A 72,089-nucleotide genomic window follows, 5' to 3' on the forward strand; every position below is an offset into this window, starting at 1 on the left:
AATTATGGTTCTTATTACCAAAGATATAAGTACAAAACTGAAATATAAATTTAACTGAATAAATAGTTTTTACGCCATGCTCTAATTTATCTATATAAAATTACCACTTTTACCAAGTTTCATCACATATTATCAAACCATATTTTGTTGTTAATTTAACCAAAATCATTTTAAAGCACTTCGGTAAAAATTACCGAGCTTTTCAGTGCTCCCATAAAGTCAGAAATATGATAAATTTTACCATATTCTTGTAGTTTTGACCATACTTTTTTTCTTAGTGTTACAGTTAAACAGTTACTACTCTAATTTACTTTAAAACATTAACCAACGTTATTTAGTTAATACTCTTTTAAACAGTTAATACTTCAAAACACTCATTAAAATAGTATTTCATGAACAATGAGACTCACAATTTGTTAAATTCAAACTTTACAAAGGGTAGAAGAAATTGTTTTCTTTCAGTGAGTGCCCAGTCTTAGTTGTTACACTCTGAGGAATCACTTTAAAGAGTCCGTTTTTAACTACTTTTAATTGAGGTGTCGGAAATTAAGAGAATTTGCAGACTTGGTCGATTATCTCTAGAACTACTGAATTTGCAGACTTGGTCGATTATCTCCAGAACTACTGAAGTTGCAGACTTGGTCGTTTATCTCTAGAGCTACTGAGCCGATTTAAATGAAATTTCCTATGTTGATACATTGATAGAATACAAAACAAATAGCCATTCAACAATTGTAATACACACGCATCATCGTGCGTAAAACTCGTTGAAGTCGGAAGGTATGAAACAGCGGTTGCAGAATGAACAACAAATAAAAACTGGTTAATAAACGGGTACGGTCCCCTCTTACAGATATACAGCCATTGCAGCGTGATTTCATACTAGAAATAAGGCAGTTTATCATTTTCTGTGGCAATTGGCCTGAATTGTCCTGTGAGAACTTCATTCCTTCTGACTCCAACGAGTGTTGCGTACTATCATGTGTGTGTATTACAATTGTTGAATGGTTATTTGTTTTGTATTGTATCAATGTATGTACGCATCAAATTTTATTAAAATCGGTCCAGTAATTCCAGAGATAATCGACCAAGTCTGCAAATTCTCTTAATTTTTTACACCAGTGTATAATACTTGAAAACAATTACTAGTATAGACATCTAAGAATCCCTTCCCTTATCTTACAAACACCCTTAAATAAAGGTAAAGGAACGTGTGGCTCATTTGTTGGGGAAAATTAGAAAAATTGATATTTAAACTTGTATTTTCGTCGCATGGAGATAAAAGATCAAGAAACTCTGCAATGGCTCAGTCAATAGAACTCTAACCAAATGGTCGGCTAACTCAAAACTCTTAATCTTTGGCACTTAATCCAAGGGCAAGCCACTTTCGAATCGTAAAATTCTTATTTGTCGACTATTGTTCAAACTCATGATTAATCTGTGACTGGCGATATTATTTGCTAGTTATATTGTAAACAAAGGCGAATCTGTTAGAGTCGGACTTGGACCCAGCTCGAATGCCTTTTATATTTTCCGAATCCTCCTAATACTTTGCTGAAGCATAATTATTTCTCGTCTACGTCTTTTACTTTACTTGGATTTATTATTTGTTCAGATATTTTATTGTAACCATGATAAATTTTTGTTCCTGGTAACTGCGATGCATAATTAGTTTGTTTTTGTTCGACATAACTTCGTCCCCTTCCTGTTTCCCTTCAGGCAAACATATCTTTCACAATTTTTTCATTATTTTGTATAACTTTAGGTCAAAATATGTGAAAAATATTATGTTTAGCATTTTAATAATTTATGGTTATGAAATACAGCATTAAACCAAAGTGTCTTTTTCAATGTTAAAAGAAAAATTTTCCAAACACGGCTCACTTCCAAACAATAATGTTTCAAATGTGCAGTTATTTAGATCTAAGAGAAACAGTTATCGAAATTTCTTTAATTTGCAAAATCAATTATTGATAAATTTTTGAAGATGAATGAAAAAAGAATTTTTAAACTGCTTTTTTTTTTCTTTGGATTTTATATTGATAATCCAATAGATTTTTTTAGTATATATTAAACTGTTTTTTTTTATAATAAAAAGTAACAAAATATATTTTGTATGTAATTAGTGCGTCAGAAAAAATACATATATAAAAATTATACCGATGTCAAATCTGCGTCAAGAGATAAATGACACATTATTTCGTTACCAGAGTTGAAAAACCACAGCAACCAATCTTTGCATAGCCTAGTAGCTTTCAACCCAATTCAAAAGAGAAAGATATCAAGCATTCGAACAATCACACCTTCGTAATAGATTTTTCAGTGAAACTAATCTCTATTCGCATTACATAGAGAGGAAAACCAAGAAAATTTCCATCATTAACCTGACAAAAGAGTACTCTAACCCATGACTGTGAGATCTTACATCAGTACTGTGAGTGTTGAGCAATATAAACATCTGCCAATCATCACCAGGATTCGAACCTGAATCTCAACAATAAAAAGTACATTTATAACCTTTTAAAACTAAATCTCAAATTCAAAATTTTTAACAAATTTCATTCTTTATCCAACCAAAAATTTATTTAAATACAATTAAATAAAAATACTAATATGCTAGTTTATATTCAGCTTAATTATAAATAATAACTACGAATAAAAAAGGAAGGAACCAAAGTTTTCCAAATTATTCGTTGCATATATTTTAATAGTAACAACTTCAAAAAATTAATTTATATAAAAATAATATGATCATAAAAAGACAAGGATAAGAAGATAGGAATTTATAGATAAATAAAATCCTGAAAATAAATAAAAATGACGTTAACAAATAAGAATAACCACTGTAATAAATAAGAAAATGAGAAGACTCTAAATAAATAAGTAAATTCTAAATACATAAGTAAACACTGAATCAATAATTAAAGTCGGCTGTGCATTGAAACAATGAAAATAAACGAATTTCCAGAAAAAATATTTCAAAAATGCTAATTTAATAGTTTCCAATAATAATAATATTAATAATAAATTACAAAAATACTCAAGACTGGCACTAAAAATAAATGTAAATAAATAGGAACCACCAATAAAACTAATTAGCATAGTAAAAGGATTTAAATAAATAAAAAATTAACAAGAGTTTAGAATATTAAATAAATATACAACCTGTTTTAGTGAATCTGGTTAAAGGAATCTTAAAGGAATACGTAATGGATGAAAGCAGAATATTGACTGCCTTTGAAATTGTAAAACTTCACCAAAAGGTGTAGAAGTTGCAGATTTTACGAGTAAAAAAATTTTTTCAATATTTTTTAAGAGGGCAAAGGGGAATCTTAAAAGATTTCAAAGTAAAAATGTTCCCAAAGAAACACAAACAACCCTTTCTCAGGGCAGGAAAATAAAGCATAAAAAGTGTCCAGGAACGTGAAAAAAGAGTTCAAAAACCCTTTTTCAACCCCGGACTCTGACCCCTTCAGTTAAAAAAAAACGATGGGGAGATGAGAAGCATAAAAATTATTTTCAGAAATCCGGACTAAAAATTGAAAAAAAACGAGCCATTCAACCCTTTTTTTAAGTAAAACGAAGAACAATCCTCCGTACCCGGGACATACGCAACTCTTTTTTTTTTTTTTTTACCCCAGCCCCACAACAAAACCGGAACGGGGCGAAACAGGGAAAGTGTTACGTAAAAAAGGGGTTAAAGTACGGTAAGTTACAGTCAAGGGTTAACGCACGCTGGGGTCGAACATCCGAGCAAACAACCCACCTGTGGATGGGGTCCTCGTCCCCAGATGGGTGCAGAAAAAAAGCGAAAAAAAGTACTTTTTTGCTATCCTTTTTTAGAGTAAAAAAAGAGCTAGCAACCCTTTTCGTCTTGAAGACGTGCAAAAAGACGGAACTCTGCAACCCGTCATAGTGCCTCATTTCCTTTAAAATTTTGAGCAACAGCACGTATCCCACCTGAATCACACGAGAACACTCAGAAGACTTGCGCAGTGACAGCTGGGACTCAAAGAGTTCAAGATACTTATGACTCTTCAAAAAGGTAAAGTCATTTAAAAAACATGCTGGGTGGTTTTGAAGAAGTTGCACCAAACTTGATGAGGTATCTCAAGAAAGAAATCCACTTTGTTGAACGTTACAGTTTTCACTGCAACTGCAGTGTAAAAAATGGACGCTGGAATATCACAGAACTTACTTCGTTTCTGATGAAACCATATTCTGGTGTATACTCCGAGTTAATTTTTCGTCCAAGTAACGAAATAATTATCGTAACTTCTTCGAGGAAACGAATTTCGCCAAAGTAAAGAAATATTTCGTAATTCTATTTTTTAACCAAAAAAAAACCAACTCGTAGTGCCTGAGTATCTAAGTTTTCTCATTATCGTGAGCACCAGATAGGTGGATTAATGTCGCCGAAACACGAAAATGACAGATAGAACAGAAAGATAAATTACACCCATGCCCGAAACAGGATTTGATCCCGGAATCTTTCTGGTAAGAGACCAACTTCTTTACCTTACAGTCCAGTCGGCTTACTTCGTCACTTTATTTTCCATCGTCTAGTCATCATTCTAGTTAACAATGTCCCACAATGTACTACGATGCGGTTTCGAGTTGAGGAAACAATTTCGTCATTTATTTGTGAGTTCGCGTTTCATCACATATCGCGTTGGTTCGTGACGAGATTATTCTCAAAATTAACGAAATAAAGCTCATGGATTGCTGCGTCGTCAAAAGTGATAGTTTTATTCCTGAAAATGCGACACAAAACACTATTAAGTGTCAGGTTTTCGTTACTGAGAATTCGTTACCTAGATTTTATCACTGTTTTTCAAAGAACGGCTTAAATCTACATTTGAGGTAATAAACGTTGCAATTTTAAATCCAATTTAGAACATCTTGGAGCTCACGAATTAATTTGCGGGAAAAATCACTTTCATGGAAGACTTTTTTAATGAAACTAACCTGTATTGGATTGCGCATAAAGGAAATTCCCGTGATTACTCTCTTAGCAATACTCTTATTTATGATCGGTCTATCATCGAAGAAATTTTATGTCCATGCTTAACTGAATCAATACACAAATCCATCAAGAATAACCATGTAAAGAATAGATTGAATCAGAAGAAAACACTATGCCCCTTAAAAAAAGAGGATTGTCAGAATATAAAGTAAAATTGGGAATACCAGTCCTATTTCGCACTTTCTTGATCATCTCAAAAAAGATTCATATGCATATCTGAGCGGAATACATACTTGAAAAAAAAAATTATGAATTATCACAAATTAGTGATCCGGTGCACAGAACTTATCAGATCTGGTGCATAGAAAAAAACCCTGCTTTTTATCACAACTTGTTTTACCTCAATTACTTATAACAGAGTTCCATAGACCTTATCTACTTGGGACCACTTTTAAAGAACAAAATTTTTAATGCTCTAAGCACAATAATGTAGCACATTCGCACACTTTTTAATCATTTTTTTAGCTCGAAGAGAACGTCTCACTTAATAAAAAAAAGTGGTTAAAATAGGCTAAAAACAGACACCATTCGAAGAAGCGACTCCCAAATCAAGCGAATCGTCCGTTTCTTAGTCAGTATTATCTTTATTTCCATTTGAATGATCTTCAGGTAGTAGTCGTTGGTCCGTATAAAATTTTTCTATGAAGACTTTTCTTTGGTTTACAACCTACTAAAAAAACTAGCAATGGCAATTGAAGAAGCTATTCAACCCTATTAAAAAATGAATAGCAGAACAGTTTAAAGTAAATATAAACATACTAATGCGGAAAGGAACAAAACTATGAGATTTATAACATAAACTTCCCTTGCTTCAATAAAACTTTCTATGTTTCAATACTAACTTTTAATTCACAAAAGTTAATATGAAAATGCAAAGTGATCCAAAATCGAGAATTAAATTTATTTATTTTTTAATTTTATTTGATGCTACTACTGATGTAGAGGGTTTGTTTTCTGCAAAAAACATCAAGTAACTTTAAGAGATTTTTTTGGAAGTTTTTGATGTTTAATTTTAATAATAAGTCCTTAATAAAATTTATATTTTACCACTCGACAGACTCCTTTTCATCTGAGTCGAGCTCAAAATTACAAGGTGACAGGAATAAACGAATAAAAATAACTAATAGACGGTGAAAGAATCAAATCAAATCATGTCAAACATCTCTTAGGTTCTTGCGTCAACATTTACCAAAAACTAACATTAAAATATACATAAAAGATGTAATCCACCAAAGAATAGTTAGTCCGCAATGAAACTTTACGAAACACTATTCATTGGTCAATGGCCTCAAAGGAAACAAACGCACGCTTTCACCTCATCCACTAAACTCACAACGCTTAACGCTTTCGCGGGCTCTCAATACTGTGTACACATACATTTTTCCATAATTATTCCCAAACTTACAACAGCAGATGGAGTTAGCATCCGACCGAGTGAATCAATAAAGCCAAGGCGCATCGTTGGTCCAACTGAAGGCGTTAGGGGTCTGGTACATAAAGGGTTGAAAGACTTGCTCCCCCCCTTCCAATTTTTTTTTCCATTTGTGACGTCAGTTTGACACCGAGGCATAGGTACTCTTCCGGGATGTGCAAGCGAAAATCTTCATCAGGCTCGTCAGCCGTCATCCTGGTTAAACATGATTGTTGAAACCCGTTAGACTAGGTTATTGACACACCATAAGCCAACCATTAAAGTGTGGGAGTGAACACTACATGGTTTAAATGGAATTCCAAAAGTGAGTATTTTTGTTTATTAATTAACGCCTGTTAAAAAATAAAGATTTCAATAATTTATTAATTAATTTCAATATTTAATAATAATTATATATATATAATATAATTATAATATAATTATTATATTATAATAATACTANTTTCCATTCTATTATTTATGATATTATTAAGTTATTAAAGTTTTTTCTAAATATATTTTGATAAAGAAAAATATTACTTTTATACTCACTTTCACTATCAAAACTTGTTAGGGATTAATATTTAAACATAAAAAAATATTAAAAAGTTTAGAGGTTGGTGAATTGTTAATAATTTGTTTGAATTTTTATAGATTCAATTCACTGACCAATATAATAAATTTTAAAAAAATCATAAATTAAAATTCAAATGAATGAAAAATTATTTAACGTTATCAAAACTCGTTAGGGATAAATATTTAATCATGAAAAAATTTTACAATGTTTAGAAGTTGGTAAATTGTTAAAAATTTGTTCAAATTTTCATAGATTCAATTCACTGACCAATATAATAAACTTTAAAAGAAATCATAAATTAAAATTTAAATGAATGAAAAATTATTTAACGCTGTAGATATTCGTAGAAATAGAATAAGCGAAATAGAATAAAATTTGAATAAAATCTGACACTTAATTATTTGAAAAGTAATTTATTTGAAATTTGAAAAGTAATTAATAAATATTTAAACATGAAAAAATATTTAAAAGTTTAGAAGTTGGTGAATTGTTAATAATTTGTTCGAATTTTCATAGATTCAATTCACTGACCAATATAATAAACTTTAAAAGGATTCATAAATAAAAAATTTAAATGAATGAAAAATTATTTAACGTTATCAAGACTCGTTAGGGATAAATATTTAAACATGAACATGTATTAAAAAGTTCACAAGTTGGTAAATTTTTAAAAATTTGTTCGAATTTTCATAGATTCAATTCCCTGACCAATATAATAAACTTTAAAAGAAGTTATAAATTAAAATTTAAATGAATGAAAAATTATTTAACGTTATCAAAACTTGTTAGGGATAAGTATTTAATCATGAAAAAATATTAAAAAGTTTAGAAGTTGGTGAATTGTTAATAATTTGCTCGAATTTTTAAAGATTCAATTCACTGACAAATATAATAAATTTTAAAAAAATCATAAATTAAAATTCAAATGAATGAAAAATTATTTAACGCTGCAGATATTCGTAGCCCATAAAGCGAAATAAAATAAAATTTGAACTAAATCTGACACTTAATTATTTGAAAAGTAATTTAATTGCTTTTAAAAAATTAATATTGTGTCAAAACATTCTTCTAATAATATTAATTACAAACTTAAATTCCGACATAAGCTTCCGACATAATTCCGACAAAAGCTTGACAAAAGTTGTTCTTGCATTAAACCACATACATAAAATGGTAAAAATCATCCGAAACCAAATGGTGGTGATTCTCAGAGAAATACAAACTAATTTATGTAACAGGAAACTAAATGACTAAATGAAAAAAAAAAATTAACTTCTTTTTATCCTAATATTTGAGGTTAATTTGAGTTTTGCTGTCTAAAAAATCCGTCTGATTAAAAAAAATTTGATTTTTACCTTTGACCAAATAACTATTCACTGCTCAATTTTTATTCTCTAAACAATTTGCTTTCAAAATTGTAATTTATATTGTAAAAGCAATATTTTTTTAGAAAAAATAAATGTACATAAATTTTACTTGATAAAAAATTTATCATCTTAATAGATTCAGAAAATAAGACAACTACTAATCAGTAAAGACAACTACTCATCAATAATACTTACAACTACTAATCAGTAATTTTTAGAGTATAAAGCAACGACTTTAAAGAAGCGTTTAAATATTTGCAGGCAATCAATAATTACAGGACAATAAATAAAATAGGACCATACACAATAGAGTTTATTTGTTTGCTTTTAATTATTTTAATATAAACAACAACAAAAAATATTTAAAACACAATTTCAAAAAGTTCTAAAATAATTCCTGGCAAGAAAATTATGGCCGTAATGATAATAATGTCAAACATATCAGAAAGCCCATTAACAAGTTCCATTAAGAATTTTGATAATTGTATTCAGTAAAAATATTTTTTATAATGATGCCAATTTATTTACAAATTTCAAGGAAAAAAAAAGGATATGCATAAATTTTTCATTCGTGTAAAACTAAAAAATAAAAATTATCTTCAAAAAAAAAATTTATTTAGATTTAATTATTCTTATGCAATTCTTCTTATGATATATTGTAATAGTAAATTAAATAAAGGGAAGAAAATTCAACAATCTTTACCTTTATTAACTGTTGATAAGTTTTTTTTCTAAAGTGTTTATTTATTAATTTATTCAAGTTTACACACTCGTTACATTCATCGAAATCTTTCTTTAAACATCTGATGATTTAACAACTTTTATACTCATGATATCGTTTGGCACGCACTTTAAAAAAATATTGATGTACAATTGAAACGGACTTAGCCTCCACAGAAAATATTAAACTGTACATTTATATTATTTATAAGAAATATGTGAAGAATTCTCCTACTCGCAAACTTTATGCAGCTGTTAAATAATCCATAAACCAAAATTTACTTGAAATATTAATTTTTGGCTGATTACTTGAAAAACAAGAGTGAAAATATTATTTTATAAAGCATTATAATTTAAACTAAAAATTATCTAAACATTTTTAACCAAAATAGCGTGAAATGAGATACGTAATATTGATTTATTATAGGCAAAAGTGCCATGAAATAAGTGTTTTATTGAATTAATCAAATTTTAAAGTAGAAAATATCTTAAAAATTGAAAACTAAATTGTATTTTAAATAGTTTTTATAAACTTGCTACAAGCAAAAGATGCTGGAAAAATTTTTATAGAACGATAAAAATTTGAAATAGAAAAATTGAAAGCGATTCTGAAAATTTTAAACCAAATTGACTTGAAATAATTATAATATAGAACAATGGGATGCTTGCAAGTGAAGTAGAGTGGGTATCTCGATCCCGATTAGTTCCTGAAACGTGGCATTTGTTTACGTTAGCAACTGTTCTTTCCATTCTACTTTGAGTTAGCCAAGCCTATCAAGTTTCAATTCTCTTAAGCAAAATAGCATATTTTTTCAAAGATTCTTTCAGATCAGAAAGATTTCAATTCTACTATTATATATTTACACAAAGACAGGCCCGAAGCCATATAGAACATAAACAAACTTATCATGCATCCAAGTTGCCAGGTGCACTAAACAAAAATATATCCCCATTGCAATAAAATACATAAAAAAATAATAAATCTAATAAGTAAAAGAAGCAAACTAGAAAGAATTATATTTCAACTAATTCGATATGTTATATGGTTCTACATTTCATTCACTTAACGTTAGTTAACATTTTAAGTTATGTAAAGAAACTTAGCTGAACTCTAATATTTCATCTTGAAACTTTAAATAGAAAAGCAGGAAACATATCTTAAATTGGATTAAAATTGGATAAAATTGGCACCCCTAAATGGATTCGTAATATTTATTGTTGGCTTATTACTGGCAAAAATGGATTGAAAAAATTTATTCAAATTTCAATTCAAATTTGAAAATTTCAAATTTGAAATAAAATAGTAGAAAACGATTCTAAAAATGCATCATGTGGAGAATTGTTTGCTTAAAACATAATTATGTTTTATATTCCTCATTTCAAATTGTTAATTTGTAAAAGAATAAGAAATGCTAATACAAGTTCTGGGTTAAATATTATTCTACGTCATTAGTTTAAAGTTGCACAACATTTGAATTAAATCTTATTTCAAAAATCACCGCTTAGTTAAATTATACTTCTAAATTAGAAAATAATAGCCCCAGATAATTCGGATAAAAGAATGTAAATACATAAATAAAACGTAAAATGTTTATTATGCATAAACGAGTTTGACTAATAAAGGAACGAATTTTTTATTAATACGAACGAAATCCATTAACATCACATTTTTATACCAATTTTTATAATTTATCAGAAAAAAAATAGTGGATCAACATTTCATTTCATTTCTGATTGTTTTTCATATAACTAGACATTAAACAATAAACATTAGGAAATGTGTTTTTTAAACAAACACTAAACCAATCAGTAAATTAAAACAACTATTAAAAAAAATTAAAAAGTCAAAATAATGAAAAGATATCAACTTTTCATCAGCTCACACGATTATATCCATAGCAAAATATATCATAACAATAGTGCTTTGGCTGTAATGATACAATATTAGAAAGCACTCCTTTTTGCAGATATAATCGTGTGAGCTGATGAAGATATTATATCTTTTCATTATTTTTTCCGGCTTTTTAATTTCTTTTAAATAAAACTTTTTTGCAATATTTTTAAAAATATTTTATTTTAATTTAATAATTTTTCTTCGTCTCTTTTTATTGATTTTTATTATTTTCCATATTTTCTCTATATTTTTAACTTATTTTATGAGTTCTATATACTTGCAGCTTATGCGCAGTAAATAAAACTTATAAATTTTCTTCTTTCTTCTTTTTTCTTTTTTCTTTTTATCCTACTGGTCTTTATTGTGCTATATATTGGAAATCAATCTTTTTTTAACCTAAAATTTGCTTTAATAATTATCGTGATCCAAAAGTTAAATTTCATTTCGTTAAATTTCATATATTAAACACAAATATATTCAGTTGCTAAGTAAAATAATAGTAAATGAAACGAATAAACCCAGATTGATAGTAAAAAATGTTCACTTCAGAAAATAATTTTCTTTTTTACCTAAAATCAGTTTTGCTAAATATCATATATTTAACAGAAATACATATGACCGCGTTATGAAAGAGTTTTAAATAATATGAAGAATGAAAATAAATAAAAAATATAACAGCATACATATAAAATTCCTGACAAAGTTTAATTCGTATAAATCTTCGTTAATTTTCATTTAAGATCGCTTAAGACTTTTTAATAAGAAAATCAACAATTTTTAAATTATAACGTATGTATGATTAATAGAAAATACTATATATATTTACATTTTAGTAACCAATTAAGGAGATAGCGCTTTTAGGAAAAGTCATTAACATACATAAAACATAAAAACTAATGCAGGAGAATTACTTCTCACTTAAGATCTAATCCAAGAATCATGAAGTCCAAAAATAAATTAAAAAAATCACTAAAAGCTTCTGATTGAATAATTTTATGAAATTAAGCGATGTAATTTAATTTAGTAATCATATTAACATCGATTTACTATCTTATTAATTTAGCTAATTAGCTCACTTTATAATCTAACGAAGATTTGATTAACTAGTCAGATAATTTGATTACTTTCATTAATTACAATCAATACTTTCCTTAAATGAAACGACTAAATGGCTCGGATTGAAAATAAAAAATCTCAGCGAAATAAAAAATTCATCAAAGAATGAAGTTAATTCTGTGGTAAATAATAACCCTGAATTATTTTTCGATTGATAAAAAATTTAATTGGGTGAGTGTTTACTTTGATTTAAAAATTAATTTAAAAAATGCTCGAATACAGAAAAAAAATATGAACGAATTTAGAAATCGTAATAACTAATTAATTTAACCTAAGGTTCTAACCTATGACTCGCGACCCAATTTTGCGTAAAAAGCTTCCGAGGTTCAAACTCTTCGAAATATATAATTTGAATTATTAAATCCGATTTTTTATTGTTTAGGATTCATACGGGATATTAATTACTTTCTTGTAATTTTTTTATTCATATTAATAAATTTCGCAAATTTTACACCGAAGTTTCGTATATATGATCGTGATTCAAAACTTATGTCAAGAAACTAAGAGAAATGTGGCTGAAACATTTCAGAAAACATAATTTAGACTGTTAAATACCACTTTTTATTTTTCAAAATTTGTAAGAAATTTGTAATCCCTTTTATTTTAGTTTTAAAATTTCATCCAACACGTCAACAACGTATCAACAGAATTGATATGTTTAACTCAAAGGTTTTTACTGCCATGGTTCCTGACTAAACTTTTGTCAAAAATTCAACGAGAATGGCGGCTGAAACATTTCAGAAAATTTTATTTAAAATACTAAAACATACATTTTATTTTTTAGAATTTATAAGAAACGTTACTTTTTTTTAAAAATTTTAAAGATTTTGTGTCAATACAATTCGTATGTTTAGATTAAAGGTTCTTACTAAACCTCACTACCCAAACTTTGGTGCTAACATTTGAGAAAATATGATTTAAAAGTTTAAAAAAAGTTTAAATCTCCCTTTATTTTTTCAAAATTCGTGAGAGATATTAATCCTTTTTTTTAAAAGATTTTGTCATTCAAACTTTGATCAACAGCTAACGAGAATGGTGGCTGAAACATTTCAGAAAATACGATTTAAAAGTTTAAATCCCATTTAATTTTTTCAAAATTCGTAAGAGATACTAATCCCTTTTTTTTCTTTTCCTTTTTCTTTTTTTTTCTTATAAGATTTCGTAACTTTGGTTAACAGCTAACGAGAATGGTGGCTGAAACATTTCAGAAAATACGATTTAAAAGTTTAAATCCCATTTAATTTTTTCAAAATTCGTAAGAGATACTAATCCATTTCTTTCTTTTCCTTTTCCTTTTTTTTTTCTTTTAAGATTTCGTCATTCAAACTTTGAACAAGCAGCCAACGAGAATAATGGCTGAAACATTTCAGAAAATATGATTTAAAAATTTAAATCCCACTTTATTTTTTTAAAATTCGCGAGAGATATTAATCCTTTATTAAAAAAAAAAAAAAAAAAAAGATTTCGTATAAGCACAATAAATCTGTTTAACTCAAAGATTCTTACAATCTTGGCACATAACCAAACTTTTGTCACGAAACTTATGAGAATGGGGGCTGAAAAATTTCAAAAAATATAATTTAAAAGTTTAAATCCTACTTTTAATTTTTCAGGATTTGTAAGAGTTATTACTCCCTATTTTTCTAGTTTTAAAGATTTCTTATTAACACAATTAATATGTTTAACTGAAATGTTCTTTCTATGGCTCGTGATTCTAACATTCGTCAAGAAACTAAAGAGAATGGTGGTTGAAATATTTCAGAAAATAAAAATTAAAAGTCTAAATCCTACTTTTTTATTTTTTCGCAAGATATTAATTCTCACTTTTTTTAATTTTAGAGAATTCGTATCAATACAATTAAAATGTATAATTCATTCGTATCTCTGACTCGTGACCTAAATTCGGATCAGAGAGTTAAGATTATAGAAAAAATAACTTCTGAAAACTTTCTGAGGAATTTTCTCAAAACAACCTTTTCCAGACCCACAATCTCTTAATTATCCAATTAATTTCTCTTATAACGTTTATAACTCTCTATTTATAGAAGAGCTTAGAGGAACATAGTGATAAGTCACACTTTTAACTAAGATGACTTTTTTACACTGAATTCATCCGAAATTTTGCTTCCAGATTTCAATTTTCCGGAATTTCCACTAGATAAAAGCATTGATATCCAGGATTTTTTTCACTTTAAACGCTCTTCGAAACAATTTGTAAAACGTGGCTTATCATTATATTGCCCCTAAACACTTCAATTGTGTCTTAATAAAAATCAGAGTATTTTATGGAACTTATTAAAAATCTTTAATCAACACACACTTCATCAAAATCAATAAGCACAGTTTAAAAAAAAATGGAAAATATATTAGTAACAGACATACTGTTAAACATTTAGTGAAATTGGTTTAATAAAGGAAGTTATATCTGCGAATATTAAAAACAAATGTTTCGAGAAAATGTCGTTTAAAGTTTAAAACTCCTTACTTTCTTTCCACCACGTGTAGAAGCGAAAAACATTTTTTTTTTTAATTATATGAATTTTAATTTGTATTCTTAGGGCGATGTTTCGATAAGATCATATTTTAACTTTATCTTTCATTTTCTATAAACGCAAAAGGTACCCAATCGTTATTGAAAGTTTTCTATTCGAAAGCTGGCGATGCAGTTTATTTATAACCTCCGTGCCGACCGATGGTTTTAGGGCTAATGAGATTCTTCCAGGTTGTTAGTTCCTTAAGATGATTGGTTAGTGTCCTCCGAAGACCATTCCATGACATTGTATTATTTAATTATACAATAGGCAAAATTACGATAATAGGCAAAAGGAATAGGGCACAATCACCGGGCGCCACCGTTCACAGGGTGACTAAATGTAACAAATAGCGATTAAAAAATTATCTACCATTCACCATCAGATCACCGCTTTCTTTCGTCAAAAATGCAACCATGTGCATTTCTGATTGGTATATTTTCCGGACAATCGCTTGCCCTACAGCTCGATTGACCGACTGTTGTTTGTTCGGCAACTCATATTTCACGACAGGTAAGCTTGCTAGACAGATTCGTTTGCCCCACAACTCATTTGTTCGACAGGGCATGTACTAACTTTTCAATACTTCCTAAATTAACTATAATTCTGGAAGGTCCCAAAATCTATATGAAGCACAGAAAAGGTTTACAACATAAAGAGTTGCTACATTAACAGTCTTCAAATATCGTTTGCACTTTCTTGCCGTAAGAAGCCCAGCCTTATTTAAAAGAGGAAACAGTTTCCAACAAAAAATCTTATACTCATTTCCTTTGCATGCCAGTCTTGTCAGGGAATGGTACAGGTTTGGAAAATAAATTGTCGAGCAAGTGCACATGTCAAGAAAATGAATTGTAGTAGAAGCATATCTGTCTGGCAAATGAGCAGTCGGGAATAACGAAATTAGGTATTTAAGTTGTTGGGCAAATGACCGGAAACGATGCATTTCATTATTTATTTAACAAATATGGACTTATTATGAATATTTCATAATGTTTGAAAAATACTTTATTTTACGCTTGTTTCTTAAAATTTTTCTTCATTTTAAGAAGCATTTTTATATGCATGACATTATTACAATAAACAGTTTGCTTAATCGTTTAAAATAGTTTTTAATCGTTCACATGCTGTAAAAAATAGCCACCGCTGAAAATGTTATAACTGGCCAAAAAACAAATTATTTTTTATAACCAGAGTGGATACAGCCGATCCAATTCTCAGTTAGCGACTATCAATGTTCAACTTCATAACCTTGCAATTTTGAACCCAAATCAAAAGATAAAGAAACTCCTGGATCAAGCCTTGCGATAAACTAGACTTCGTTGAGGACTTTTTTAATGGTCCTAACCAACATTTACATTAAATGGAAAGGAAAAACCACGAAAACCTCCCTTAGTTAGATCAACGGAAAAGGGATTTTAACCCACGAACCGTCTATCACTAATGATATTTTACGTCAGCACTGTGGTTGAGGCATGCCGCGAGCAGAATTCGAAACAACCAGTCACCGGTGGGATTCGAACCTGAGTCAAAGCAGGCGAACGCTCATCCTGTGTAAAATTCCCAATTTTGCCCTATATTTGTAGCACACAAAGTTGCATTTTAATTGTGCAACATAATATATGATCTTAGTACATATAGTATATACACACGTCAAAATATGCAAAAATTAAAAAATAAATTCGTTTTATATCTGGTTTTGAAAATTTCCACTAGGTGTAAAAGTACACAAGTATAGTTACAAATGAGTCCAGATGAAGTTTACAAATTATGACAATTAAACTAAGTACAGTTTGGTTACAGTCCATTTCGTCAAGGTGTTATCGATATCGTGACTTAGACATTTCCACAGAACATTTCAACACCAAATATCAGGACAACAAAATAGAAGTTATAAATGCACGAAAGATATATCTGTTTCTTACAAATTAAGATATCGGAACAGTAGTTCTTTTTCATAAGTAGGATCATGAAATATAGATATCTAATTGGCTACAATCACACATGGAAACATCCGAGACGCATGATTAATCTGTCAATCGAAATTACAATCACACGCGTCACATCAATCACGGAAAGTGATTATATTTGCAATAAATCATTTGTAATTGTTATTCATATCGAAAATATGCCGACAATGAATTGTATTAAGCGATTTGTTCTTAATTTGAATTGCCTTCCTTAAATAAGATATCAAAGTAGAAGGTTAAATAAAAAGCTAAGAGTTCAAGAAGCATAACGGCGTTGGTGGCAAGATGAAGAACTTGCCGAGTTAGATTGCCGATAGTTTATTATTTTAGGTTTTGTAGTTATATCATTTTAAGTAATGATGTCTACCAATATCTGTTTCCAATTTGAATGTGTTCTATATGTAAATGAGATGCGAAAATTAAAATTTAAACCCAAGTAAACAAATTACACAAGATAAGACTTAATTTAACTACAGTTTGAAAAAATAATTACTTAGCTCAGCTACGTTTTGCAGTCAAAATGATTTTTACATCTTACTAGATAAAATATCAAAATTGAGTATTAAATCTTAGCAAGAGCAAGATAAAAGATAAGACTCTTAAATCTTAGCATTCAGCAAGATAAAAGATAAGACTTAGTTTATTAATAGGTAAAAAAAGAAGCATTTATTTATTTTAGTTATGTTATCAATTTAATAATGTCTTAAGTTCAAATGATTTTCAGTTTATAAAAGAATATGAATAAAGAGAAAATAAAAAATTTACAAAATTATAAAAAGAATTACATTTAAAACTTTTACGTTTCACGTGATTATGTTCCCAAATTTGATTCCGATATCATATAATTCCTTAAATCATTGTTTATTGATTGGCACTGTACAAATTAGTTTAGTTCATCTAATTCAGTTATATATTTATTTAAAAATTATTTTAACGTTTTACGTGATGGTGTTCACAAATTCATTTCTTATTTGAATAAATTACCTAAAAAGACATCAAAATTAAATTAAATAGCAAAACAATTGAATTTTACAAGATTAGATTCTGTTTATTGTTAAATTAGTTGCGTACTTAGGTATAATGAATTAACATTTTGAGCAATAATGTCTTCAAAGTCGGTTCCAATTTGAAAAAATTACCTGAAATTAGAACATCAAAATTGAATATAATATCAAACAATCGAATTCTACAAGATTAGATATTGTTTATTGATAGGTTAAATAGAATTTAGTTTAATTGATGTACTTCTGATAAGTATGTAGTTAAAATGATTTAACATTTTACGTAATTGCATCCTCAAATCTGTTTCCGATTTATATAAATTACCTAAACTGGGGCATCAAAATTAAATATAACATCTAAACAATCGAATTCTACAAGATTAGATTTTGTTTATTAATAGGTTAAATAGAATTTAGCTTAGTTCATGTACTTCAGCAAAGTGTGTAGGTAAATTGATTTAACATTTTACGTAATTGTGTCCTCAAATCAGCTTCCGATTCGAATAAATAACCAAAAATGGGTAATTAAAGTTAAATGCAATATCTAAACAATCGAATTCCAGAAGATTAGATTTTGTTTATTGATAGGTTAAATAGAATTTAGCTTAGTTTATCTAATTCAGTTATTTATTTAGGTAAATTGATTTAATATTTTACGTGATTGTGTTCTTAAATTCGTTTCCGATTCGAATGAATTACGAAAAGTTGGATGTCAAAATTAAATATAATATTCAAGCAATCACAATCTAGAAGACTAGATTTTGTTTATTGATTGGTTAAATAGAATATGGCTTAGTTTATGTAATTCACCTATGTATTTAGGTATAGTGATTTAACATTTTACGTGATTGTGTCCTTAAATTCGTTTCCGATTCGAATAAATTACCTAAAATGGGACGTCAAAACTAAATATAATATCTAAGCAATCACAATCTAGAAGACTAGATATTGTTTATTGATAGATTAATTAGAATTTAGCTTAGTTTATATAGTTCACCTATGTATTTAGGTATAATGATTTAACATTTTACGTGATTGCGTCCTTAAATTCGCTTCCGATTTAAGTAAATTAACTAAAATGAGACATCAAAATTAAATATAATATCGAAACAATCACAATCTACAAGATTAGATTTTGTTTATTGATTGGTTAAATAGAATTTGGCTTAGTTCTCCGATTTGAATAAATAACCTAAAATGGGACGTCAAAATTAAATATAATATCTAAGCAATCACGTTCTACAATTTAAAATTTCGTTTATAGATAGGATAAGTAGAATTTAGCTTAGTTTATCTAATTCAGTTATGTATTTAGGTAAATTGATTTAACCTTTCACGTGATGGTGTCCTTAAATTCGTTTCCGATTTAAGTAAATTAACTAAAATGAGACATCAAAATTAAATATAATATCGAAACAATCACAATCTACAATATTAGATTTTGTTTATTAATAGGTTTAATAGAATTTAGTCTAGTTTATCTAAAATCGTTAGTTTTTTTCGTTAAAAGAATTCACGCATTTTACGTAATGACGCTCCTAAATTTGTTTCCGATTTGAATGAATTACCTTAAATAGGACATCAAAATTAAATATTCAATATCAAATTCTACATGATAAGATTTTTTTATTAATAGGTTAAATAGAATTCAGTCTAATTTATCTAGTTCAGTTAAAATTATTTATACTTTTTGCGTGATGATGTTCCTAAAGTTGTTTCCAATTAGAAGACATATTGTCAAATATAATACTAAAATTAAAGATTATGTCTAAGCAAACGAGTACAACAAGATAATAGTATAAAAGGAATTTATCTAGTTGTTAGATTATCAATTCTTAAACAATGTTTTCGGTTAAAATGATTTTCACATATAATGAGATGAAGTTCCCAAGATATCAGAGTTGAAGATTATATCTATTTGAATAAGTTCAACAAGATAAAGCTTTGGAATCTAAAAAAGAAACTTAGCTAGTTCAGTTAGGTTATCAATTCAGTTTTGTTATCAATTTAGCTATGTCTTCAATTTATACATTTTACGAGTTGTTTATCAAGTAGAATTCGATATTCGGTAGTTTGTATTTCATTTAAGTGATTTAATTTACTACTAATAATTAAAAGAAGGGGGGGGGAAGTATTAAACGGGCAAGGAAGAAGCTAAAGGTGAAGAAATAAATTCAACAATTCATTATAATATTTTATTGCTGATTTGTGAAAAAAATAAATGTATTCAGATATATTTCAGTAAAACAACTTTTACAATATTATTTTTTTTAAATTTATATTTGATGTTCAGCAATTAAATTATAATTTAAATAAGTTTTGTTAGTTAAGAAACAAAGAAAAAAATTAATCAAGCAAAAATGTTCAAAATGATAGGACTGAGATTGCCATCGGGTAAAATTGTATCTTTAATTTCGGTAAATTTTCAATTTAGTTAAATTTTCAATCAATATCTTTATTAGTGTAAATAGTTTTTAAAGTTACGAAATGAAATTGCCCTACTAACACTCGATGTTTATCGATTTGTTTTCAATTATATCAACTGTCCTAAACAAGGTATTAAACTTGAAAATCAAACCTCGGCAAAAGGTAGAAGCTATGAAAGTAAAAGAAAGTTTTAAAAAAAGGATTATTAATTTCAATTCAGTTGTAACTTAAATCTTCTTAGATCCCTTCCTTACTTTTTTTCTTTAGATGTTTTCTGAAAATCTTTTCCAATTTGTATTTTCAGTGGTCACCAATGTTGATCGACACAAGAGCTGAAAGCGGCTACACTGCACCAAAGCACAGAAGATAGTAACGTAACATCTAGCGGTATTAAAAACTAAGTCAGGCACAGAGGAAAGTTTACTAAATCATATCACTTTTCACATTTATATTTTTATCAGTCACAAACCATTAACAACTGCATTTGAAATATTTTTACAATAAAATATATTTATTCAGATTCTCATATAATTTTTTCAGCTATGTGTACATAAAATTGCACTGAAAATTTACTTCATATGACTTCATTCTATTATGTCAAATTTAACATCGACGAAATAATTTTTTTTTCTCCTCCCTTAATAAAATTACTTAAGCAGACCCAAATTTATCTTAAAAAATTTTAAGATTAATTTACAAACAGCTTTTGAGGGACAAAACTTTTAACTTTTAATTTTTTTTTTACTGAATTCTGCATAATATAGGTTATTAAGTTAATTTTTAATTAATAATTAAAATTAAACTTATAAGTTTATAAGTTTAATTTTTTTTAATGAATTCTGTATAATATAGGTTAATAGGTTTAAAACTAGTTAAAACGCTTTTAGAAATAAAAAATCACAAAAGTTATGCCAAACAAAATAAAATTCTCTAAATACAATGCACTTGTCTAATAATATTACATAAAGTTTGATTGGATACAAACGCAAACATCGATTCATAGAACTATTTATTGTTAAGTTTTTGTAAGTTTTGAAAAATATAGGTTTCTAAGTTAAACACAGGTTTATAAGTTAGTTTTTAATTAATAATTACAATTAAACTTATAAATTTAAAAGTTTAGTTTCTTTAATGAATTCTGTATAATATAGGTTAATATGTTTATAACTAGTTAATACGCTTTTAGAAATAAAAGATCACAAAAGTTATGCCAAAAAAGATAAAATTCTCTAAATACAATGCACTTGTCTAATAATATTACATAAAGTTTAATTAAAATTTAAATAAAGTTTGATTGGATACAAACACAGACATCGATTTATAGAACTATTTATTTTTAAGTTTTTGTAAGTTTTGTAAAATATAAGTTTCTAAGTTAATTAAATGTGTTTTAAAACTGTATTTACTTTCATTTCGTGCCTTACTAAAAACGTTGAATGAATGCAAGCATTTTTAAGCATTATTAGATTATGTCATTTATGTTAAACCTCATATCATTTTTATAATATACTATGTCCATCTTCGTTATTTTTTCTGATGAGTATTAGTGCTATTTTTATATGCCACGGTACTAGTGCTATTATTGCACGGTATTAGTGCTATTTTTATATGCCACGGTATGCTTCCCATCGAAGTTGTTACAGTTATGGAATGGGTAATTAAAAACAAAACTTAGTTTAAACCTTAAGTACTAAAAAATGATTGTTCTCGAATGAAATAATCCGCCACGTGAAATAATGCTTTTGTACGAGTAATATGCCATTTTCATAACTGCTGTGAGTATGCAACAGTTATTTATGACTGTTAGGTCAAGTTTAACCTAATCTTAGCCAGCACTCTTTATGTTGACTATCAGAAATATGAAGAAAAACTACAGTTTGGAAAAAAGGAAAAACACCTGTAATCTAACTTTTTTAATATTTAAAAAGCTACTTGAAACCCCACAGTACCTGGGATTATTAAAATTTGATAAAATTGAGAATTACTCACCGACCCTGATAATTTTCATCTAGGGAGAAAAATCTCGCCAAATTGTCGGTTTTTAAAACATTTCATATATTTTAAAATTTGTAAGTTATTTTCCCGTTCTAAATCCCAAATAATTCTTTACGGCAAGATTGTAGATATAATTTAAAGTTGTAGCTCTGCCACAACTGTAATGAAGCTTTTGGCGATTGTGTTTTAAAAACTATCAAAGTTTGAAACCTTCATCGCAAATTGAATAATTTCATTAAAAACAATTGATAAACATTATTCTTTCGAAATCCCTCTAAATTTATAAAACGCAAACATTTTGTAGAACAAGACAAATAGTTTACATTTATATAGATATAGAAAGTTTAATATTATAGATTTGCCTCATATAGCTGTAACTTCAGGTGAAAGCTTTAAAAATTACTAAAGTTTGATACTTTTATCATAAATTGAATGATCTCATTAAAAACAGCCGATAAATATTGTTTCTATCGGAATCCTACCAAATTTATAAAACGCTAAAATTCTGTATAGCAAGATAGGTAGTTTAAAATGATATAGGTATAGTATAGATAGTTAAAAATTATAGCTTTACCTCAGCAGTAAGAAATTTAAACTGTAATTTTTTTGCGAAAGAACTTCAAAAACTATTAAAGTTTGATACTTTCTTCATGAATTGAATGGTTTCATTAAAAACAGTCGATACATTTTATTTCTATCGGAATCCCTCCAAATTTATAAAACGAAAAAATTCTGTATAGCAATATAGATAGTTTAAAATGATATAGGTATAGTATAGAGGGTTAAAAATTATAGCTTTGCCTCAACTGTAAGCACTTAAACTCTAACTTTTGCCGAAAGAGCTTTAAAAATTATTAAAGTTTGATACTGTCATCATGAATTGAATGATTTCAATAAAAACAGCCGATACATTTAATTTCTATCGAAATCCCACCAAATTTATAAAATGCAAAAATTCTGTATAGCAAGATAGATAGTTTAAAATGATATAGGTATAGTATAGAGGGTTAAAAATTATAGCTTTGCCTCAACTGTAAGGAATTTAAACAGTAAAATTTTGTGAAAGAACTTCTAAAACTATCAGAGTTTGATACTTTCATCATAAATTGAATGATTTCATTAAGAATAGCCGACAAATATCTACCGGAATCCCTCTAAATTTATAAACTACAAAAATTCTGCAGAGCTTCGATTCAAAAAAACAACGCGTCTCAAACTCTCATTTTCTGGTATCACGAGTCCAAGATTCGTGATAGGTGTTTTCAGACAACGAACTAAGCAATACAGAGGTTAATACTACATTCGTCGCTCATCACAATAGCAACATCATACACGCAAAACCACTTACAGAAACTTCTCACTGACACATGCGACACGCGATTCGTAATCTGAGGACAGAAAGAACAAAAAATAAAACTTTCTCATGTCGCATTCCCCGAAGGAAAGTAAGTTCACCGAAAACCCAGCCTAGCGAGTGTCACCATAAATGCCAAGCCTGATATGTCTTTTGTTCTTCTTGGGCGGAGAAGCATCAAGGTGCTGACAATGAGCTGAAAGAATTTCCGTGCCAGCTTTCAGCTCCGTTATGGGGTTGTACATATATGAATTTTTTCCGAAATATTGAAATCACCTTCCCCAGGTAATATCATAACCTAAGGCGATGCCTCATTTTGTTCAACAACAAAAATTTTGATTAGAAAACGAGAGAGTCATTCCGAAAAACCACATTTTTAGAATCGTTCTTAAGATAAATTAAGTTTTATTTCAATTTTGAAGTTTTTTTTTTTTAAAAAAAAAAAATAAGAAATATCAAAACACGTGTATTTTGAATTTTTTTTTTGTTGAAAAATAGCCTTTTCTTTTAATTCTCTTTATAACATTACCCCTTATATATATAATGTCTTATTTCATTCGACGAAAAAATTTTAACGCTTCTTAATTTTATCTTTTTAATTTATTTATTTTTTATGTAAATTCCTTTTTTTTCTTTCTTTTTTTATCTCTTTATTGTGATATAACACAATAATAATGAATGATAAAAAAAAATTATTTTTTTTTTGTTTATAAATACATACATGAAAATACATCTACATGAAAAATAGATTTTGATTGCAAAATATTCAAAATTAATAAATTAATCCACTAACAAGTTTAAAAGAAAAATATACAAAACAAAGAAGTTATCCACATAATAACATGCAACGCAAAAATCCAGCGAAATAATTCTAATGCTTCTGAATTTTATCTTTTTAATTTTCTTTGTAAATTCCTTTTTTCTTTAATTCCTTCTTAATAAAAAAAAAAGGAATTTTTTTTTTCATGCAAGTTACATGAAAAATAGGTTTCGATTTCAAAATATTCAAAATTAATAAATTAATCAACTAACAAGTTCTAGAAAAATTATATACAAAACGAAGGAGTTACGCAAGGAGTAACATGCAACGGTCTCAGGAACGACGAACTGGTGGTCGAGAGTGCAACAACTGGGACCGATTTTCCTTACTTTAAAAAATATCTCCCTTTCTGAAAAATACGACAGAATTCGTTCACAAAAATAAGTATATTAATAGAAAAACGTTTAATGTATTTCCCAAATTTACTATATCTATTACTTTCATCATAAAAAAATAAGTTAAAATCGTTCAAACTCTCCCATATACATATGCGTTTAATGCGTAAAGAAATACGGTGTTGTTTTGCACATCCTGCACTTAGTTTGGTTCAAGGTTGTTGGCCCATAATATGGGTATTTTGAACCATATTATCCTGCAAATTTGTTGCAACTTAGTTCTAAGGTTACATCGACAAGTGTTAATCGTGGTTCAGCTCAGAATGAATCCTGATATCGCAACACTAACCACTCACATTAACATGTTTTAACTTAACATCTTATTAAGGTTGCAGCAGGTTTAAAATAATAATAGGAAGCAGCAAGTACTGATATATTTTACAGTGTCAATAACACACATTAAAATGAGATAGATAACAGTGTTATTTGTCCCACAATGTCCAACGATAATGTTATATTTGCACAACCCCTGCTCCCCAGTCAAAGGAAGAAAGCGAAGAAAAAAAGTCACAAAAATGGTTGTTGGGTTTTTCAAATCCTGCAGACTTTCCAAACTTGGTAGAATTCGTTCGTGATCTGCAAAGAGAATAATGGTTTCTGGCAAAATCTCGCGGTAATAATTTGGTGGGAGTGGCTATGCCTAATGATTGGAATTCGCAGAGTAACAATCAAAATTAGGCATTTGAATTGGTAATCAACAACCCATCGTTAAAAACTCCATTTTATACTGGTAAGAAATTACAGCTCAAGTCATTCATTGTGAGCATAATTACCTTTATTGGGGAGGTTGCATAAAAATGAGAGTCCTTTGTACAATTAAATCAGGTAAAATTAAGAATTCTCAAAAAGTACAAAACGAGCGCAATCTGGGACCTTGTTTTTCTCATAGTTACATTTATTTTGAAGTAAACACGCCTTAAAGAGAATTTCCGAAAGAAGTTGTAATTTTTTTTTTATCTTGATGCTTTTTATAATCACGTTGATTTTGATTAAAAATAGCGGCTCAAAAATTAGAAGAAATAACTTACTACTTTGCCATTTCAGTCTTTGATGTTTCTTTTTATTCAAAGTTTGTATGCTTGTTTCTAGCGCTTTTTTTAATCATCATTGCAATTTTTACAGTGTTGGAAATTTTGGAGAATGTTGAACATAGCACAATATCTTATAAATTTGCTGTAATATAAAAAAGGGCTAAACTGAACCACATTTTTAATGAAAATCAAACTAACTGCCTTACTCCTGATTAAATGGTATAATTAATTATCATGAACTGCAAACATGGTACAATGCAAGATCTTTTTAAGATTTAAGCAAGTTTGCACGAGAGTAAGGTATTAAATTAAGGTATCAAATTACCTATATTACAGTTCAAACTTGTATCAACTTTTCTGAGAGGTACATGAATTTCTCATGTTTTATAAGATATTTATTATTATTTTTATTTATCTATTTATTTTTTGTTAATCTTCTCAAGAACGAGGAAAAATGCTTAAAAAGAGAAAACTTAAATTTGCTAAATTCATTTACTTCTATTTGAATTATATAGGCATATTTAAAAAGATAACTGAATATCTTTCGTTTTAACAAAAAAATATTCTTTATTTTTTTCTAAAGATTATTTTTTAAGCAAAACTACTTAAAAAGTTTAATTCATTTATGGATTTTATTTTTAAATCGATGGCTTAATTAGAATATTTAAAAGGAAAAAAATTGATAATAAATGATCTGACATAAAATGCACAAAATAAAACCGGGAAACTATGCAAACTTTTTATCCCATGATCGGATTTTACTTATTAACCAGCAATCGTATATGCTGAACGATGGACTGGGAAAATTATTAAAATATTCCATTTTTTACTTGGCGGAACATTTCAAAAATTTTCTAATTCTAATTTTCCAAAAAGAATTCATATTTTGCATGTAAAACAGCAGAAAAATTAACTTTTCAATTCCTCACTTTAAGAAACAACTTGAAAAAAAAATTATCCATATATAATAATAAAAATAAACTAAAGAACATCACGTAAGGCATAGATGGTTAGAATAATTCGCTAAATAGGACAAATTAAAGTGGCGAAAAAAGTTTCTTTAAAAAAGAAACAATGCCTCAAAACATAATTTCTTAATTATTTCAAAAAATTTTTACAATATATTTACTATTCCTTTTCTATTTTATTATTCGACATCTTTTTTTCTTTTATAATTCAGCAGCTAGTTAAAATATATTTACCATTTCTGTTTTAAGCTGACTAATTAATCTAAGCCGAACAAAGCCGGAACTAAAAAACATACTTTCAACTCCAGCTGCTTCCAGAAAACAATTAATAATTAAGTGATTTGTTATTTTGTCTTTCAAACCTGCTTTAAAATTTTACCTCCAAATTATGATTTAAACTTACCGAAATAATACTTCAAAAAATATTCTCATTGAGTCTTCTTACAGAAAATTTACTGTTAGGGCATTCCACGCATTCTTTTTTTTTTTTTTTTTTTGTATTTTGATTTTTATAAAAATATCTATCGGGTATTTTTTATAAAAATTACAAAAAAAATCATGTCAAATAAATAAAAAAATCAAATAATGTCATCAAATTTTCACATGAAAATTCATCTCGAACAACCGATTACATTGGAGAAGTAACCAACATAATAAATGAACATCAGTTGTAATCTCTATGTAAAAAGTAAAAGTCTCCTGGATGTAAATGGGCTAATAACTCGAAATGAAGGCACCAATTTGTATTAAGTTTTTTTTCTTTTTCTTTTTCTTTTTTTTTTTCTTCAGCCGTTTGCAAATTTTTAAGGGGTAGTTTGCTTACAATCACTTCCTTCCGGCATTACTATTATTATTACTGCTGGGTAATCCTTATTATCGCCAACGGAAAGTAAAGTGAGTAAATATTCATTATTACCATCGAAATGTAAAGTGAGTAAGCCCATATTATTACCACCGAAAAAATAGTATTTGTGATAAAAAAAATACTTTTTTTCGGCTCAATTTGTGTAACAACACTACAAACGCAATATTACAACTCTGCCATTTTTTTAAAAAATGATTTTCCTCAACAAACATGAAAGTCCATACAATAGCTTTTCCAACTACAGTTGAAATTCTCCACTAAGGCTCTGTTACTCCAGCTATCTGATAACGCCCCAGATATTTAATAATACTGCAGACACCTAATTGATGAATCTATTCTTATAGTATTTGTTGGGTTGAGCAGAGCTTTTGAATTCAGAGCATTCAGAGTTTTTGAACTATCATCCAGTTTACGTGAACCATCACAGAGAATTTCAACTACCCCAATCACTAATATTCCAGCTAATAATACACCAGGTAATCTCTAATACTACGGATACCTTATTGCTGAATCTAGTTTTATGGAATCTGTTATGCTTGTTCTATATTTCTGATGTAGATCAGAGCTTTTGAATTCAAAGCATTCAGAGCTTTTGAAATATCAGCAAATTTACGTGAACCCTCACAGAAAATTCCAACAACTCCGGTTACTAATATTCCAGGTAATAATACTCCAGATAATTGCTAATGCTACAAATATTTGTTGATGAATATGTTGTGGTATTTGTTTTGCTTGTTCCATATTTCAGATGTAGATCAAAGCTTTTGAATTCAAAGCATTCAGAACTTGTGAATTAGAAGCATTCAGAGATAGGTTGAAATATCAATCAATTTACGTAAACCATCACAGAGAATTCCAACTGCTCCAGTTACTAATATTCCAGATAATTGATAATATTACAAATATTTGTAGATGAATCCAGCATTATGGTATCTGTAATACTTGTTGTACATTTCTGACTAAGAACAGAACTTATGAATTCAAAGCACTCGAAACTCTTGAAATATCAGCCAATTTACGTGAACCATTACAAAGAATTCCAGTTACTAAAATTCCAGTTAATAATACACCAGGCAATCGCTACTATCACATAAACCTTATTGATAAATCTAGTCTTGTGGTATTCCGTAATGCTTCTTCCAAGTTTCTGAAGTTAGAAAAATTAGTATCAAAATACTTGATTCATATGTTTTAACAAAAGGTATAATTGATTAAGTCTTTCGTTAATGCAAATATATCAGAAATGTATAGATTTATTTTATAATCTAAATATTGCAAGTACATGTAAATAATATTGCCAAGCCTCTTATTATTTTATTGGTTGACATGTACCTCTTATTATATTGCGAAAAGATAGTATTTGTGAAAGCAATATTTTTTTCGGCACTATTTATGAAACAACATTACAAACGCATTCCAATACCAAAGTTTATCGAAGCTTATTTTCCTGTACATTCAGGTATTTCTTACAGCTTTTGAATTATCAATCAATTTACGTGAACGTTAGGAGAGAATTGCAACTAATTGTTAATACTACAAATACTTGTTGAATAATATAAATACAATGTTAATATAAATATATAATGTTGATTTTTTTCCAATGCCCACCTGGAGCAGGGTTTCCGCTACTGTAGCTTTTTTCGCAAAATGCGAAAAGACCCCTTAAAAATGCTAAAATTCAACAAAGCATTTTCGCATTTTTGCTAAAGGATTTTACTAAATTCCATTGAAAAAAAAGCTTCCGCGAAAAACCATGACGCTAACATCCATTAAAAAAACTTGATCAAACAAGAAGGAGAAAAAATCTAAATATCTTTCGCAAGAAGAACCATGACGCTACGAATTACGAATTACAGCATTATGGTGTAAAGGAAATCCGTTGCATTTTCAATTTGTTTTCGGAATCTCCCAGAAAAGATTTTCAGTTTACAGAAACTGAATTACTTTGTGAATGGGGATTATTTAAACACATCTTAATGCAACGATGTAAAAACATGTCATTTAATGAATTACTTTTATTTTTATATACCAATGATGTGTCTGAACAGTACCCATTAATAACTTCTGTTATAGAGTATTGTGCAACAATACCAATGCACACTGTTGACTGTGAAAGCGGCTTTAGCTGCCTTAATTTGATTAAAACTAATATTCGAAACAGGTTGTTAATCAACCATGTAAACAATTTGTTAATGATTAATATTGAGGGCCCTGAAAGTGCATTTAACTTTCAAGAAGCATTTGTAAAATGGGCAAACATGAAAGAAAGGAAGATTGTTAATTATAAACCAAAATGTTTTGATAAATAATAAATGTGTTTTTTTTTGTTATAGGTATTCTTTTTGATATTCTTGTACATTAAGCTATTCTTTGTCAGATAACTTACAGTACTTGTTTGATATAAAGTAATTTTATAAGCCTAATGGCATTTTAGCATTTTGCTAAAACTTTTTTTCAGATTTTAGTTTTTTTGCTAATGAATTTTTAGACTCAGCTTAAACCCTGACCTGGAGAATAACCTTTCGTCAAACAGGCATCTGAAAGACAGATTTGTTGGCCACTCCTTCAAGGGCACCATATTAAAGGACCAACGTTGCTCCCACAATAAGGACAGAAAGTATAGAGAAGGAAAGAACAACCATGCCTTGAAAGGGATTCGAACCCAGAACCTTTCTGATGCAAGGCCAGTTCCCTGAGCCCTATACAGGCCGGTCGGCAAATGTTGAATATATATTGTCCTATTTTCTGTTGTGCTTGCTTCGTAATAAATTTTAAAAAATGCTATTTTAATATTACTTGATTGTAATTGAAAAAATATCCATATAATGTTATGTAATTGATAAATTATATCAAGAATTATATCAAGAAATACATCAGATTTGCATTGTAATTTATATATTGCAAATGCCACGAAATATCGCCTAACGCAAAGACTGCACATATGATGAATTTTAATGTATTATAATGTGAAGAAATATTATTTATACTTACAATAAATTCTATTCAGCACAATGTGTATATAACATTACAAACGCATACAAGTAATAACAAAAAAGTTTGGAAACTTATTTTCCTGCGCATTCAAATATTTCGTATAACTTTTGAGCTGTCAGCCAATTTACGCGAACCTCAGCTTAGAATTCAAACTAACTGCTAATACTCCAGATACCTTGTTGATGAATCTAGCCTTATGGTATCCGTTATGCTTGCTCCGCATTTCTGCAGTTGAATAGGCTACTCGAATATAGCCCCGAAGTCCCTCTGGAAACTGACCATCAAACACGCGCTATTAATTTCATCCCGAGTTTCCCACTCCGTGGATACCAGGAAGATAACAGGATCCGGGCAAATTGCAATTTCGGGCAACTTGGGCCTACTAACGGAGTCCCTTGCATTCATCAATCAAATTGGGCCTTTCTCAACTCGATCTAGTACTGCTGATAATTGGCAGACATCTGGAAGGCTATTTCGTTGTTCTCGATGAAGTTGGTGCCTTATTAGGCGATATAGTTTAGCATTTAACCTCTATTATATAGCCTAAAAGACATCTAAAAAGGATTACTCTCCGAAATGAAATTGATCCACCAAGTGTAAGTGGATTCAATTATTCTACACGGTGCATATTTAATAACTTGATAAATAATTGTAACGGGAATTTATTTCACAGGTAAATATGTAATATAATTGAAATATGCTAATTATTTATCTATTCAATACTCGTTTAGATCAGTAGATATTGAAATATCTTGATGTCCATGTCTTAGTGCTTTACATGAACCGAAAAAGCTAGCAATATGTCTGAGCAAGGCAAAAACAATAAAATTTTACAAACAGAATCTAAAACTGCGAGAATATAAAGCAAATATAATCAAATTGTTTTTTTTTTGGGGGGGGGGATATACATTTGTCGTAAATTTGCAAGAATCATCAAAATATGTAATGATTAAAACAAGTAAGGATTTATTGCCATAAATTATATGCTTTATACAGATAATAAAGTGTTATGAACTATAACTTGATGTTTACTAAGTTAATACCTAATTAAATAATTATGGGAAAGCTTGGTAGAAAAAAAAACGGCACGTATTATTTTAAAAACACTAGCACGACACATTGCACTTGTCTCGCTGTAAAATTGAGCACCTAGATTGACAGATTTTTAATTTATAATATTCTTTTATTTTATACTATACTTTCCATTCATTTTATTTATTATTATTATTTATTCATTTTATTCTATATTTTCATTTTATACTATACTTTCATTCTATAATATTTTTTTAATGGTGGGCACTTTTGTCTATTTCCCATTGGCAACAGAAATGCCAGAATACTTCTCTCTTATCGTTTCCCAGTGGACACCTATGGTTTAGCCATGGTAAAGGAGTAGCGTCGCCCACGTCATAGAACCACAGACCCGTTTATACGGCGTGTTATATTCTCACAATCACACAGAAGAAAAGACATAAAACACACGGAGAGAGAAAGATACATTCATGCCTACAGTGAGATTCGAACCTACAACCACTGGCCCCATAGTCTAGTACAGTAACCACTAGACCAGTGATTGTTTCATTCTATAATGTACAATATACTTCAATTGTTTCATACTAAAATTTGAGCATCCACACAGGCAGACTGTTTATTTTATAATATATTTCTATTTTATATACTATACACTGCAATTGCTTTGCCGCAAAATTGAGCATCTAGGGAGCTGACTATTCCTAATATACAAAACATTTCGATTGTTTCGTCGTAAAAATTGAACATATTGAGGGAATTTTTATTTCCAATGTATTTTTATTGTATAAAATACGAAACACTGTAATTGTTTGGCATATATTTCATTTTAAAACATTGTTTTATACTATATGCCTTTGACGCATATGGGACACCGGTGTCCCTTTTATATATATATTTTTTTCAGAGGCTCTAATTACAAGAAAATATTTTTTGGTATTTTTTATTTATAAAAATTAGTCTAATAGTTACTAAAAAAATTTGTTAGATTATCGGAATTATATTCGTAATAAAACATAAAATCCAAAAAAAAGTAGCTTGAAAATAAAATTTCATTCGTATTCAAAAACTTATCTATAACTGATCTTGTAAACTAGAGAAAATTTAATGATAAATAACTGCTTCTCTTAGGTAGAAATAACTGCGAACAAGTGTAAATTGGAAAAAGTATTATTTGGAAGATTGTACCTTTAACACATAAAAAGTCACTGGTGCTTCATAACCATAAATTATTAAAATTCTATAGTATAATATTTTTCATCTATTTTTTTACCTAAATTAATACAAATAATAAAAAAAGTATGAAAAATATGTTTAATAAAAATTCTGCATCAAAGGGATATACAAAACCATTTCGACTGTTTCGTCGCTAAGATTGAATATCTAGACAGACAAAATTTTCCTTTCATAGTAATAAATAAAAATTAAAAAAAAAATTTAAAAAAAGAGAGAGAGATTGTTTTATTGTTATAAGTGAACATACTATTGTTATAAGTGAACATACATAAGTGAACAGCTTTTCACGTCATAATAAATAAAATTCCGGAAAAGTAAATAAAAATCCATATACCTGTAGTGTAAAATCACAATTCCATATCAACTTGATAAAAAACAGCAATTATACTTTAATGGTATTAAGATGAAGTAATTAAAAATTTCAAACTTGAAATGGAATCTTAAAAATGAAACTTAAACCTTATTTTATATGAGTTCCAATTTAAATGTTCAACTTCCTTAAAAATAAAAAGCTCGTTACAAGCCTAGCAATATTTTAAAAATTTAAAATCTTTACTCTGATTCATGACATTTTATTCGCTTTAGGGTTGAATATTAAGTAAACATCAACAAATCAAATAAATAAAACACTCTGATTCTAAAATGACTTTCGCAAAATAATTGCGAAAATCAAGCTTTAAAAATAAAAAGCCTAATTTTTAATTAATTTTAAACAACTTTTTCCTAACATGCAATCGGCTGTAGAATGTCAAATTAAAATATTGCCTGAGGAATTGAAATAATTGATTAAAAAAAACATAGAATTTCTTAAGAAGTTTTAGAAATAATTTCTATATTTTAAACACGTAATTAAATACATAAAAATGAAATTAATATCCTTAAGTGGGTTGTTTAGTACATTAGCCTATCCATTTAAAATACTTAAGTATTAATTATAGAAATTCTTAAAAATTTGGAATCGTAAGAAAAAGAAAATTAATTAAAATGTTAAGTCGACATGAAGTTAAACTTCAAAAAGCCCTGAAGTGATTTTTGATATTCCTATTTCAAAAGCTGAATAAAAATATGGTTTTTTTTTTTTTTTTTAAATTGCAGATAAAAGCAATTTTTATTATTTTTCACAAATCTTCCCTCTCGCTCTCAAAAGTTTTAGAAATGAATCTAAATCGGCTAATCAACATTTGAATAAAACTTTGAAATTTTTGTGTGTATAAAAATAAAACCAATTTTCTATTATAATTTTTTGAAAAACTTTCGATGAAATTCTCTTCAACAACTGACAATTTGATTTAAGTCACGAATTATTTTATTTTATATTTTACAACCGTCGTTGAACAGCTGACCCAATAAAGGGTTTACGGCTACTAATGTTCAACTCCGTAGCCCTGTAATTTTGAACCCAATCCAGAAGACAAGGGAACTTCTGGATCAAGTATTGGAAGAAATTTGCCTCCGTGTAGGACTTTTTGATGGAATGAACCATAAACATTTGCGTTACATGGGGTGGAAAACCACGAAAACCTTTCACGGTAAGCCTGACGGCAAGGGGACTCTAACACATGATCCATCTACCACTGAGGATATTTTACGTCTGCACTGTGATCGGTATGAGCCAAGTGGGGAATTCAAATCAACCAGCTATCGCTCCAGATCGAACCCAGGTGACCTCATTGAGAGGCGAGCGCTCTATCCCCTAAGCCATTACGGCTCCTAAATTACGAATTAGCAAACATCAGTTAAAATTTCACAGTTACAATTTGTTAAATTTATTAAAATTAAAGTGGCAATCAAGGCTAAACAGTGTCAAGGAACTTAACAGTGAATATTTAAAAGAATGAGAAAAGAAAGAATTTAAAAGATTTTTCCCTCGTTTAACTCACTTTTACCTTTTTCGTCAGATATAGTTTTTAGTACCATTTGATTATGTTACATTGACAACGCAATATCATAACGATTTTTATGCCTTATAATACAGTAAAAAAAGGTTGAAACTTAGCATTGAAAAAAAAGGTGACAACTACCGAGTTACCGCACTGACGACTTCTGCGTATCCTCCTTTTAATAAGTGGTAATAATTTTCACAACCTCGAGAAGAGGAGAATTATAAAAACTTTTCCCACTACAAGTACATAATATATTGATGTGAAAATCAATATTTTGTGAAATAACATTTCTATATTTGCAAGAAATTTAAAAAATCACACACAAAGGTTTAAAGAAAGCGTATCGTTTTTTGTCTTTGAAAACCATCAATACAAATTTATGCCCCCTTTGATGACAATAGTGCAAAAGGAATCTGTAGGCCAAGTGAATGGCTTTATTTCAGATTTGATAATACAGCTGATACCCTAAGCTAAATTCAAAATTAAGAAAATTACATAAACTAGCACCTTTAAAGCTTCTAACAAATTTTCTATTACTTAATAAAGGGCTTGAATCACACTACAGATGGATAAACCACGACGCTTAATGATGCGACGCATAACGACGCATAATGATAATACAGATGCATAAATAACGACGGTAAATCCTGTAAGCTACGTGAGTACCTTTATTTCAGATTCGACAATAAAACTGATACTTTTAGATTCACTAAATATTAGTGAAAATACATATTTCAAAATTTCTAGGAAAAATATTATTCTGATATTATTATTATTCTGATATTATTATTCTGATATTAAAATTATTTCTGATACTCTTAGCTACACTAAGAAATGATAAAAATATATAAACAACTTATTTCGAAAATTCTAAAGAAGAAAAAAAAGAAGAAAAATGAAGTCCTTAAATCACACTGCAGGATGCATAACCGCTACAGGAAAAAGGAATTGTGTAAGAGAATTTTAAATTTTTCTATTTCCGCTGGTCGATGACATCCCCCCCTTCAACAAATCCTCGCAATCAATCTATCTACCTCAGTATTTCATACCCCCAGCACACATTTCGAAAGCCACACACCGGCCACGCGTTTTCGGGCCCTTAACGGCCCATCCACACACCACCTGCTCAGCAAAGAACGATGAACTAACCCCTTTCAAGGGGGCCCTCTCATTTTTTTACTTACAAAAAACCCCAGTTAGTACCCCTTAATACACCAACTTACATATCAGAATGGCGAGAGACGGGGGAAAGAACATTAACCTCAACCAGAAGTCGAATTATATTTTTTTGTTCCAGAACGTGTCCAAAGCTGGCTAGTTCTTACAAGTACTAATCTGGTTTAAGCGATGCTATATCTTGACAAAACACTCTTTTTTTCCCCTCTGTGATAGCTTTTTTATTGAGTTATTTTTTAGCAATTTTTTCTCGATTTTATAATCTTTTAGAGCTCGTTATTTTGAAAATTGAAGTTCCGGTGGAGAAGAAAACACCAGTTCTTAATTGGGCGCATCTGTCCAGTTTTTTCAGTTTTCGTGTTTTTTTAGTGTGTAAAAATACGTTAATTTGTTTCTATTAGAGGAAATAGTATTGCTCTTTTAATGCGTTTTCATGGTTTGGAAGTACGACTGTTTATTTGAACCATTGTTCTGGTAGTAATTTCATTTGAGTATTTTTTTAAACACTTTTTTTTACTTCTTTTATGTTTAACGCCACCTTTTTATGTGTTTTACAAAGCGGAACTAGACTTTTATTGCTTTTAAATTGGCAAGTACGCCTCCTTTTTTAAGAACAATTAAGGAGTTAGAAAAAAAAATTCCTTCTAATTGTATTCCACACAACATTCGATTGATTGAGTTGAATAGAAGAAAAAAAATCCTAGCAAAAATTATAACTTAGCTTTATATAAAGTAAAATTAAGATCAAAACTTGGTTTTCCTCATTCGCAACTTAAAAAATTCAGGAGTAACAAGAGCTGCTATGATAATACCAATTAGTAGTTTACATTTTCTTTTTATTTTATAGAGTAAAGCTTCATTTATTTTAATTTTGTTGATATAATAAACGACATCGGTTCTAATCCAATTATCAGTATTTAAAATAAAATATTTTTTTAAGTGAATTGCAAGTTTTCAAAGTTAAAAAATATATAATGTTTATATTTTATCAGTTTCAATTATTTCTTAATAAAACATTTATAACTCTTGAGAAAACACGTATTTATAAAAGAATTTTAACCTGAAAAGAAAATAGAAGCATCGAAGCTTTAAAAATTGTAAAAGTTATAATTTAACATTGTATAAATAAAAATATGACCCTTTTTTACAACTTAATAAATATGTATAAAAAACAAGAATTATGTTTTGCTTATAACAAATAACACATTGAGTTTCTTCAACCTCATTAGGCAAAAATTTGTTTTGGTGGTTCAAAATGAAACGAATTGCCATCGGTAATGATCTAATTAGCGGGATTAAAAATAAAATAAAAATTGCTAACTTTATAAGTAAAAACCTTTTAAACGTTTAAGTTTAGCAACTTATTTATGGGACTTTCATAACTCTTGAGAAAAACACTCGTGGATTCAGTTGAGTTTTGAAACCTGAAAAAAGTGAGGGATCGGCTTTGAGTATGAAAGCTTCAACTTCAAGAAGAAAAATTCTCATAATTAACCTTTTTTTTTTCCTTCGAAAATAGCATTCAGCACTGTTTAGCTCATGCGGAAACAGCGTCCTTTAAAAAGGACAATTTCGTTTTTCAAAAAAATAAAGGAATAGTATCACAAGTGTTTCATTAATAAGATTTTCTTTGTAGAAACAAGATAGTTCTAAAAGAATGGTATCACAAGTATTTCATTATAAAGATTTTCTTTGTAGAAACAAGATAGTTCTAAAAGAATGGTATCACAAGTGTTTCATTAATAAGATTTTCTTTGTAGAAACAAGATAGTTCTATCTACCATAATTTATTAATAATACAAACATTTATATCTGGATCTTCGGATTTAAAATATAACGAATTGTTAATTTTTTTCCATATCTAACGTGGGTAGATAACAGATTGAAATAACCACTTGGTATAAATAAAAAGATATACTATCACTTTTTTACATAGATATTTTTCATTTATAGGCCACATTTTGTGGTTGGCCATTACTGAGTTAAATTAACTTCTGGTAACTCCAACCAACTTTAACCTAAAAAACTTTCAACTGACTTAGCATGTCCCATTTCAGATTACGAAAATTACATATATTTTAGTAGAAAATGTATCATAAATTAATGTATCATCTTTAAAGCATAATAACCATCTATATTAAATTATATTTACAGAGTGTCCCGTAATAACCATATTTATTTATTTTTAGAATACCTGCCAAAAAAGTTTTTAAAAAAATTGACATTAATTAGGTCACTATATAGGGAAATGGGACTGAAAATATTAAAACCTGCTTGGTCGCTGAAAAAAACCATAAAGGAGTTGAAAGCAGTTATCAGAAAAGTCACTTAGTTTTATAAAGCAATCAAACTGGATTTAATGTTTTTCAAATAAGCCTTCCTACGTAGTTTTTGGTTGCTGAAGAAAACATGGAAGAGTTAAAAAGAGATTATCAGAAAAGTCTCCTAGTTTTATAAAGTAATCAAATTGGATTTGATGTTTTTAAAACAAACCTTCGTAAATAGTAATGCAACAAATTTTGTATGCGTTTTTATTTTTCCTTCATTTAAATAATATTTAGAGACGCAAGATCTGAATACTTATAACTTTATTTTTTAAATAATTTATTTAAAAAATAAAGAATTTAAAAAATAAATACAAAGAGAGGTGATTATGGATCATCCTCTACATGTTTAAGGACGAAGCAACATTGGTAGCCGTATACTCAAAATTAGTCGGCTGTTCAACGACGGTTATAAAATAAAATATATGTTTAAGGTCACAACTATTTTACCGTTGAGATCAAGATTAGAGAAGAAAATAAAATTTAGTAAACCTTAATCTACTTTAAAAACGGGTTTGATTACAAGTAAAGATAACAATAATAAGTAAATTGTAATCGGGAAAAATGAAAGAATTTATGGATTGTACAGCAAATATAAACATACTTCTTTATTTTCTCATTATTCTACATTTTTTGAATAAATTTAAAACAACTAATAGCATAAATTTTTAGAAACTTAGCGTGTGAATATGAGAAACAGAACATGCTAACATTCTATGTAAATTACTACAAATCAAATTACTACAAATCAAATTATAATAATCTATAACCTGTATACGGAAAAAGAAAAGACCTCATGGATTATATAATAAATAAAAATATGCTAAAAATAATAATAGTAACACAAAAAAAGCAACAACAAAAAAACAGAAAAAGTTTTTTTTTTGGTTTGCTTTGTGCCCTTTACTTTGAAAGCATAGATAAATAAAACAACGTATACCTAAACATCGATATATAATTTTAAAAAAAGCCCTGCATTATTACAAAATTCAAGTTACATATAATCTTTTTCTTTAAATGCATTTATTTCTGAGACATTTGCTTGAAAAATTCAGTTCTTTTGTGTGTGTTTGTGTGAAACAAGAGAAACGGTAAGCAAGCCATTTAATTTTTTTTTCTTGCATTTTTACAAGTATTCAACTTTATTTCTTCATAACTAACAAAGTATCAAATCTTAAGGCCATTCTTCAAATTTCTGCTTAAACAGTGCACAGTTTTAAAAATAAAACAGAAGAACCAATTAAAATTCAGAACAAATTTCTTTTCGGCAAGTAAAAAAAAAATGCCTTTAGAAAGAGGAAAGTTTCTGAAACTTAAAGAGAAAGTTCTAAACTCTATTTAAGTTGCGTCGTAAAAAGTCTTTTTATACACTCTTAGTAATTGAAAAAATTTTAAAAAAAAGCGCTGATTCTCTACGGGGCGATAGGCAATAAATATTCCTACATATACTTCTGTAAAATCTAAAATGGAAACCAAAACGTAAAAAATTTAATTATTTTATTAACTAAAAAATATTGTGCTGTGATTAAAAAACAACTTGAGAGAAATACCCCAAGCGTTACTTCCAGGAAGAAATAGACGCTTTATAATAACATTAACTCAAAAAAATGCAAGACAAAAATTTTGAATATTTAAAATGTATTTTTTTTCTTATCAAAAATTGCACAGTTCAAAATTGACCACGAAGAAAATATCTCTTGTGTTATTACCGGTGAGCAGTAGAAGTCAGGGTATGCTTACCTTAACTTATAAAAGACCTTTGCGACGGAAACCGTAACAAATAAAATTGAATTTCTAGAAATCAAATATAAAGAAGGTACCACAAGAACAAATCCTCGTAAACTATAAACTGCTCAGTATACTTACATTAATTTATTTAAGCATGAAACGGAAACCTTAACTAATAAAATTAATTTCCATTAATCAAAAATTAGGAAACCCCAAGTGTCATTTCCCGTACGCAATAGACGTCTCAGTATACTAACATTCAATCATTTCAGCATGAGACAGAAACCTTAACTAATAAAATTAATTTCCATAAATCAAAAATCAGGAAAGTACCCCAAGTGTCATTTCCCGTAAGCAATAGACGTCTCAGTATATTTACGTTAATTCATTTAAGCAAGAGATGGAAACCATAACTAATAAAATTTAATTTCCATCAATCTATAATTATGAAGGTAAACAGAGAAAAAAACCCAAGTGTATTTTCTAAAAATACAAAATAAAATATAACAAAAACACACAGGTGCGCAAAGCTTTTTTCATGGCTTTTCACGTCGAAAATTGAAAAGGTACCCCTAGTGTACAATACCCCTTATGAATTTTATAATCGTGTGCAAAAATATTACAATTCGCTTAAGAAGTTCACGAGATATGCTAAAATACGCAAGAAGTAAAATTTAAATTAAGGGGGCCGAAACTTGGATCACTCTTCAGACCAAATTTCCCAGATGAGGCTAGCCCCTATATTTTGGGAGGCCTATATCCATCATAAAAAAGTTAAGTTTATTCAGACAAAGTACCTTTCTTTGTCTGATATCGTAACTTAAAATTTTGTCTGCACTAATTAATTATCATATTTGTGATCAGCCGCTCAAGAATGAGTCCAGAACTTGATCCGATAATTAAATCAAAAGTTATTCAGGTTGGTCCTTTTTTTGCGCACTGTACTTAAAATATTCTCATGTTAACGACAATCAATTCATTTAAGCATGATATATATATTTTTCTGAGTGAAAATGATACAACGTGGTTCTTCATTCGTTTCACCATCACTCTTCATACTTGTGATTTTTCTTTGATTTCACTTGCAAATGGCTGATAGACAAAAACAATTTGATCTTGCTTAATACCATGCTGTAATTTTTCTTTCCTTTTAATTATACTCGTGATTTTTTTATTTCATTTTACTTGCAAATAGCTGATAGGCAAAAATAATTTGATCCTGCTTAATAGCATGCTGTAATTTTTCTTTCCTTTTAATTATACTCGTGATTTTTTTATTTCATTTTACTTGCAAATAGCTGATAGGCAAAAATAATTTGATCCTGCTTAATAGCATGCTGTAATTTTTCTTTCCTTTTAATTATACTCGTGATTTTTTTATTTCATTTTACTTGCAAATAGCTGATAGGCAAAAATAATTTGATCCTGCTTAATAGCATGCTGTAATTTTTCTTTCCTTTTAATTATACTCGTGATTTTTTTATTTCATTTTACTTGCAAATAGCTGATAGGCAAAAATAATTTGATCCTGCTTAATAGCATGCTGTAATTTTTCTTTCCTTTTAATTATACTCGTGATTTTTTTATTTCATTTTACTTGCAAATAGCTGATAGGCAAAAATAATTTGATCCTGCTTAATAGCATGCTGTAATTTTTCTTTCCTTTTAATTATACTCGTGATTTTTTTATTTCATTTTACTTGCAAATAGCTGATAGGCAAAAATAATTTGATCCTGCTTAATAGCATGCTGTAATTTTTCTTTCCTTTTAATTATACTCGTGATTTTTTTATTTCATTTTACTTGCAAATAGCTGATAGGCAAAAATAATTTGATCCTGCTTAATAGCATGCTGTAATTTTTCTTTCCTTTTAATTATACTCGTGATTTTTTTATTTCATTTTACTTGCAAATAGCTGATAGGCAAAAATAATTTGATCCTGCTTAATAGCATGCTGTAATTTTTCTTTCCTTTTAATTATACTCGTGATTTTTTTATTTCATTTTACTTGCAAATAGCTGATAGGCAAAAATAATTTGATCCTGCTTAATAGCATGCTGTAATTTTTCTTTCCTTTTAATTATACTCGTGATTTTTTTATTTCATTTTACTTGCAAATAGCTGATAGGCAAAAATAATTTGATCCTGCTTAATAGCATGCTGTAATTTTTCTTTCCTTTTAATTATACTCGTGATTTTTTTATTTCATTTTACTTGCAAATAGCTGATAGGCAAAAATAATTTGATCCTGCTTAATAGCATGCTGTAATTTTTCTTTCCTTTTAATTATACTCGTGATTTTTTTATTTCATTTTACTTGCAAATAGCTGATAGGCAAAAATAATTTGATCCTGCTTAATAGCATGCTGTAATTTTTCTTTCCTTTTAATTATACTCGTGATTTTTTTATTTCATTTTACTTGCAAATAGCTGATAGGCAAAAATAATTTGATCCTGCTTAATAGCATGCTGTAATTTTTCTTTCCTTTTAATTATACTCGTGATTTTTTTATTTCATTTTACTTGCAAATAGCTGATAGGCAAAAATAATTTGATCCTGCTTAATAGCATGCTGTAATTTTTCTTTCCTTTTAATTATACTCGTGATTTTTTTATTTCATTTTACTTGCAAATAGCTGATAGGCAAAAATAATTTGATCCTGCTTAATAGCATGCTGTAATTTTTCTTTCCTTTTAATTATACTCGTGATTTTTTTATTTCATTTTACTTGCAAATAGCTGATAGGCAAAAATAATTTGATCCTGCTTAATAGCATGCTGTAATTTTTCTTTCCTTTTAATTATACTCGTGATTTTTTTATTTCATTTTACTTGCAAATAGCTGATAGGCAAAAATAATTTGATCCTGCTTAATAGCATGCTGTAATTTTTCTTTCCTTTTAATTATACTCGTGATTTTTTTATTTCATTTTACTTGCAAATAGCTGATAGGCAAAAATAATTTGATCCTGCTTAATAGCATGCTGTAATTTTTCTTTCCTTTTAATTATACTCGTGATTTTTTTATTTCATTTTACTTGCAAATAGCTGATAGGCAAAAATAATTTGATCCTGCTTAATAGCATGCTGTAATTTTTCTTTCCTTTTAATTATACTCGTGATTTTTTTATTTCATTTTACTTGCAAATAGCTGATAGGCAAAAATAATTTGATCCTGCTTAATAGCATGCTGTAATTTTTCTTTCCTTTTAATTATACTCGTGATTTTTTTATTTCATTTTACTTGCAAATAGCTGATAGGCAAAAATAATTTGATCCTGCTTAATAGCATGCTGTAATTTTTCTTTCCTTTTAATTATACTCGTGATTTTTTTATTTCATTTTACTTGCAAATAGCTGATAGGCAAAAATAATTTGATCCTGCTTAATAGCATGCTGTAATTTTTCTTTCCTTTTAATTATACTCGTGATTTTTTTATTTCATTTTACTTGCAAATAGCTGATAGGCAAAAATAATTTGATCCTGCTTAATAGCATGCTGTAATTTTTCTTTCCTTTTAATTATACTCCTGATCCTGGTTAATACCATGCTGTAATTTTTCTTTCCTTTTAATTATACTCGCGATTTTTCTTTCATTTTACTTGCAAATGACTGATAAGCAAAAACAATTGAACCCTGCTTAGTACCATGCTGTAATTTTTCTTTCCTTTTAATTATGCTCGTGATATTTCCTTCAATTTACATGCAAATGGCTGATAGGCAAAAATAATTGGACCCTGCTTAATACCATGCTGTAATTTTTCTTTCCTTTTAATTATGCTCGTGATATTTCTTTCTTTTTACTTGCAAATGGCTGATAGGCAAAAACAATTTGATCCTGCTTGATACGTGCATCCTTTCATTTATACTCGTGATTTTTCTTTTATTTCACTAACAAATGACCTATAAACAATACGTGACTTTGCTAGACATCATGCTACAATCTAGTGCTCAATAACTAAATAAATGAAAAAATATTCAAATTATGCAGTTTGTCAAACCTTCCATGCTTATCCTATTCGTCTTCCGATGTTCTCTTTGACGGAAGCCATCAGTCAAAATAGCTGATTTAGAGGGATTAGTCAAAAACTCTCCATTAAAAATTAAAAAACGCATTAATATCGAAAGTACAAGCAAACAATAAGTATACAGACTTATATTATATTAATCAAAGTACGTAAAATATCTAACTTTCAATCCAGTGCTCATTATCTAAATAAAATTTAAAATATAGGTTTGGTCAAACCTTCCATGTCTACTACCCTGATAATTTATTCGCCAAACATTTTAACATCAAATAGTTGTCAATTTTGTTCACAAGTTTCCTTTCAACATTCAACTAATATATTTCCATTCCAACAAAGAGTTGAATGATCTTAATTCAATGCTCTCTCTAAATTATTTTCAGCATTTAATTGTCTATTAAGTCGAGCAAATGAAATGCACAAAAATAATTTTTTTTTTAATTTTACACTCATTCATGTTCGTAAAAACTATTTTTATCTCTTCTCTAAAGGACTTCACGAAATAGAGAAACTGGCTAAGTTACTATGCTTGAACTTGGACGTAATCCATTCAAAACTAAACCAATGTCCTAACTATATTATAAAATTTTTATTTATATTCTTATTTTGTTTTATTTATTTATTAATTTTTTAGTATTTTATCTTTTTTTGCGTCTGGTTGACATTTAACCTGTACTTTAGGTTATTTAAATTTCAAACTAAATATAAATATAATTATTTTCATTTTTATACACAGATCTGGAGATATAGTTCATGCTGTAGCACCTAATATCGCATAAACTTTTTTTTAAAACTGCAATCTGAAGTAGAAAAAAAATAATAATTTCAGAAAATTTCCAAATCAAATCTTCATTACGGAAAAAAAAAAAAACTCTACTTCCATTGTAAACTCAAAACTAAATTCGTTTGGATAAGTCGTTCTTCCTAATCACAGCTGGCAGAAAGGAAAAGTTAATAACAGGTATTATAAGAAATAAAGAAAAGGAATCGGCGTGATTTATTACGACTAAATACCGGTTACTCGCGAATCGCAGAATTTGTCAACAAAGTGTTTGTGATTATAATGAAGATACGCTCACCTTTAAAAAGCACATCGTTTTCTTATTCATCTTAATTTACTCTTTCTTTAATAGAAATGCTTAATATGAAATGATCTTTTCTTTTTTCTAAAATGCTGTGTAATAGAGGCGAAATGTGATTGAAATTGGAAAGAGTAAAAAAAAAAAAAAAAAAAAAAAAAAAAAAAAAAAAAAAAAAAAAAAAAAAANAAAAAAAAAAAAAAAATGACGCTAATGTCACTTGTGGAAGGTCACGTGATAGTTGATGCGATCACTGTCTCAAATAGTAATGGAAAATGACGCGTAAAAAAAGAAGCAAAAATGGTTTTATGGATGTGTTAGCAAGGTATTTTGTTTATTTTAGTTATGCATAATAATTATCAAAACCAGTTCTGCTTTTTTTATTTTATTTTATAAAAAAATCTCATGTTAAGGATTAACGAACTTGCTTTGGGGTTTAATGTACCAGATAAACTTAAAAAAAGAAAGTACAGTAATAAAATTTCAAAAAGAAATTTTGTTACGGGGGGTTAATTTTCACACCTTTGCATTTATAGTTCTGCTGAAAATAATCTAGATTCTACCAAACTAACAATACAGAATAATTTGTTAGCTAAAAAGTGTGCTACCATTTCTTATTACATATAACACCAAAATTTTAAATTAAAAATTGAACAAAAAAAATTCGATGTTCAGTTATTTAACCCTTTAATGGGCATTTATTTCTAGTAAAGGTAAATCAAAGTATTTTTGGAATTGAAATTGTTTTAAGAATACTAATTGATAAAAGAAAAAAAAACTCATTTAGTTTATACAAATGCCATTTTTTGGTGGTAAATATATTTAACACTACCTATTAGGAACTTATTGACTTTCATTTTTCTTTTTATTTATAAAATAAATTTTATAAATGCAACAAACTTCAAAAGGAATTATGTATTTCATAAGTTTTATACGTTTTTTTTTAAACTTCAATTTTATTCAAACACTCTTCAAGAAGGCTGAAGTTATTAACAAATGGAAACATAAATTAAAAGTGGTAAAAAAGTGGTGGTAGGTATACTTCCCACGACCTTCGAAAGGGTTAACGAATCGTTTAATCAAAATATTATTTTTCTCACTTTAAAGGATTCTTTTTGAAGAAAAAAAAAACATACTACAAAATATTTTTATCTATGCTATCTACAGAGATGTATATCACTGCAGTGGATAGCGTCGATTTATTGCAGTAATAGACAGTAATAGATTTACTGCTTTATTAAAAAGAAAATAGATAACCCATTTTAATCATTTTACGCATTTTTTAAAAGAAATTATAAATTCCCGGTTCCCAATTTTTTCGATTAAGGAATTTTAAATAATCAACCTTCGTTAGACGGAACCCCGACTTAATAGATAAAGTTTATTAAGGCAACGTTAGAACCAATAAAAAGCTATTTTAAAATATTTTTAAAGGTTTAATTAGAGGTTAAGTTGGCAATCCTTGGGCTACATTTAGTCTAGTTATGAATTTGTTCTTAGATTATATAAATAAGCTGAAAAGGAATAAAATAAGACAAATTACTTCGAAATAAAAACTTAAAAGAGCTGCTATAAACGTTAAAAATGGTTATTAGGGAAACATATTTCTTTATTAAAGACATTAATTATTTTATTTCGCTTTGAAAATCGTATTAAGAAATACTAATGAAATATTTTATAAATACTTGTTCTTTTCATAATTTGTTCAATATATTATTATTAGAAATATTATATTTTTTTGATTGAATGCCATTTCTATTTCATTTACTTTTTACTCAGAATAATTTTATCAAGGCAAACCGAGAGATTAAATTATTAAATATGTGTTAGATCTAAATACAATCTGAGGTTTCAAAACTCGTCACTGGTTGTAATAATTAATAACTCTCGGAAACCCTTTTACTCTTCCACGAAACCCTAGGGTTCCGCAGAAACCCTTTTACTCTTCCACGGAGCCCTAGGGTTTAGCGGAAACCCTTTTACTCTTCCACGGAGCCCTGGAGTTCCGCAGAAACCCTTTTACTCTTTCACGGAGCCCTAGAGTTCCGCAGAAACCCTTTTACTCTTCCACGGAGCCCTAGAGTTCCGCAGAAACCCTTTTACTCTTTCACGGAGCCCTAGAGTTTAGCGGAACACCATTTCGCAACCGCCGATCTAGAATGTCATGCATAACGTTAAAATTTGTCAGATAGTTTCATCTAAATCATGACATTTATATTGCCATTTTCAGATAACGTGGAAAATCAAATCTAAGAATATGACAGGCATTTTAAAAAAAGACACTTATAGAAAATATTGTAGCCCAAAAAATCTAGATTTTGCGATGTAAGGAAGTTATTTCTTACGCGAAAAAAATATTGTGGAATCGATTTAAGTAATCTACTTTGACGTTAAAAAATCTTACATATTCTTAGTTGAAACATGAGATTCCGATAGCAAATTTTAGGCAGAGTTGAATCTTGACTCTTAAGTGCAAATTTAATCATTTTAAAGAAAGATCCTTGTAAAAAAAAACACTGATGTTCATAAAATACTTGAATAGTTGAAGTAATCTACTTTGACGTTTAAAAAATCTTACATATTTTAACTTGAAACATGAGATTTCGACCACTATTTTTAGACAAAGATGAATCTCAACTCTTATGGGCAAATTAAATCATTTTAAAAAAAAGTTCCTTGTAAAGAAAAGTACTGATGTCCATAAAACATAAATAAGCGCAACATGGCATATCGAACATTCATACTTTCATAGCAGTTTAGTTCAAATTCCTTACTGTATAGTAGATGTATTTTCTTCGCAGAATTTAAACATATTTTTGTCCGTGTGAGATGCGTCTAGATTTGTTATGAAGAGGGATATTCATCCCAGAAAAATAAATAAAATCGTTTAGGAATAATGTAATGTGTTGTAATAAAGTTATCCAGGTTTGAAATAACTATTATTTTATCATTTCTTTTTCATATTTCCACAACACAACACAAACATGACACTATCAGAGAAAAAAAAAATAATAAAAAAAAATTAATTACGAGGGAGAAAATGTTCAAGGCAGTGTTTCTTCCACTTCCAATTCTCGGACAGAACTCTCATTTTCTCGCTAAATGGTGCCACTTGCCAAGACTGGCGAGCCCTACTCTCACAATAATGGATTTATTATGTAAATCTTATTACAATGAACATGGCCACATTTCAAAATTATAAAATAACGAAAAGAAAGTTCATCAAAGGGATCGAGAGAATCATTCTTTTAACATGAAGAATTTCTGTAAAGATAAAAATTCAACGGTCGGGACAGAGAGGCCGAAGACCCCAGTCCGAATGCCAATAATTTGAAATTAAAAGTAAGTAAATTGTTCCTAACGGAGAGTTAGGAGCATAGGAAAAGATCCATGGTTGGCGATTTATCGAAAGATAACATTAGGGACCAGGGGAAGGGGCAAAGGGTGCTTTAGCTCCCTCACATTTTGTAAATAAAGGGAACTCTTAAGATTAAAATTTTTTACTCAATATTTGTGTTATTAAATTTACAATAAAAAATAGATAGTTTTTTTTGTGTCTAAAGAAATTCTAAAAAAAAAAAATTTAAGTAGAGACTTTTAAAAAAAAAATTTCCATTTTAAGCGAGCTTTAGGATTTTCTTGGTGAAAACTGTTACCAAATCATCTCTTACTCATCCTCCCGCAGAGGAAATATACGTCCCTATTGCTGACCGGTGGGGAAAGTCTTGGTTTCAAACGCCCGAGCGAAAATAATTTTTTCAAAAAAAGTGAAACAGTATTTAAGAAAAAAAATTTATTAATTTCTTTATTAATTTTATTAATTATTTTCTTTTATTAATTATATTTAATTTTAAAAACAATTCGAGCCATGAAGTTAAAATTGTAAGTTCGAATTTTTGATTGCCATTTTCTCAGGTTTAGACAATGACAATTCGGGGTTATAGTAAATAATAATTCGTTTAAATACTATATATGTATACAGGGAGGGAGAAACCAGCCCCCCCCCCCCCTNCCCCCCCCCCCCTTGAGATACTTCCACGGCCACTGGATAACATAGACAAAAACTAAGCCAACCCCCGTAATCAATATCAAATTAGAAAATAATTTGGCGAAAGCTAATCACCAAAAAAACTGTGAGAATTATTATAACCATGAAACTGAAACATTTTTGTGGTGAAAAATAAAGGATAAAGAGTTATAAATCGATTTTGTTTTCGATTTTGTCACGACAGTGATTTAATGAATTTTACAATTGTATTGATATAAAAAGTTAGCCGTTACATTGATTATCAAGAATAGAATAAAATATTTACAATAGCTTTTTATAAAATGTGATTAAAAATTAAATAATTGGTTTAATTTAATTAAAATTTGATTAAGAATAAATTTAAAAAATTAAGAAATTTTAAAAGCTAGGAAATATGCAATGCCTATTGTGGTATCACTTGTTGTTGCTGTTGTTCATTTACGTCGCACTAGAGCTGCACAATGGGCTATTGGCGACGGTCTGGGAAACATCCCTGAGGATGATCCGAAGACATGCCATCACAATTTTGATCCTCTGCGGAGGGGATGGCACCCCCGCTTCGGTAGCCCGACGACCTGCACGCGAAGTCGACCAATTTACGGTAGAACAGTTTAACGAGGACCAATACCGCACACCCTCGGTCCCTACGCAGGCTGATCCAAGTGTCACCCACCCGCACACTGACCGCAGCCAGTGATGCTTGACTTCGGTGATCTGCTGGAAACCGTGTCTTAACGATCAGTCCACTGCGGGACTATTGTGGTATCGCGTATACCTTCTTTTTATTGATTATTAAAATCGCCCTGCTTTTTTGGGGTAACTGATAAACCAATTTAAATTTTACCTGACAGAGTTTTCACATTTAACAGCGCCTGACTAAACTCTGTAACTAATTTTGAAACTTGATGAGAATACAACCCCATGTCTAATAAAGAAACTTGATGAGAATACAAACAGAAAACTGTAAACAGTATATTTCTATCTCCTTTCATTTTTTCGTAATTGATCCTTCAAATTCATTCTTTTTCGGGAAACCCGATAAGTTCATTAGAATTTTACGTAACATGCTTTACTACTATGTTTTTCAAACATTGAAAATACACAATTTTAAGTTCATAGAAATGATTCATTATACAGTAATTTCCGTTTTTCATTTTATCAGAAAAAGCGAATGTTCTGAAAAAAGTTCTAGATTAAGGGAAGGTCGCGCACTCTATATGTCCTGACACATAACTTCAAGCATATCGAATGAAATAGCTAAATATTTTCTAAATCCGCATGGTAAAATTTAAAAAATAATTATAAATTTATTACTTCATAGCATCAAGCGCAAAAGAATAGATCTGCAACTACAACATTAAGCAATTAAGTCAAAAAGCCATTAATTATATTTACCCTATCCTTTATATAAAAAAGTATCAATCTTTATGACAGTTGATGGATTAAAAAAAAACCAGTTAACAGTTTAAAAACAATTTATCATCATGTAATGATCACTTACATAATAAGAAAGGTGTATAAAAATTAAATTAATAAAAAAATTTAATTAAAAAAAACGTGTTATCTATTAAAAAATTAATTTAGCAAGTACGGTTGATAAAACCATCATTAATCTAAGAGAACATCTTAATTAAACTGTATAACATTATATGTTTTAAAAATATTTACAGTTTATTTTTAACTAAATTAAGTTCAAAAATTTAATAAATTGGACTTAATCATACAAATTTTTTTTAAAGTACAGTATAAAATTGTTTAAAAAAAATTATCTACAGGTACAGTATGCATGCACAAAAATTAAATTAATAAAAAATTTTAATTAGAAAAAGAAGATGTTATAGATTGGCGAATTAATTTTGTGAACAGAATTAACCATTATTAGTGTCTGAGAATAACTTAATTAGACACTATATCGATGTGTTTTTAGCGAATTTACAGTTAATTTAGTAGTTAAGTTCAGTTAATTTACAGTTAAGTTCAAAAGTATTACTAAATTGGAAATGATCTTACAAACTTTTAAAAGTTTTGATGAAATGTTATAAAAATTTAAATTGATCTATAAATATAATATAATAGGAGCATAAAAATTAAATTAATAAAATTTCAGTTAAAAAAACGCGTTATATATTTTTAAAAAATTTGCTGAACTCAGTTTATAAGACCATCATTAGTCTCCATGAATATCTTAATCAGACACTATATCAATTTGTTTTAAAGAGTTTAGAGTTAACTTAATAAAATTAAGTTCAAAAAATCATATAAATTAAAATTAATTTTAAAAATTTTTAAGAAGTTCTAAAAATGTAAAGGAGTTCCTATATAATATGATTGATGTATAAAAGTTAAACTAATAAAAAATTTCAGCTAAAGTATGATTTATGGGAGATTAAATTTACTAATCACACTTTATAAAACTATCATTAGTGTTCAAAAATATCTTTATTTTATTTTTTTTCCAGAAGTTTTAGAATACTGAAGTATTTTTAAAGTGTATAATAGTTTACTTAATTCAACTAAATTAAGTTAAAATTCAATTAATATTAATGATACATTTTTTTAAGAGTAACACAGAATTGTTTTAAAAATAAATTGCAATGTTTAACTCAAAAATGAAAAACCATCGTTTGCTAACTAGAGGTAATCACTTATTCTTCTTAAAATTTAACATGCTGACAATCTTAAATAAAATATTATATTTTTGTCAAGTTGTTTTAAAAATAATAGTTTGTAAATTCTGATAAGTTAAGCAGTTTAATTTGACATATTACTGACAACAAATATGAATTCAGTATTTTGATATGCTCTAAAACCAATAACAGTATAAATTCGCTATGATTGATTTGTTTTAATTATCCAAAGTTAAAATTTTTAATTATTTATCTTTAATGAGTCAGTTTGTTATATTCTAAAACCTTTTTATTACGTTTTGAATTCAAGCCACATGTTCTACATAATAATAAAGAATACATCACTTAACTTTAAATAATCGCTCTTTTATTATTACATTTAACAAAAGGCTTAACAAAAAAAAAATTTTTAACTTATTTTTGAATAACAATTAGTATTTATCGCAAAACGAAAAAAGCACATTTTGAAATTCTTCTGGCAGAAAATGTGATAATTAATTTTTTTGAAACTTAAAAATAAGATAATAACAGGATGAACTACACTGAAACCAATTGATGAATTTGGTAGCACAAAACAGAAAAACATGGACAAGAACGAATAAAAATTTTAAAATAGTTTACTTATTTAATTGCTAGTTACACATCTTGGAAGGCACTAGATAGAGGGCGTTTTTAGAAACTCAACTCACAAAAAAAGATTAACTGTACTTTCGAATTTATTTAAAAGATTAACTAATGCAGCACTGTGAATGGCGCTTTTGATTGGGGCCAAGTTTTAGTCATAGTCAGGTTTTTGGACAATCAAGCAATTTTTCCGTGAAATTAACACTTCAGTGCACAAAATTGATCTTAACTTTTTTATATCACTATTATTCTCCTCTACATTACATTCCTTAGGATTAAAGAAATACGTTTCAAAAGCGTAACTATAAACAAAATAAGGCATGTCTTCAGATGGCTTTCAAAATACTAATTTTTTGACGTCACCCCAACATGTGCTCCACCACGTTGGCTTTCCCGTGCTTAAGTGGCATAAAAATACCAAAGATTACCCTGGAAAACAAGCTATAGATATCCAGCATGTTGTTTATTTTTTCTGGTGTAGTTTGTTATGCTGATTTCAAACCTGAAAACCATTCACGTCAGATTTTAAAAAAATTTCATGGAACACCGGTCATCATTTCGTTTTTACCTCTGCGTTTTTATTATTTTTTTTATACAAACCCATACAAAACTTTTGTTGTACTGAAAAAATAGTCCAGGCTGACTCCAATAAGTGAATTAATCATATTTCCTACAAAACTCTTGCCTCTATAAAGTAACTAGGCGTTCCTTCGCTTCAAAACGAATACCACATGACACCCTCGCTTGTTCAATACCAATAACTCCTACAGATTTCTCACTTGATGAAAAAACTCAAGATGGAAGTTCTGTTTCATCTTCCAGCAACGTATCAGACCCTGAAAACAAATCTGTAGAAGTATTTATTTGATGAAGGCTGAACTTTGTGACCTGGTATGGGATTTGTTACGGACAAAATATGAAACTTGCGGAATTCCTCGATTCTCACCTTAGAAAATTTAATTTGTTTGCGGTACCAAACATTGTAGCTACAGACGCAGAACTTGTGAGTTTTTTTTTCTTTTTAGCAATGAATGATACTATTCGCTACTGTACGAACATTCAAGATCTAATGTCAAACCACGAGTTTGAATTGATCACATCATTGGAACATATCGTTAATTCATCAACTCGTCTAAAATATTTATTACTCAATGGAAACAAATATGCATCAGTAACAGTTATATATTTTACCCATCTGGAAGAAACCTATGAAGGTATATCACCACTTCTTGAAAAAATACACTATTACTACTATGAATGGTGTCTCAGTGATGGTTCAAAAGTCTTCACGGTTCTCGTGGGATCGTAGACAGGGTACAACAAGTACTTTTTATCTTTGAGTGAGACAGTAGAAATAGAAAGAATCACAACATGAAGAAAAGTTGGTGGATAAGAAACATAATGCAGACAGAAAATAAAAATGGCCACGGTTTGTTTCATTGATTGACTATGACAAAGTTACCAGATCACTTGATATCAAGCTGAAGCTTATGAAAAATTTCGTGTAGGCAGACGCTTTTGGTACATGTGCAAAAGTTTACTGGATTGATTGATGTGGAAATAAAATTGCGTTCATAGGACCACAAGTAAGAAAGATACTGAGTATTTGCAACGAATCACATAAGTCTTAACATTACAGCTTTAAGGTTTGGGTTCATTAACACGCTGAATCAAATTTCTGATCAGATTTAATTGGATACTTTCAATCAATGACACGTGTGTCGTACCTAATTGGATGACCTACACATGACGTCACTTGCAAGTATCCAATTGCTAACATTCACTCCCCAGACTTTCTAGGTGATGCTGAAAGAAAAGCATAGGTGGTATTCATATCAGCTGTAACACGATTTCCGTGAAAATTATAATTCTGATGATTAGATAAATGTCTTTAATAAGTGCATTAGTGTGAGCAAACAAGTGTGTGTTAATATATCCTTCAAAGTTATGTTTTGAACTAACATCATGTCTCTTACCCCTAAAACCTACAGATTCAGTCAGTTACTTATAAAGTGAAAGTCTAGGTGTTGAAGATATAGTATCAGGGTAGATGGAGTGCAGCAGTCTTGGTTGACTAGGGCTGGATATTTTCAGAGTGACGGGTCAAATACCCACGACAAATTTGTCTGCGCATCTAAAGTCAAAAAATTCAAACCAAACACACCTTAGATAGAAGAAGTATTTTCAATGTGTATGGATTTTATGTATGCATCATACAGGAAGTGGACAAAATAATGGAAACACTTCTAAACTTATAAATTTTTTCATATTTCGCCAGAAATAATAAGCGGATCATTTTATAATTTCAGAAGCTTTTAGATCATACGATTTCTAATGCATATTAATTAAGCTAAAAGCTTTTAGAAGTTTGAGAGACCGACAGTAAATTACAAAAGGAAAATAATGTTTTGGACACGCTACGTCAAAAACTTTAGCAATAAGATCTGTAACTTTTGACAGTTATTTTGGTTTTATGCATTAATTAAACGAAATTTCGTAAGCCTATCTATATGTATATTTCTCTTACACGGCAACAAAAAAAAACCTCATTACAACTCCCCGAATGGCAACGCTAGAAAATCGACCAATGATTGCAGCTAAAAATGTCACATGCCAAATCTAGCTGAGATGGCTCAACATATAGCGCTTTTAAAAACGGAAACTGAAATAACCAGAGAGAGCATAAGCTAGGCAGAAGTGAGTAGTCTTTGTCGATAGATCTCAATTTTAGTATTTTGTCGAAAGCGTTTTTTTTCACGAATTTATATATTACGAATTTATTTGACGATTTTTTATTTATATCATGAATTTATTTGTTTTATTAGAATTTATTTGTTCCTGCAGGTTTTTCCATTCCAATTCACTTATTTCAATTTTTAATAGACTTAATTATAGCCAAAATTTTAACCTTTTTAAAGAGATATCAGTTTTAGAAATTTTATCTTAAGATTTTATACTATAGCACATTTCTAATAGGTTTGACGAATTACATGTCATTTATTTGAATTCAAATTTATTTTAATGACTTAGTATTTACTAAAAATGTGTAATTTTTTTTTTTTTTTAAAAAGTTGTTATGTGGATTTGAATGATTGTTTTGAATTCTTTGAATTTTGTGCATTTGCAATGTACCTAAGTTAGTAACGAGGGAAGCGAGCTTGGTTTGGCGATCTTGGTCATCTTGGGTTGGCGAGTGTTAGCGAGCAGGGGGTGCAGCCCACTAGTTTTAAATATTTATGGACATTTTTTTATAAAAAAAAATAATTTTGTCTTACGTTTTCTTTTCTTTCTTTTTTTTGCTATAACTTTAAAAATATTAAATAAAATTATAAACAAAATTTTTCGAAAAATTTAAAATTTATTTCAAAATTATTACATTAAAATTTGAAAAAAAAATCGTTTAAGACTGCGCGAGATATGAGTAATTAAAGTAGTTTTTTTATACTGCGCATGCTTGGCGAAAAAGAAAAAAAAAATAATTCCTTAAAATAGTATTTGGCAACTAATAAAAAAAAAGTCTTGACTATCTTTATGTAAAAAGTTTCAAGCAATTTTCTAAGTAGTTTTCGTACTTTTTATAAGAAAGCTAAAAATGATAAAAAGGTTTCTCACACATTTCAATTTGTATTAAACAAGATTTATTAAAAATGTCACCGGCATAGTTGGGCGATTTTCCCCCATGAAAATATATTTTCTTTCGCCTGTTTTATTTCCTTATTGCATGATATTTTTGTGTATGAACGTTTATTGTAAGGTATTATCATTTGTTATTAAATTTTGTCTTATGATACAAAATAATATCTGTAGAAAACCCCTTATCATTTTAACCTTGTTTTTAAAAGTTCGAAAACTACTTAAAAAATTGCTCGAAACTTTTTAAATTTTGAAGATACACCAACTTCGGAATATCGGAATTTCTTCACTAGTTGTCAAATACGATTGACTACAAATTATGGAGAAAGAAAAATATTAATTTTTTCAGCACATGCCCAGTATAAAAGAATTACTTTTAAATACTTATATATTACACAGTTTTGAACGAATTTTTTTCAAATTTCTAAGCAAAAATTTTGTAATTAAATTTAGATAGCTCTAAAAATTTTGTTTAATTTTATAGAATATTTTTAAAGTTATAGCGAAAAATGTCAGACAAAAAATTAGTTTTTTTTTATAAAAATCTCCATATTTTTACAAATTATGTGTAATTATTGCATATATTAACCAAAATAACTGTCACAAGTTAAAAATCTATTGCTACGTTTTTTGGTATAGGTTGTTCAAAAACATTATTTTCCGTTTGCAATTTATTGCCGGCCCCTCAAACCTCGAATTTGTTTATTAGTGTCACTACTTACGAAAGAACGTGCTATACACTTATAACTGACATTATCTTCTTAAAAATTGAAAAGAAAAAGAGTATACAGTTTAAATTGTATAATGTGTAGAAAAATTTGTTTTTCATCCGTCCCTCCCGATCAGACAAATTAAAATTTTTTAATAATTTTTAAAATTAAGGGCTAAAATACCCGCCTTATATACAATATAGTCCCTCTCACCCACTGTTAAAAATGGAAGATCCCAAAAACAATTCTGAGTTAAAGATAGACAAACAAGCTCTTCATTATTATTATTATAGATTTAAATAACTAAGATTTTAAATTTTAAGATTTTTTTTTAATTTTTCATATATTTTTTTATAATTTTAATAGTTCATAAATACCTAGATCACCTCTGCAATAATTAAACCCTGCAGATACTAACTTGATAATTTATAGAGTGTGTTGGATAACGAAATATCTATAACTTTTTTTTTTCGTTTATTAATGTTAGAAATTATTAAAGAACGAGCAATAAACTAGCAGAGAAACGCATTGTTGGTTATAATAAAGTTAGCTATTACAACCGATATTATCTTCTTAATAATTGAAAGGAAAAAAAAGCGTTTGCAGAGTAAATTCCAACAATGCATAATGCTTACCCTATGAGAAAAATTTATTTTCCACACGCCTTTCCCGATCAAACAAGTTTAAATTTTTTAAAGATTTTTAAAATTGGGAGCTAAAATAGCCCCTTGTCACTCGGTGTATAAAATTGAGGATTCTAAATCAGTTCTGATTTATTAAAGAAACAAACAAGCTCTTTATTATTATGAGAACAAATCATTCAGATTTTAAGTTCTAATAATTTAATTTTACATAGAGTTTTTTTCCAGTAAGTTAAAATATTTATTTAATTTCGGAGATTCACTAAAGAGACCTAATTCACCTTTGCAATAATTAAGCCCTGCTGATACTAAATGGATATGTTAAATGAGTTGCATTAATTTATTAGAAAACCGTTTGATTTTTCTTTCTAATTTTATATTCCAAAGATAAATTATATAATTTTCAAAGGTAAGTTTTTTTTTAATTTTACTTGAAGTTATTAATCGACGAGATATATGAACAAATAAAAAGAAATCTCTCAGATGCTCATTAATCGAAATAAAAGAAATAAGTGAAAAGAATGAGTATTTTAAAACATGTTGATGGATAAAATAAATTTAAGATTTAATGCTGCCATCTAGTAACAGCATTAGTTACTAAACCTATCAGTTTCATCACAATGAATGTAAACAATTTAGAATGAATGGTTTTCGACCTATTTTTTAATTTATTCCCATTCCTTGATTTTAATTACCTAAAACAATTATTAATAGTTATTTGGATTGCTTGAGAAACTTTAATTTGTATTTGAAATTTCAATTCACGTTTTGAAAATTCAATTTGCATTATACTAGACTCACTAAAATTTTTCTGGTCTTTTAACGACGTGTTGGCTTTTGTCATGAGATAAAATAATTTTGTTTAGCCTTGGCAGTTTTCCACCCTCATGAAAACAGGCGAAATTCAGGAAAGGCTAATTCTTTCTCTTATTTAATAGAATACCCAGCACAACGCAGCTGGGTAGTCTTGTGGTAGTATGGGTGAAATTATTAATGTAAAAAGAAGAAGAAAATTATAAATATTTATCACTAACTCAAAATTCATGTTTCTCGTTCATGTTTGTTTTTCAAAATAGCAAATTTTATCATTTCACAGAATGTGGTATGTTCACGGAATGTAATATACACAATAATTATTTTAGTGAACATACACAAAATTTGTGTGATGTACATAGCACCTTAAAATATACGGTTGTTAAATATTGGTATATAAGAGTAGGCCAGAAAAGTTAGCATAAAGGTTTACAATTTTCAGAAAAATTTATGCTTTTGACAAAAACGGAAATATTTTGATTTTTGAAAAAAACAATTGATATGACGTTATTATTTAACATATGTAAACATAAAGAATATAAATAAAAAGTGGTTCAATAAAAGTAAACTACATAGCTATGCTAAAACATTTTTTTTTTTTAAAAAAAAACAATTTTTTTTTGTTAACATTGAATAGAATATATATGAAAGAATTTCATGATAAAATGCTGCAAACAAACTTTATAACTAGCTTAAAAACTTATTGGAAATTAAAAATTAATGAACATTGTATTTATATTTTATTAATACTACTAATATACTAAAAAAAATAAAAGCAAAAACGAAAAATTACCAATTTTTTTAATATAATCTTCATTAAATGAATGAATAATGAATGAAATATATATAAAGGAATTTCATCGAAAAATTTTAAAAAAGAAATTTAAAATTAGCTTAAAAATAATTCGAAATTAAAAAAAAATAACAATAAATATTTACATAACATTACGCAAATGCTAAAAACTATAAATTTGCAGCGTTTAGTTTTTCCTTTACATCAGAAAAGCAAAAAATAAAAATTTAATAACTTAAAAATTAATTTAAATAAAAGTACAAGTCGATATGTTTCAAGCGAGAATACGAGAAATCATCAATCGCTGCACATTGTTGGAATATTAGGCATAAATGCAATTTCAACAATGCCAAAATTATTCCCCACTCACATCTGCTTATCTTGATACCCTGGAATCTTGTTTTATTCATATAAATGCTGATTCCCTTGTTAACGACATGAGTTCCCCATCACCTCTTCATTTTACTTTGATTTGCCCCTCTCGGGAACTGTGGATTTTCTTGTTCAGTTTTTCCTCTTTCTCTCTCTCGCCTACTGTGGTTTTTCTAGTTTTGCTTCTCACCTATATTCGTCCATATTTTGTTGACAACTTTAAGTTTTATATTTCAAATTACTTTTATTTCTGCGCATTCACGCCTGGCAAGTCATGAAAATGGGCCTCTGTTTTTGAGCCCTTGAAAATTGTCGACCATTATTTCTATATTTTTGAAACAAAACCTTCAAACATACCCTTCAAAAAGAATATGTGGCTGTAAAAAATCGAAATTTCACTGCAAATAAATTTCTCTAAACTAAATTATATGCCAAAAAAAAGGAAGAAAAAAAAATCAATCTTGACATAAAAAGCTCGCAAATTATTGTACACATCAATTCATTTTCATATCAGAATGTTTCGAAAACATTTATCTGAAAATGGGGAAATTTTCATATTTTTTCATCCAGTATTCGCACTGAGAAACGAGCACAGAAAAAATTTTTAGGTACAGCGGTGCCAATAATTAATATCGATAAAGTTTTAGATGAGAAATTACAAATCAAACGTAGGCAATATATGCAAAATATTTCAATTAACATTATAATTCGAAACACATCGCTTGAAACAAACTTACTGAAATCATTAATCATTTTAAAATATGCAACAGAAAAATCATTTTCATATGAATAATTAACAATCTTACAATATGAAGTAGAATATATTAATCTAAATACTGACAAGAAAAAAAAGTCAACCGTGTAAAACAAATGTTTTTGCCCCTTTCTAGAAATACTAACATAATAAGACATCATACATCATAAGACATATTTCATGTGCTTTAGAAAAATGATAAATTATTTCCCATAATACCAATAGAATCTAAACACGTTTAAATATCATTAGTTAAGAAAGTCAGACTTGATTTATCGAAAGCGAAACATTAAATAACTTCTAATATGGTAACATTCTATTAATATGAACATTCTATTAATATTTTTTTTCCCCTATCGCTATCTGAATATCATTTAACATTTCACAGCATCTGAATTGTCATATACTTTAGCAAGCAAAGCTAAGTAATGATACAATATGCAAATAACATTTCAAAGTAAAAATACGAAGAAAAAAATGCTATGGGCTTTTATTAAATGATTAATGATAAGAACATTGAAATCAACAGCTTTGAGCTTGAGGCTAAATTGGAAGCAAGCTTTTATTATTACTAGGGCCCTCCGTCTCCTGCTCAATAACAACTCACTTAATTCACGCTTATCTCCGTAATCCTATTTATTACTCCAGTTTTTATATTCTTAATATCTTTTATATTTTATTTCAATTAAATCGATTAATTCGAAAAACAGTCACATCCACTTTTTTTCAAAATTGAGATTCTTGCATTTTTAAGTTTAGTTGACGTAGATAAATAGTTAGGATACAAAAATTCATTTCCTACTTGGTATAGTACATTTTGGGCAGGAAAATTGAATCGATGAATCAGAATACCCAACTCTATTACTTAGGTACAAAATAAATTTGAAATTTAAACTAAGTAAAACACGTATCAAAACATATTAAACAAACATCGTCATATGTAACTGCAGAAAAAAAACAATATAATTTCCTAGTTAATTTTTGCTGAACTAAATTACGCGGTGCAATTAAATCTTAATCATTGATATAAAATAACACAAAAATTAATTTTCTCTCATTTAACCTTTTGCATTCCAATGTTAAACATCGAAAGAACATTAGAAATACTAATTTGTTGGCATAGTCCGCCTACATTACGTTTACGTTGAGTTTATTAGACGCAATGAATAAAATATAATTAAATATTAAAGAACGTGCAATAAATTCTTTTTTTTTTTTATTGAAAGCTACAAGCTAGAAAACATCACTGATGTTATCTTTAAAATATATAAAGGAGAAGAAAAAAACAGAATCGTTTTCATTTTAATTTTTATCAGGGGCTAGTTTCAAAACAATAAAAAATTCCATTTTTTAAAAGCCTCTCTTGAACAATCCAACTGGATACTAGAAAGCGATGTTACGCGTGGATCAGCCAATCAGATTCGACACACGCGTGTGACGTCGCTTGCAGGTATCCAATCAAATCTGATTCAAAATTTTATTCAGCGGGATAATAAACCCAAGTTACAAAAGTGTAACGTTAACACGCTATGCAGTCACACACAAGCATATCATTAGATGCATAAGTACCTAATAAAAAATTTTGAATACTTTTCAGGATCGGTGGCTAACATTGCCCCTTTTATCCACTGTCCAAATTTCAGAACGTTAGCACAAACAGTTCTAGAGAGACAAACTCTTCATTTTATTATTATTGAAGATAAAGTCATGTAGTGTGCATATCAAGAAAGTAATCAAGAGTCATAGTTTAGAACAGTTGATTGTCTAAACGTCTCCGGACTTAAATTAATTTTACATTGGATGTCTAACAGACAATTTGCCTCTCTGTCTTTATAATCCCCCAGAGTTTTGAACTTAAATCAAAATAATTATGCTTTTATTGATTCAGTGATTCATTAGTAAGTTAAATAAAAATTTTAACCATACTTTTTAGAAATATTAGCTGTTTTAGTCATGCTATTTTTAAATATTAATTCGAATAAATATATTTTTCAACGTACTCAGATTTTTTAAAAAATATATATATGATTTTTAACCCTGTGTCTACAACAAATATAGTTAGTGCCATGCTGAAATAAGCATAACATATTTCCTTACATTTAAAAAAATTATTATCTTATTTAATCATTTTTCAATAAATAAAAATCATTATAACAATCAGTAATCTTTTTATACCACAACCTTGAATTTGATGGTTTGGTGTACTTCTTGGAATAATGTTACTTTAATGCTTACACATTACTATATGTATAAATTTTTTCATATATATATATATATATATATATATTTCTTTTTTTTTTTTTTTTTTTTTTTTTTTNTTGAAACCGATTCAGTTGTTCAAAAGGTATGAATATTTTTGTAATCACAGTAGACATCCTTAAAAACAAAAAATATATACTGCATTTTTTTTACAGCGTCTAGCTGGGATATATGTGTTGCCATTATAGGCATTACAGTAGGTACAATGACACTTCCTTAATTAATGTTATAGGTATTTTAGGAAAGTATCAATGCATGAAGATTACACAGTCCGTAATCAACAAGGGAGTCGGTTGGGCATATGACAATAATGCTAAAACTGACAATTTGAAACCTTTCTCACCATTTAAACATGATATTGCGTCAGTTTTTTTTTCACAGAATGTTTTACATTGTGATAACTGTTAATACATACCTTAAGCAGAAATTTTTTATAAACTTATGAACTGGGAATTTTTTTAAAAGTTTCATCAAAAATCTTTCATAACTTAATAAGTATTCCTGTTAACTCTGAAACATCATAACGACATACAACTGATATAATCTCAAATATCCCCAAAAAATTTCAAAGTGATATCATAAGTAGTTTAGAAAAGGTACATTGAAAAAGGTCAGTCTTAGCATTATTGATAAATGCCCTACTGACTTGTCTTAAGAACTAGTATAAGATTCTTATAGGTTAATGTATGAAGATTTTAAAAAAAACAAATGAGCAAATTCTATCATGCAACATTTTAACACAAATTTCAAACTGTGACTTTCATTACCCTTATTTACTGAAGAAGGCGATAAGTATTTAGTGTCGTAAGTCTTCATTGCCGGCTAAAAATTTATGCTTCAATGAGAAGAAATAAATAAAAAAATTTGGATAAAAACTTTAGGTGTAAAAAAAAATATATTTTGATGGATTTTCGTTGAAAATGGCTCTTGTTTGTTAAGAGCCTGTACAATTATATCGAAACATTAAAGTACGATTTTTTTTAAATTATATCAAAAGTATTTTTCAAAAAATATTAAATAAATAAATAAAAAATATATTTTTAAAAAAGTCTTACTTTTAAAATTCGATTTCCCAGAGACTATTCAACCGATTTCGCACTAATTTTTTAATTTGCTATGCAAAATTACATTTGTTAAAATTATGTATAAAATTGTATGCATTAGAATTGAAAAAAATTTCGACTATTATTAAATAAAATAGTAAAAAATTATAAACACTTACTAAAAATTATTTTTCTGAATCAAATTACCTTTGGCTAAACAAATTTTATAAATGTGTGCAAAACCTTTTTAATTCGCTTAAAAAGTTCTTGAAAAGTTTGGATCAAAAGTTTGGAGCCCTTAATAATCCAAACTTTTTAGGGCTCTCCTGACCAAACTATTGGGACCATATTCCCCAGATTACGGCGACGCTTATATTTTGGGGGTCAGAAATCAAAATTTGTCCAAAAAAAAAAGGTAAATTTATTCAGAGCAATTCGTCTTTGTGTCTGAATTCATAACTTAAAACATCGTCTGTACTAATTAATAAGCATATTTGAAGTTACTCCCTCAAACCATTAAGATTGAGTTTGAGTACCTGAAAATCCTATCATTTAATCAAAAGTTATTCAAGGTAAACACCTTGAATAACTTTTATTTTTTACGCATTGTACAACACTCGTGACGCTAAGAATACATTATAACACCTTGATGACATAAGCAGGATTTCATTAAACATAATTCATTTTAAATAATTCATGCATCTACCTTCCTTCTTATACTTTTTCACATGTATGTAATCATATTTTTGATCATTAAAACCTTTCTTCTTTTCATGCAACAATTTTACACATTTAGGCTACTGGCTTGATATCAGAACTTAAAATAAATGAGTTTGAATGTATTCCCTTTAAATTCTTCTTTTTTTTTTAATTATCAAAAACTAAAGTAGTATAATTTCACTTTAAAAAATTAATGAATCAAATGCGAGCACAAAAAGTAAAGTTTTGCTTTCTAACACGAAAAGTATAAGAAGAAAGAATGTGTCACACAAGTCTTAAAACAATAATATAATAAGGAGAACTTGAATTTCTAAACATCACTTTTTGTTCAATCACAGACATATTTTATAGAATATGTAAGAATTTTTATTTTTTAATTTTATTTATTTATGTATTCATTTTGTCTCCTTTTTGACCCCAGCATCTGCATGAATAACATTGTGTAATTTACAAGTAATATAACGAAAATTGAATTAAATATAAACCTATAATTTATTTCATGCCAACTTATTTAAAAAATTTTGGGGGGGGGGATATGCCAAGCACTAATGTTGACTTAAGAGTTACATTAGCTGATAGCAAGAAACATTTCTTCTTCAAAAATCCTACGACAACTGTTTTAATCAAATTTAAGCAAATTTTCAATTAATATATAGTTTTTTGTTTCGTTTTCTTTTTAACATTGTTTGAATTTATAACACATGGCTGCAATCTAGAGTAGTCCACTGTTAATTAATACCTACTTTAGAATAGGCAGCATTATTGAATGGAAAGTGATTCTGAATTAAAAAATGTAAATTTTATTTTCAAATATAAAACTTTTTTTAAAAATATTGTTTTTTCTTTTTTTTAACCATTATTAAAAAGGCTCTCAGTTGCTTAAAATTATGAAAGAAAAAAAGTATAGTGCGACTTTCAGGAGAACTCCTCCAGGCACTTGTCTCGCGTCGTGGTGGGTACTATGGTTACGAGGAAAGGTCACTGCGAATAGGGGTGTGGGGTGAATAGTTTTGTCTTAATCTTGGCGTAAACCAATCGACACTGTCTTTCCTCCATTTCACCCCCATTAGAAATGTGCTCTTGCCTGTTACCATAGCAGCACACAGCCCCAGACTTTCAGTCTGGAGGAGTTCTCCTCAAAGCCGCACTATACCAAAATGCAAAAAAGATATTGTTGATAAAAGAACTCAAAGAATATTATAAACAAAAATAAGGTGAAACTATTTTGTAAAATGTCATCTTCAAACCAAACCATTTACTAAATTTCATATTAGAAAGAAAATGATAACAATTAGATTTTATTAAGTGGGTGGAAAAGTTTTAAGTCTTTATCGGTGGTATGATTTTATAATCAACTTAAAATACAAACAATTTCAAAAAATTTTATCCACAAAAAAATAACAAGGAAAAAACAGATCACTTTACAGCAATGTAGTAATGAAAGTGTTAATTTTCAGGAAACACAGTTATAAAATTACATACATGATAGGTAAATTCGTATATAACTCATTCAAACATTTCAACTCTGAAAAGCACTTGACAATTAATGAAAATTGCTTATAAAGATTATTGAAATTTACCAACAATTCTCAGATAATTTTTTTCTTTTTTACAAACTTGCACTTGTCAATTAAATATATATAAATGCATGAATATACTGTAGATGATATATATATGAAGATAAAATTCATTCATACATTTCAACTCAGAAAAGACATTTATAAATACAGGAATGGATAATCATTTTTGAGAAGAAAAAAAATTTTTTTTAAAGCAAATGAATTTGGTTTTTGGAGCAGGTTGGAGCAAACAGTCTTTAGATTCAGAGAAGCCTAGTGCTTATAAAATCAGATTTTTTTTAGCATATTTGAGTACGTAAAGTAACATTTTATATCATATTTAACAGAGCTTGAAAAATTAAATAAAAAGAATTAAATAGAAATGCAACAATACTTTTTAGAATTTATTAAATGCATTTTAAATAATTATATAAAAAAATATGCCAATAATAATTGAAAAAATAAAATTCCCATTTGAAAGGAAATTTATATACCACCATTTTGTTTTATTTTATAACCGTCGTTGAACAGCCGACCCAATTTTAGGTTTACGACTACTAATGTCCGTAATTTTGAAACCGATTCAGTAGACAAGTGAACTCCTGGATCAAGCATTGGGAGAAATTTGCCTTCGTGAAGGACTTTTTGATTTGCGTTACATGGAGAGGGAAACCATGAAAACCTCCCACGGTAAGCCTGACAGTTAGGAGACTCAAACCATGATCTGTCTACCACTCAGGTAATTTTACCTCAGCACTGTGGTCAGTGCGAGCCAGGTGCAGTATTCATATCAACCAGATATCGCTGGGATTTGAACCCCGTTCACCTCAATGGAAGGCGAATGCTCTATATACCCCCATTTTATTTAATTTTATAACCATCATTCAACAGTCGACTCAATTAATATACCACCATTAATAAAAACCTACCATCATTAATAGTATATTAATGAATCATTAAAGCAGAGTAAGTTAGATTAGTTTAGAAGATAGCGAGGAGCTCAGACCTGTTTGACCTCATTTGTTCATTTCCACAAGGATTTTCAAATCATGTCATTAATATGATGTTATTTCAATACACAAATTTTGCATTTCAGTAATCACTTTTTGAACTGCTGAGTCAAACCACGCCGTAAACACACATCATTTTCAGATCAATTTTCTCACTCATTTTAACGTGATTTCTCATTTTTTGACATTTTCAATTTCATTCGACACAATATGATATTAAGACACTAAAACTTTGCATTTGAGTAACGAACAGTTGTAAACGATTTTTTCGAAAATCATTTTTTGGCATGCCTGACTTCATAGTCCCTTTAAGTTTTTTGATTTATTTTTCGGTCACTTTCACTTATTTTTGCTAATTTAGATATTTTAAATATGATATTATTAAAACACATGTATGCCAAATTTTAAGGTATTACTTTTGGACTTGTTCCATAGTAAATCCTTATCATTTACAGATTTTTTCCAACAGCTTTTCCAATTCCAATATTTTGAATACAATTTTATATTACGACAAAAGTAATTCTGCTATACTTTGTAAACAATGGGTTTTAGGACCCAGAATTTCCACATTTATGGGTACCTTTCTATAAAAAAGATGGTGCCTATTCAAAATATGAAAATTCTCTACCTCTTTTAGAATCATCATCAGCATTGGCACGACAGCCCTTTGTGAGCCTGGGCCTTCCTCAGAAGCTCTTCCCATTCTGCCCTTCTCCCAGCAATTGTTTTCCAGTTCTTTACTTTTAGGATGGCAAAATCCTCATCCACACAGTCCTTCCATCTCTTTTTGGGTCTTCCTCTTGGCCTTCTATTGGAGGGGGTTGCATTAGAGACTCTCAATGCTGTTCGTTCTGGGCTCATTCTCACTACATGCCCGGCCCATCTCATTCTAACTTCTTTAAGAGTTAAATTTAACCGTTCTTCAACGAAATTCCTATGGATGAAGAAAAATGAACAGGATGACCACGTGACTGATGGTTGGAAAAGAAGACGGTCGCTACCCTGATGGGTGGCTGCGGTTAGCCCTTAATGAGCGCCGAGACCTGGGTTAATTGGTCTCCAAGGCAACCACAAAGGGAGAGAAATGGACCCGCCGTATTTGGCAACAAATCGCCCATTAGCCCTAACGAATAACTGCGACGCCCAACATAAATAATTGTCTTCCTCTAATAATGCGTTAATGAAATAATTAAGTGTTTGTTTTTTCACATGATCAAATTTTTATGGCTCTCCCTTTCCAAACGGTTTCGTTTGTGTTTCGCTTTTATCTGTTTGTCAATAACCCGAAAAGAAAGACTCGATTCGAGTGGAAAATGCTTAGAGGTAATTGAAAATATATTTATTTAATTCTAAAAAGGAAGCTTTTCAAAAATGAAAGGTGACTCCAAAAGAAAGGGGAAGTAATTAATTTAACGGGTGGAAAAGCGTAATCATCTGTGAGATGAATACTTAGGTAAATAATTTTACACTTAATAAGTTACCTTCATAAATCTCGAAGTAACTTTATTTTTAAATTATCTTCGCTTTTTAATTATGCGTTTATGTTTCTAAATTTCAATTAATTAATTTTTGTGGAAAAATAACAACTGGAAAATATTTGATGAGGATGTCTCGTTTTAATTTTTGAATTATTAAAGATTTTTGGTGGTGAATATATATTTAAAAAGGCATTAATATTCTCGCTCATTTTGAGTAGATTTGAAAACAAACTGGAGTTAATTAGATTTGCGCAATAAATGATGTACCAATTAATATATATTATTGAACAGAATCAGAATAGTATAGACTTTTAAAGCTGTATATACACACACACACTTGTATATATATATTATAATAAACTTTGCCAAAAAAAAGAAAGAAAAAGATTCAGTATGTGCTAAAATATTGCAAAGCTTATTTAATATTAAATTGCGTTTATACAAATATATTTTTTATTTTAATATAATATATTTTTTGGTAATAATGAATATTTTAATGTAATTTTTTTTAAATATTGAGAAAACTTTTTAAAATTCTCAGAAATATTTAAATATTTATTATCATTTCAAATCACAAACAATAGCGTCATCTTTTGTTTCAGGTCAAGCTAAATCTAATGACAGACTTAAACTTATAAAGAATATGTCAAAAAATATTAATAAATATATTAAAATTCAAAAATAATAAAAAGAATATGAAAGTGAATAGAAAGTAAATAAGTAATAAAGTAAATAAGAAGTAAATAAGTAATAAGCAAATAAGTAAATAAGAAGTAAATATGAACACGAAAGTGAAATATGAAGTTATCATAATTTTCCAAAACTATGTAATTATGTAAACTAATTTTGCTATGTAAACTAATTTTGCAGAGAAGTTAATTAAATATAAAAGTGTCACATATTGCAGAAAACTATGTAAATAGTTTGTAATTATTCAACGTATATAGTTATTTCATTACCGTGAAAAATATTAGATTCAAGGAAACTCTGCAGGATAAACATCTTTTTTAAGCAGATTTTTAAAATTCATCAAAGGCACCTAACCTAAATAAGAAGTAATAAAAATTAAATTTTTATTTATAACATATTAATAATGCTTAAAGAGTAATGCTACCCTGGTGTCAAATTTTTTCCAAACGATTCCTTTTATTTTAATGAGAAAAATAATTAAGTTCAGTAAAAATTTCGATATCTTCAAAAACTTAAAGTTATTTTATTTTTTGTTAAAGATTGACTAAAAGTTTTACATTGTTGTTGTTACTTATGCAACTTGCCAAAATCAACAAGCCTCTTTTAGAATGTGTAGCTAAATTTCTCAACAAAAAAAATAAGCATCCTTTGAACACTTTAAAAAATATGATTAGAGTATGTAATTTAATAAACAATTTTTCTGCCTATTATTTGAAGTTTTTCATATATGTATACATATGGAGTAGCTAATTCTATATTTCTTGAATTAATAACTATTTTATTCTATTACGTAAGCAATTCATTTTAATTCAAAATTACAATTGATTAAACTTAAATCAGGTGAATTTTTTAGATTTAAATAAAAAATTATGTATAAATGTATAATCAACAAAAATATTTACAAGATTAATATTATTGATCATATTGAACTAATAAAGACGTATAGAAACTCAAACAAACAAACTTAACAAATTCATATTGTAAGTATTAAAAGGACCCTGATAAATTTTATTAAAATTTGTAATTTGATTCAGTATTAATTTTCTTAGAGAAAACAATTCATTAATTTTGAAATGAAAATACAATGAGTATTGAAGCAAAACATTTTTGTCAGAAATAAAATGTTATACGGTCACTACATTTTATCTTATTTAATAAATCTAAGATATTGAATTATAAAATTCAATTATTTTTAAATCAAATGAAAAATATATATATTTATAAATAAAAATTAGATTATTTTGAATTGACAAATCTGTATTTGCTAAATGTTGAAATAGTGAAAAGCCCCTCAATTCATACTTTTTTTTAAAAATCTTGCCAATAAATATTATTCTGTTTTTTTGCCATAAAATAATTCAAAAGTACTGAAAATTTTCATAACAAATCTGGTAAAATAGGGCTACAACAAAAAGAATTAAATATTTTTTATACAATTAGTGAATATTCAGGCATTTCAACTCTCACGATTAAAAAAAAAAAGAAAAGAAAAATCTCAGTTAGTTTTTATTAAATACAATTATTCAAAAGGGAATGAAAATTTTGAAGTGAAGATTGCTCTGTGAGCATAAGAAACGTTCCCAACGAATTTAGCTCAGTGTATGTGCATACGGACCCGCGTGTATTATCGATCCATTGTTTAAACTGAATGCCACTTTTTTTGTACAATGGCATACAGATACAGATTGTGGTTCAAAAGAGATGTGAAAATGTCTAACAGAACATTGTAAAAACCACGCTTTTTGCATAATTTAGGCTAAAAATCAACAAGGCAAATAAAAAGTCTAAATTTACAGACTAGAAAATTCAGCACTTTTTCCGAACACCTAATGTAAAATGCAACTTTAAGCACTTTTAACTTAAAGCAACTTTTAAGCACTTCTTAAACCCCTGTTTTTATTCATCAATCAATATGCACATTCAAAACTCTTATCTCTGTCAATAGAAAGAAACAAAAAATTTCAAAACAAGAAGAGTTTGGAAAAAATAAGGCTTTTAATGAATAACAGATCAAATGCCAGGAGCAAATAAAAGCAATGATGTTATTGGATATGATAGAAAAATATTTTTGAAAAAATAGAAATCAGACTGATAAAAAAAGAACTTTGCTCATATGTATTTAAAGTTTGGTTATAATTTTGCTTACACACGCTGGCACTTTATTTTTTATTTTTAAATCTATGGAGAATTACATATCCTAAAGGACATATCATAACTTATTTTTTGTGTTACCTCTGCAATTTTTGGCATATTTCATGTCTTGTAACACTTAATTGAAATCACTAGACAAATGAGATTTGTTTTTTCAAAAATAACTTCTTCAGACCCTCTATTGGAAAGGAGCAATAAAACTGATTTTTCTTTCACAAATTTGACACCAAATTGAACCAAAGTCGCCATGAATATCAATAGAGTTTTGGAGCAGCTTGAAGTGACTTTGGGAAAAAATGGTATTTTTGAAGGCTGGAGCAGAAATCTTGCTTCAGAGCAGTTTGGAGCAATTTGTGTAGCTGTTTCAACCCTCTCAATATTAAATAAAAATTGATAGCATTTGATTAAGGAAATTTGGCAACAATTTTTACATGAAAATTCTTTTCCAACTCGTAGATGCCAATTGAGAATAAATATTTACATGAAAATACTTTAGATGATAAAATTCATTCATACATTTCAACTCTGGAAAAACAGTATAAACTAGTATGTACATGTCAATTGAGTATAAATAAATGCAAGAATATACAGTTAATGGTGTAATAATTGGTGATAGTATTCATTCACAGATTTCAACTCTGAATAGACATTTATAAATTGCTAAGATAAAATTATAGTAATTTTCCAAAATTTTTATGTAAAAATTTGTTACAGGCTAATACAAGTAAATAAATGCATGAATACACAGTAGCTAATATAAAGCATGAAAAATAACATACATGATAATAATATTGGTGGTTGGTTGGACAAAATTATAACCTTAACTGCATTGAACAAAAAGAATATTCATTAGTTACACATGATAAAGTATTTAATCATATTTACTTGAAATTATCTAGTGTTAGTATATGGTAATATTTGTGCTCAACAAATACAGTCAATTCTCGATATAACGACCCCTATGATCTAAAGAAAAATTAACGTTCTAGCATGAGGTTGCTATAACGTGAGTAGTTAAAACTGCAGCAAATATTTAATCAAACATACTGTGGAGTTATTTTGCAAAACCCACTATTAATTCAATAAATCAACTTTCTTCAAATTTTTTTAAAGTCTGTTTTAAGCATGTGGTGTTATGTTGATCAGGAACAGCCATTTTTGCTAAATAACATTTGTCCAGGAAACTGAAAAGTTTAAGTAAGAATATAATCAAGAAGAATGTGAATGTTGAATATGACAGAGTC

General features: G+C 28.3%; 1 long non-coding RNA gene across 1 annotated transcript; it reads left to right on the forward strand.

Annotated features, from left to right (window-relative positions):
- The first annotated feature begins 6,465 nt into the window (after nucleotides 1–6,465).
- On the forward strand, nucleotides 6,466–20,557 carry LOC139425906 (uncharacterized). Its single transcript, XR_011637004.1, has 2 exons — nucleotides 6,466–6,762; nucleotides 20,342–20,557. It is a non-coding gene; the product is annotated as an uncharacterized lncRNA (long non-coding RNA).
- The last annotated feature ends 51,532 nt before the right edge of the window (nucleotides 20,558–72,089 follow it).

The sequence above is a fragment of the Parasteatoda tepidariorum genome, chromosome 6 (assembly GCF_043381705.1).
Source record: "Parasteatoda tepidariorum isolate YZ-2023 chromosome 6, CAS_Ptep_4.0, whole genome shotgun sequence".
NCBI classification, from domain to species: Eukaryota; Metazoa; Arthropoda; class Arachnida; order Araneae; family Theridiidae; genus Parasteatoda; species Parasteatoda tepidariorum.